This window comes from Amblyraja radiata, chromosome 18 (genome assembly GCF_010909765.2).
Source record: "Amblyraja radiata isolate CabotCenter1 chromosome 18, sAmbRad1.1.pri, whole genome shotgun sequence".
Lineage (NCBI taxonomy): Eukaryota > Metazoa > Chordata > Chondrichthyes > Rajiformes > Rajidae > Amblyraja > Amblyraja radiata.
The window spans coordinates 32,291,281-32,363,369 of NC_045973.1; the positions used below are offsets into that span (position 1 = coordinate 32,291,281).

At 45.5% G+C, this 72,089-nt stretch overlaps 1 long non-coding RNA gene across 1 annotated transcript; it reads right to left on the minus strand.

The window, feature by feature from the left end:
• Positions 1 to 11,255: 11,255 nt before the first annotated feature.
• On the minus strand, positions 11,256 to 24,669 carry LOC116983544. The gene is made up of 3 exons (XR_004414733.1): positions 24,659 to 24,669; positions 13,751 to 13,754; positions 11,256 to 11,420 (listed from the first exon to the last, which is right to left on the minus strand). It is a non-coding gene; the product is annotated as an uncharacterized LOC116983544 (long non-coding RNA).
• Positions 24,670 to 72,089: the final 47,420 nt, after the last annotated feature.

Here is a 72,089-nt window from a genome sequence, read left to right on the forward strand (position 1 = left end):
CAGCTGTTTTCATGGTGTAATTGGAAGTAATTAAACCTGATGGCATTTATGTCTTTGGCCTCTGTGCATAAATCATTTGACAAGACGCTGACTCAGCGGTGCTCTAGCTGCTGAGTACAAATGTGCATAATGTTGATGGATTATAGCATGGAGCAGGTGTAACTACAAGTCATTTCAACTGGTAGCTCATAAGACAGCAGGAAAATCATATCAGACATTAAAGTCTGGAACACCAATTCCAACACACAGAATGCAAGGGGCTTAGTGGTATTCCGTAGCTCCATAAGACACAGGCCATTCTGCCCACTCACTCTCAACCCCATTTTTTTTAAAGATGAGTTTAGTTTAGTTTCAATATACAGCAGGGAAATGCACCCTTCGGCCCACCGAGTCTGCACCGACCTGCGATCCCCACACATTAACATAATCCTACACACACTTGGGAGAGTTTACATTTATAAAAAGCAAACTAACCTACAAACCTGTACGTCTTTGCAGTCTGGGAGAAAACTGAAGGTCTCAGAGTAAACCCACTCGGTCACAGGGAGAACGAACAAACTCCATACAGACAGCACCCGCAGTCGGGACTGAACCTGGGTCTCTGGCGCTGAGGGCACTGTAAGGTAGCAACTCTACTACTGTGCCACCATGCCGTCCACCCCCTGCTCTCCTGCCTTCTCCCTGTAACCCCTGACACCCTCACTAAGACACCCTTACTAATCAAGAAACTATCAATTTCAACAATAAAAATACCCAATGACTTGGCCTCAACAGCCATCCATCTATCTATATTACTAAAAGTCTGTTCTTGACCGGTTTTGGCCATCTGTGCTGCGATTTCCGAGAGAACGCCGCCACCTACGGCCGTCATTTTTGGCCACCTCGCTCAGAGCCCCCCTCCGCCGTATGTGTGCTGAGGATTTTTCCCGTCGATGAAAAATGACAGATATATTAATATTTTTACAAAATTCCCCATTCTCTCTGCTGCTCCTGCTGGTGGGAGGGGGAGGGACTATAAAACCAGTAAGTGGTGTGCCTCAATTAATCTCTGCAAGCTGGAGCTCTGTCAATTAGTCTCTGTCACTCTGAGCTCTGAATGATACTGAACAAATGTCTACAGCACAGTGAGCACCCTTAATTTGGTTTGAAAATGAAAATATAGATAGTTTGAAATAAAATAGCATTGCCTGCAAATGGTTGTTTGGGTTTGGGTTGAGTAAAAAAGGCACTCTCTTTCTCTCTCCACCTGTCTCTCCCTATCCCTCTCTCTTTCTCCCTCTCTCCCCCCCCCCCCTCTCCACCCCCCCCCCCCTCTCCTCTCCCCCCCTCTCCTCTCCCCCCCTCTCCTCTCCCCCCCTCTCCTCTCCCCCCCTCTCCTCTCCCCCCCTCTCCTCTCCCCCCCTCTCCTCTCCCCCCCTCTCCTCTCCCCCCTCTCCTCTCCCCCCCTCTCCTCTCCCCCCCTCTCCTCTCCCCCCCTCTCCTCTCCCCCCCCTCTCCTCTCCCCCCCTCTCCTCTCCCCCCCCTCTCCTCTCCCCCTCTCCTCTCCCCCTCTCCTCCCCCCCTCTCCTCTCCCCCTCCCTCCTCTCCCCCCCTCTCCTCTCCCCCTCCCTCCTCTCCCCCCTCTCCTCTCCCCCCCCTCTCCTCTCCCCCCCCTCTCCTCTCCCCCCCCTCCTCTCCCCCCCCTCTCCTCTCCCCCCCCCTCTCCTCTCCCCCCCCCCTCCTCTCTCCCCCCCCTCTCCTCTCCCCCCCTCTCCTCTCTCCCCCCTCTCCTCTCCCCCCTCTCCTCTCCCCCCCCCTCTCCTCTCCCCCCCTCTCCTCTCCCCCCCTCTCTCTCTCTCTCTCTCCCTTCTTTTTCTCTCCTTCCTCCCCTCCATCCCCTCCCCACCGTCCCTCCCCTAAACCCCCTCCCTTCCCCTCACACACCCCTACCCCTTCCCTCCACCCTCCCTCCCCCTCCCTGCTCCCCCCCTCTCCCCCCTCCCTCCCCTCTCTCTCTCTCTCTCTCCCCCCCTCCCCCTCTCTCCTCCCCCCCTCTCTCCCACTCTCTCTCTCTCTCTCTCTCTCACTCCCCTCCTCCCCTCCATCCACTCCCCCACCCTCCCCTAAACCCCCTCCCCTCCACACCCCCTACCTTCTTCCCTCCACCCTCTACACTCCCTCCCCCTGCCTGCTCCCCACCTCTCCCCCTCACCCCCTCTCTCTCCCCCTCACTCTCACCCTCTCTCTCTCCTCCCCTCCACCCCCACCTTTCCCCCCTCACCCACCCTCCCTCTTCTCCTCCTCTCCACCCCCCTATTCCTCTTGCCCCTCTCTCTGTGTCTCTGTCTCTGTATCTGCCCCTTCTCTCTCTGCCCTCACTCTCTACCCCCCCCCCCCCCCCCCTCTCTAGATGTGACTGCAAGTTGGGGGTTATGCGTCAGTAGATAGGGTGGTTATGGGGTAAAAGGAGCAAATTAATAATATCAATATAATATCAAGGGGGGGTAATTAGCGTGAGTGCGGGGGGGGGGGGATAGTTAGTGTGTGACGCTGCATGCCGCCTCGCCCCTCACAACCGCACGTTTGGGGGAACAGACCCAACGGGTCTGCACTTGGTCTAGTATTCCATAGATTCATCACCCTCTGACTAAAGACATTCATCCCCCATTCATCATCTCCATTCTAAAGGCATATCATTTTATTCTGAGTCTGTGCCCTCTGATCCTAGACTCCCCCACTACTGGAAACAGATTACTGTATGTCATGTTGTTACTTGCGAGCGGAGCACCAAGGCAAATTCCTTGTATGTGTATATACTTGGCCAATAAACTTATTCATTCATTCATTCATTCATTCGCGTTGAGAGGAGACCAGACATATTTTAAATTATGAAAGGCATAGATAGGGTAGACAGTCAGAATCCTTTACCCAGGGTGGAAATGGCAATACTAGTTTATTTTATTTTAGAGATAGAGCGCGGTAACAAGCCCTTTGGCCCACCAAGTCTGCAGCGACCAGCGATCCCCGTACATTAACACATTGATGCTATCCTACACACACTGGGGACAATTGACACATACAACAAGCCAATTAACCTACATACAAACCTACATACCTGTCAGTCTTTGGAGTGTGGGAAGAAACTGAATATCTTAGAGAAAACCCACGTGATCACGGGGAGAACGTACAAACTCCGTACAGATGGCACCCGTAGTCGGGATCGAACCTGAATCTCCCGCGCTGTAAGCGCTGTAAAGCAGGAATTCTACCGCTGCGCCACCGTGACTGCCCTTGAGGGAATAGCTTTAAGAGTTTCAAAGAAGATGTACGATGTATGATTATTTTTTTTAGAAGAACGCAATGACAGAGTGAATAGTACGTACATATGCAGATACATTTCATTATGCACTGAGAAATGCATGCACATAAATCATGCGGTCAGTATTGCCTGGGGCAATTCCTGGGCAAAAGCTTGGTTTGCATTTGTAATGACGGTTCTAAATTACATCCTTTTATTGCAAATTCTCTTGAGATCCTGATGTGACTAGTTGACGCGACAGTGCATTTTTTAATTACTTTACTACATGAATTTGAACATTAAGATGTAACCCGTGGCACGCTGCAAATATCCACTAAAACCAAAACCAAGAACAATTTAAAGCCTGGGGCTCATTCCCAGATATACTGATTCAACTTACTATAGATTTGACAATGTTATCTTCAGTTCAAATTCCATTGTTATCAATTGTACACAGTTTAACAAAGAGAAATCAACACAGTCACTCATTAGCCATTTAGTGTAGAGATACAGATGGAAACATTGTACAGCAAACATTGATCACCCATTCACACTAGTTTTGAGTTATCCCACTTTCACATCCACTCCCTACATACTAGGGGCAATTTACGGAATTGACTCATAGATGCAGCATGGAAACAGGCCCTTTAGCACACGCCGACCATCGATCACCCGTTCACACTAGTTCCAAATTATCCCACATTCACATCCACTCCCTGCACACTGGGACAATTTACAGAGGCCAATTAACCTTGTTATGTCTTTGGAATGTGAGAGGAAACTGGAGCGCCCGGAGGAAAATCATGGAGAACAGGCAAACTCCACACAGACAGCACCCAAGGTCAGGATTGAAAATAGGCTTCTGGCACTGCGAGGTAGCGGAGCTATCAGCTGTGCCACTGTGCTGCCCTTTTGTGATTTCTGATCTACAATGCCTATCAACGTGTCTAATAACTAAAGGCTCTTATCTGAATACACACTACAGTGGAAACAGATTTATTTGCAATGAAGTGTAGGAAGGAACTGCAGATGCCGGTTTACACTGAAGATAGACACAAAATGTTGGAGTAACTCAGCGGCTCAGGCAGCTTCTCTGGAGAAAAGGAACAGGTGACGTTTCACGACTGGAGCCTTCTTCAGCCTGAGACAAAGGGTCTCGACCCGAAACGTCACCTATTCTTTTCTCCATAGATGCTGCCTCAACCGTTGAGTTACTCCAGCATTTTGTGTCTATCTTCATTTGTAGTGAGACAGCTCCAGGTATTTGTCGATGTTGATGGGAGAGGATTTGACAATGATTATGACGTTGAATGTCTAGTTGAAAAAGGCACAATTCGATATCATGAGAACTAGCTTTTTATTATATAAATCAAAACACACAGTGCTGGAGTAACTCAGCAGGTCAGGCAGCATCTGTGTAGAAAATTACACAATTCACATTGAGTTCACCAGATAGGCACTTGATGGTCCTCAGTAAGTCAATCAATAGAACTGAGCTCAGCAGAAGGAAGGTGATCAAGTCTTCCAACAATAAAAATGACTTGTAGATCTTGCGATAGAGCTTCCAGCAGCTCGTTTCATAGACCTACCACCCTTTGCGTAAAAATGTTAAATGGTTATTGCCTGACACATTTGTTACTTGCAGTTATCAGCTCATGTTTAAATGATGTTTTTATAGTATAACAATCGGGATAATGAACTGAATGCTAGTTGGATTGCTCGTGTAATGAGGCCATTTACAGCAAATAATAGCAGAACCATTTTATTTCATTAGGGATTGATGTGCTTGCTGCAGTTTCTGCTCCCCTCGTGCATGTTTGATCCACAAGTCATTTTATATTGTTGCTAGACTTGATCACCTTCCTTCTGCTGAGCTCAGTTCTATTAATTGACTTACTGAGGACCATCAAGTGCCTGTCTAGTGAACTCAATGTGAGAGGCTCAGTCTGAAGAAGGGTCTCGACCCGAAACGCCGCCTATTCCTTCTCTCCATTGATGCTGCCTCACCCGCTGAGTTTCTCCAGCATTTTGTTTACCTTCAATGTGAATTGTTTAATTTTATACACAGATGCTGCCTGACCCGCTGAATTACTCCAGCACTGTGTGTTTTGCTTTATATGATAAAAAGCTAGTTCTCGTGGTATAAAATTGTGCCTATTTCCTTGTAAACAGCAGTGAATACTTGGTGTAGGCTTTTCCTATCACTGTTGAGTCTTAGAGTCATACAATGTGGAAACAGGCTATTCGGCCCAACCTGCCCATGCTGACCAGCATGCACCATCTACACTCGTCCCACCTGCCTGCGTTTGGGCCCACATCCCACCAAACCTATCCTATCCATATACCTATTCAAATGTTTTTAAATTGTTGTGATAGTACCTTGTGATAGAGCTTCCAGCAGCTCGTTTCATATACCTATCACCCTTTGTGTAAAAAAGTTGCCCCTCAGTTTCCTATTAAATCTTTTTAAATCCTCACCTTCAACCTATGTATTCTGGTACTTGATTTCCCTATTCCGGGTAAAAGACTCTGCATTGACCCTATTTATTCTCCTCATGATCTTATACTCCACTAGTTAGTGAAAAGCCACTACATGATTACAATCCACTGTGTATAGATACACGATAAATGGAATAAGCAGTTGGAGTAGAGGTTTAACAGAGTGGAGCGATTGCAATGAGTGGTTGCAGATCCACTTCTGGGACCAGCACGCGGAGAGTTGCCTGGCTGGGGTGTCATCTTGAGAGTATAGGAGCTTCACCACCTCCTGGTGAAGTCAGATCTGGGTATCACCTAGAGGTAGACACAAAAAGCTGGTGTAACTCAACGGGACAGGCAGCATCGCTGGGGAGAAGGAATGGGTGACGTTTCAGGTCGAGACCCTTCAACAGACTGAGGAAGAAGGGTCCTGACCCGAAACGTCACCCATCCCTTCTCTCCAGAGATGCTGCCTGTCCCGCTGAGTTACTCCAGCATTTTTTGTGTCTATCTTCAGTTTAAACCAGCAAGTGCAGATGCTTCTTTCACATATCACCTAGAAGTGTTAGGTAACGCAGAGGGGAAGCGGAGGGGAAGAGGCAGAGCACAGGGGAAGATACAGAGTGCGGAATATAGTTCTCCGCATTGTGATGTATCAGTTCCATAGACAGACTCCAATGTCTGCAAAGGGCTAGAGGTTAATCGAATCTGTAGACAGCACCCTGGCTTATGGAAGCACTACACAGGAACCTGAGAACAGAGGGGAAAGAAGCTGTTTCTGAATCTGGTGGTGTGCGCTTTCAAACTTCTGCCAGACAGGAGCAGGGAGAAAACGGAATGTCTGGCCCAGGTTCTCTGATTTCCATCAGCAACCTGTAATAAAACGAAAATTGCTACAATCTGTTCTACTTAATTCAAGTTCACTTAATTCAAAGTAGCTGTTAATTTGGATTGAAGCTGTGCTCAAAGCACCTTCTGTGCTGCACTATAAATTGCTTGATTCACAATACTGTTTTTTCGTGCAAAAAAATAAAGCTGGCAGCAGCATAGCAATGAGAGAACAGATACAAGCAGGAAGAAAAGGATGCTGAAATTCAGCATAATAGGCAATGTTTGATTTTTAATAGACCGCTTATGTTGGGCCTGTCATTTTAATTAACTTCTCTCTCTCTCGCTGCCCGCAGCCCTTCATCCAAACTTTAAATTGTCAGATTGGGATTTTCTTTGATAGGGCCGGTGTGAGTTTTCTGACTGTGTGATGTAAACATCCACATCTTCAAATGACTATACCACACTCATGTCTGTCTCCTGGTCCCTAATTTGTGAGTCCGAGCCTCAAGTGGTGCATTAAACGAGTCCTCAAGTCAATATAATGTGCAACAAGCTAACTAGTGAGCAAAGATAATTGATAGCCATGTCTTGTGGCACAACAGTAAATCTCCTTAAATTGGTTTTCACATTCAATAACCAGACTGCATTGAGTTCAAGGGAAATTAAGAGTGGCCATTAAATACTGGCCTTGCCAGCCACAACTACACCCCATGACTAAATGACTAACATTTTTAAAAACGAAATATCTTTGACAATGCAGATAGACATGAAAAAAGTGGAGTAGCTCAGCGGGCCAGGCAGCATCACAGGCGAGAATGAATAGGTGGCGTTTCGGGTCGCGACCCTTCTTCAGACTGAGAGTGAGGGGAGAGGGAAAGAATGAAAAGGTACAGCACAAAGCAGACGACACCTGTAGACAACAGTCCATTGTTGGCTGAGGAGGAGGAGGAGGAGGTGAAAACGAAGGGATGCGGACAGTGAAACGAGCAGTGAAGACGAGGGTGGGGGAGGGATGGAGAGAGAGGGAATGCAAGGGCTACTAGAAATCAGGGAAATCAAATTCACACCGTAAGCTGCCCAAGCGAAATATGAGGTGCTGTTCCTCCAATTCGCGTTGGGCCTCACTCTGACAATGGAGGAGACCCAGGACAGAAAGGTCAGTATGGGAATGGGAGAGGGAGTTAAAAGATTTGGTAACCAGGAGGTCACATAGTGTACTGAGCATAGGTGTTCAATACACCTTGCTTTAATTGTTCAATGATGTATCAGTGGATCACGCTCGTTTGAGAAAGGGTTAAGTCTGCAAACGTTCAGAGGCTGCATTGTTAGGAGGGAGGAATGAATTGCCGTGAAACAGCTCCTCATCAATTCTCAGGACACCTCAAAACGATTCACAATTCATTAATTTTTAAAGCATTGCCATTTGTTGTATAGGCACATTCAATAGCCAGAAATATCTCAAACAGCATAGAAGATGAATGTTCCTGGTGGTGGCATTTGAAGGAGGAATTTTGATCAGGGTAGCATCTTTCTTCAAATTGTACCATGACATTAGAAATAAAGCAGAAAATGCTCAAAACTCTCAGAAGATCAAGCGGCATCTGTGGAAAGGGAAACAGCTATTCTCGTTTTAGTTCCAGGACATTTTAAGATTAGGGTTATTGATTATTATTGTCACGTGTGCCAAGGTACAGTGAAAATTGGTCTGAAGAAGGGTCTCGACCCGAAAGGTCACCTATACCTTCTTTCCAGAGATGCTGCCTGTACTACTGTCGTGCCTTACTCCAGCTTTTTGTGTCTATCTTCTGTGAAAATCTTTGCCATGTTATCCAATCAAATCAAATCAGATAAAACTATGCATACGTACAATCAAGCCAAACTCAAGTACAATAGAGAGAGTGCAGAATATAATTCTCAGCATTGTTGTGCACCAGTTGAGTTTAGTTTAGTTTAGAGATACAGCGCGGAAACAGGCCCGAGACCACGCTGAGTCCACGCCAACCCGCGATCCCAACACACTAACACTATCCTACACACTCTAGGGACAATTTTACATTCATACCAAGCCAATTAACCTACAAACCTGGACGTCTTTGGAGTGTGGGTGGCAACCGAAGATTTCGGAGAAAACCGACGCAGTCACGCGGAGAACGTACAAACGGCACCCGTAGTCGGGATCGAACCCGGGTCTCCAGCGCTGCAAGCACTGTAAGGCAGCAACTCTGCCGCTGCGCCACCGTGCCGGAGTTCCAGAGACAAAGTCCAATGTCCGCAATAGAGTAGAGGTGAATCGAACAGTACCCCAACTTGTGGAAGAACCAGTTCACAAGCCTCATAACAGTGGGCAAGAAGCTGTTCCTGAGACTGGTGGTGTGCACTTTCATGTTTCCGTATCTTCTGCACGATCGGAGGAGGGAGAAATAGGAATTACTGGGTGGGATAAGTCTTTGATTATATTGACTGTTTTTGAGGCAGCGTGAAGTGTAGAGCAGGTCAATGGTGGGGAGTCTGGTCTGTGTAATGGACTGGGCAACATCCACGACTCTCTGCAATCTCTTGACGTGTCGGGCAGAGCTGTTCCCAAACCAAGCTGTGACGCTCCTGACAGTATGCATTCTATACTGCATCTATAGAAATTTGTTAGAGTCACCGGAGATGTGCAAAATTTCCTCAGTCTCTTGGCTGTTGCTTCAATTAGTACTGGGAAAGAGAGAAAACAAGCTAGGCTCAAGGTGGTGGATGAGAAAGCAGGGAGTCTGCAGAAGGACGAACAGTTTGGGAAAGAAGCAGTAGATGGAATACAGCATAGCAAGCTGTACAATCATGCACTTTTGTACTAGGAATAAAGGTGTAGGCTATATTTTCTAAAAAGGGAAAGGATTCAGAAATCGGAGGCGCAAAGGGACTTGGGATTTCCAAAAGGTTAATTTGCAGGTTGAATCGGTGGCAAGGAAGGCAAATGCAATGTTAGCATTCATTTTGAGGACTAGAATATAAAAGCAGGAACATAAAGCGTCAGCATTACAAGGCACTGGTCAGGACGCATTTGGAATATGGTGAGCAGTTTTTTGGCCCCATATCTGAGGAAGGATGTGCTGGCGTTGGAGAGGGTCCAGAGAAGGTTTAGTAGAATGATCCTGGGAATTATTGGGTTTATGTGTGCTGAGCGTTTGATGGCTCAGGGCCTGTAAAATATATATGTATGTATATGTATACTGAACTGATTTGTTGTGCTGCTGCATCTAGGAATTTCATTGTTCCGTTTCAGGAGATATGACATTAAAATAATCTTGACTCTTGACTTTCTTCAGATGACCCATCTGAAGAAGGGTCCCGACCCGACATATGGCTTATCCACTTTCTCCATGGAGGCTGCCTGACTTGCTGAATTACTCCAACACTTGGTGTCCCATCCTGTAAACCAGCATCTACAGTCCAACATGTTGGTGAGTGTGAACACACACATTGGCAAGAGCAAAAAAGCCCATAGATTGCCTTCCTGTGATGGTACTTTTTGGATAATATGCTCACATCCTGGTTATCCTCATTGATGCAAGCTTTTTGAATTCCAGATTTACTGCCCAGATGGTAGGATTTGAACATGTCTCTTTTTTGATGGCTGAGGCCATTGAATGTTAACCCAGTAAGTTAAGTACTATGGTGGACACAAAATGCTGGAGTAACTCAACAGGTCAGGCAGCATCTCTGGAGAGAAGGAATGGGTGACGCTTCGGGTCGAGACCCTTCTTCAGACTGAAACATCACCCATTCCTTCTCTCCAGAGATGCTGCCTGACCCGCTGAGTAACCCCAGCATTTTGTGTCTGCCTTCGATTTAAACCAGCATCTGCAGTTCTTTCCTACACATGTTAAGTACTATGCTGTCAGATCATTGTAGGAGATGACTTGAAATCAGGCCATCAAGTAAATTCAGCCTGTCTTCTTCCCACAAACACATAGCATTAAATTCCATGCCTTCCATGGAAAACCAAAGGGCTCCTTGATGGAAGTGGATAATGGTTACCTGATACAGGGAGACTGCCCCTGAAGAAGTGTCTCGATCCGAAACGCCCCCTGTGCATGTTCTCCAGAGATGCTGCCTGACCCGCTGAGATACTCCAGCACTTTGTGTCCTTTACTGCCCCTTCAAAGCTGATTCTGAGGCACATTGTAATTCAGAGTTTAGTTTAGAGATATAGCATGGAAACAGGCCCTTTGGCCCACTGAGTCCATGCTGCCCATCGATCATGCTAGTTCTGTGTTATCCCACTTTTGTATCTACTCCCTACACACTAGGGGCAATTTTAAAGTAGAGCACCCGAGATCAAGATCGATCCCGGGTCTCTGGTGCTGTGGGGCATGCTGCCTGTGTGGAGTTTGCATGTACTCCCTGTGACTGTGTGAGTTTCCTCCAGTTTCTTCCCACACCCCAAACACATGCGAGTTTGGAGGTTAATTGGCCTGCGTAAAATTGCCACAAACGTGTCGGCTGTGGATGTGAAAGTGGGATAACATAGATCTAGTATGAACTGTCGATCAATGGTTGGCGTGGACTTGGTGGGTTGAAGGGCCTGTTTCTATGCTGTATCTCTAAACTAAAAGTCTGTGATAGCACAGAATCACAGCGCCAGAGACCCGGGTTCGATCCTGACATCAGATGCTGCCTGTGTGGGGTTTGCACGTTCTCCCTGTGACTGTGTGGGTTAACTCCCGGTGTTCCGGTTTCCTCCCACATCTCAAGGACATGCGGGTTTGGAGGGTGATCGGCCTCTCTAAAATGCCCCCAGTGTGAAGGGAGCGGATATGAAAGTGGGAATACACAGAAGTAGTATGATCTGGTGATCGATGGTCAGCGTGGGCTCGGTGGGCCTGTTTCCATGCTCCAGCTCCAAACTAAAAATCTGTGATAGAATGGAAGTCAGTCTGAATGACAAAATTTACTGCTCCATAAGTGCCTCAAAAATAAAGCTCCTGCTTGTATTCCAAGCATACTGACCAAACAGTCACCCCAACCTCTATTACAGCGAATGCCAGTAATCACTTTTGTTTTTGCTGAATTAATTCTGTTCTGCCATTAGTGACAATCAAATTTTGCTGTGACCTTATTTTAAAATAGGATAACTTTTTGTCTCTTGATTAGACAATTTCCCTCTCATCATTAAGCAGCGTGGTGAATAACAACGATTATTATGCTCTGATTCATTGTCACAATTTCAGGTTATTATTTTAATTTCTTGATATTATGAATATGTTTATTTAAATTGTTCAACGTGCTTCACTCTCCCTTCAATGTGATAAATCCTTTTAGTGCCGTTACAGGAGTGGGGAATTGCAAGCAGGCAAATGCTTTTGCAAGTCGAGATCCGAACAGGAATTGAAGAATTATATTGTAGTCGCTATATCTGTGCCAGCTAGAATTGGGACGATCTCACAAATATACTGGGGAATAAAATCCCACCCACACTACTTGTGGACACTCAAGGAACTGAGGATGCTGGCTTACAAAAAAAAAACACAAAATGGTACAATGTTAAGTTTAGTTTAGTTTAGATTAGTTTAGAGATACAGTGCAGAAAGAGGCCCTTCGGCCCACCATGTCTGCGCCGACCAGCGAGCACTCTGTACACTCGCACATTCCTACACGCCTGGGACAATTTTCAATTTTTACCGAAGCCAATTAACCTGCAAATCTATACGCCTTTGGGGTGTGGGAGGAAAACCGAGCACCCGGAGAAAACCCACGCAGGTCACAGGGAGAACATACAAGCTCCGTACAGGCAGCACCCAAGGTCAGGATTGAACCCGGTTCTCTGGCGCTGTAAGGCAGCAACCTTTCTGCTGTGCCACCGTGCCACCATGTTCAATGGTTCAATGGTTCTATATTGTCATGTATGTACAGCACAGTGACATTCTTTTGCACAACCCACATATGCACAGTCGCCATATTTTGGCACCGTATCGAAGGACAAAAACAGGCCAAAGTCCCAAGTCCAGTCAACGTGGTGGAAGTACCGGAGCGCCCCCGATCCAGGTAGGTCCCAGACTGCTGCAGGCCAGAGACCCAACGCCCCTCTCCTCTGCCGACCACCTCCATTTCCGCTAGAGTAACTCAGCGGGTCAGGCAGCATCTCTGGAGAACATGGATAGGCAACATTTCAGGTCAGGACCCTTCTTTAGACTGATGGAACACGACTTGTGTAAATGTTTAGGCTGGAGATACAGCACGGAAACAGGCCCTTTGGCCCACCAGGTCTGCATCGACCATCACACAAGACCTGTTCGCATTAGTTCTATGTTATCCAAATTTCTCATTCACTCCCTACACACCAGGGGCAATTTACAGAGGGCCAATTAATGTACAAACCTGCAAGTCTTGTGTGGGAGAACACCGGAGTAGCTGAAGGAGACCCACGCAGTCACAGGGAGAACGTGCAAACTCCACCCGGACAGCACCTGAGGTCAGGATTGAACCTGGGTGCGTGGCGCTGTGAGATTGGATCCGCCTGTAATGGGCGGTAGGTTTCATCTGTGTAATTTTAAAATATACCAGAAGAATACGTAGTGATGCACCAAACCACTGCGTGATTTTAATTCAGGTTATAAAATTCACGTCGAGTTTTCATTCAAATGATATAACGGAATAGAATGTTATTGTCTTTTGCCTCATTGTCCCGTTTTCGTCACAGGTGACAATTAAACACTCCTGACTCTCTCTTGACTCTTGACAGAAGTGAATAGTGGGTCTGGATCGCCAGCAAATGCACCAGTGTTAATATATAATTGGAATCCCTGGGGCATTCATTTATAGGATTGGCCCAGTGCGGTTTCCTACGGAAATAATGTGAATGTGAAAAATACTGGGACAGGCAGAACTGTAATTCTAATATTGACTGGCTTCAAGAGAAGAACAGCAGGTTTGATACTGTGCAGGCTTTTTAATTAATAGTTAATCCCTTTGTTCCACTCGTATTTGCAGAATAGATCAGGTAATTTGGAGGGGCAAGGACAGTAATGCCTCCAGCGCCTTCAAGGTCAGCTGCAGGAGGTGCACCCGGGACAGATAGGACGGAGAGATAGGTCAGTCATGATTGAATGGCCGGGGGAAGAGAGGAGAGGGACGTCGGTTCGCGGGAACTGCTCCAGTACATCGAGCGCAAGGGCCGACCGGACTTTGGACTTTGGATAACAGCGCCAAAAATGGCGGCATCTGCATGTGTAATATACGCAAAAAGAATTTCACTGCACAGTTGCATATAAAGCAAATGACAAAGAAAGCACCATTGAACCATTGATGCTGTGAAGCTTCTATAACAAGACAAGCGTGCCACTGAATCGGCTTAGAAGACAGAACATAAAATAATACAGCGGAATAATCTGGCGGTGAATCTGTGGAATTCTTTGCCACAGAAGGCTGTGGAGGGCAAGTCAGTGGATATATTTAAGGTAGAGATTGATTCTTGATTAGTACGGCTGTCAGAGGTTATGGGGAGAAGGCAGGAGAATGGGGTTTGGAGGGGGAGATAGATCAGCCATGATTGAATGGCGGAGTAGACCTGATGGGCCGAATGGCCTAATTCTACTCCTATCGCATGATCCTATGATATGAACAGGTCCTTCAGCCCACAATCTCTGTGCTGAACATGGTGCCTAGACCAAATCTTATCTGCCTGCACATAAGCAGGGAAATGAAGCCAAGGCCAAAATGAATAAATAGTGGAGCAAGTGTGGAGAGCAAACCAGGTGCTATTTCTATGTGTGATCCTATCCCGGTCTATTGATTCTCAGAGAGGCAGGGAGTTGACCAGCACCATCTGCATCCTGTAGATTAGAGTTTGAAGCTATCTCGGGCTTGGAGAGGGATAGAGGATGCTCAAATTGGGGTGGCAGGGTCACAAATTGGGGTGCAGCAATAGAGAGTGGCACAGTGGCACAATAGTAGAGAGTGACACAGTGGCACAGCAGCAGGGTGCTTCAGTTCCTCTCACACTCCAAAGACGTACAGGTTTGTAGGTGAGACAAAATGCTGGAGTGCCGCACTGGGCCAGTGGATCAGACAGCATCTCTGGAGAAAAGGAATAGACAGATTCTGAAGAAGGGTCTCAAGCTGAAACGTCAACTATTCCTTTTCCCCAGAGATGATGCCTGACCCGCTGAGTTACTCCAGCACAAACCCGGGTTTGACTCTGGCATTTTGTGTCCTTTTTCAGCGAAAACCAGCATCTGCAGTTCCTTCCTGTACTGGTTAATTGGCTTTGGTAAAATTGTAAAATTGTCTCTAATGTGTAGGATAGTATTAATGTGCAGGTTGTTTGCTGGTTGGTGTGGACTTAGTGGGCCAAAGGACCTGTTTCCGCACTGTATCTCTAAAGTCTAAATTGGCAAACAATGGTTCTTTCCTGTTGAAGTTCTAGATGGAGATTCCTGTCCCATTCTTGACTTAGTAAAATGAATCCTATTAAGTGAACAAGTCCATCAGCTTTCTCTTAATAGTTTAAACTTTCAACTTTTACAAAGCCTGAGACACAGTGTGGAAACAGGCCCTTCGGCCCAATGTGTGCGTGCCAACCAGCAATCACCCCGTACACTAGTACAATCCTACACACAAAGGACAATTTACATATTTTTACAGAAACATATTAACCTACAAACCTGCATGTCTTTGGATTGTGGGAGGAAACCGGTGAACCTGGAGAAAACCCACGTGGTCACAGGTAGAACGTACAAACTCAGTACAGACAGTCCCCGTAGTTCGGATCAAACCTGGGCCTCTGAGGGCGAAGTGCGAGATCTGGAATGATGCATCCTTTCAAGTTAGCCTGCCGCTCAACACAGCTGAAGCTTCGTGGAGACAGATCTTGATTTTGAGATAGTGTCATCTCTGAGCTATCTTGGCAAATTTAAAATGCCACTTTAGCACATTCTCCACTGCTGAACACTGCCAGTCTTTTGCCTTCAACAATGCATTGAGGGATTTGATTATATTCATAAGATCCTGCCAATTTAATGCTAATTGGGGCAGTGAGCTAGAGACCAAAATAAGAGATTTCCTTTATCCGGTTTCCAATTGCAACCTTTAACCACCAAACTACATCAAATGTTCTGGGCAGCATATCACAGGAGAAAGTATTAGGAATGCAGCATCAGTTTACTAGAAAGATTCATCGACTTGAGGAATAGAAACATAGAAACATAGAAAATAGATGCAGGAGGACGCAATTCGGCCCTTTGAGCCATTCATTGCGATTATGGCTGATCGTCCCCAAACAATAACCCGTGCCTGCCTTCTCCCCATATCCCTTGATTCAACTAACCGCTAGAGCTCTATCTAACTCGCTCTTAAATCCCTCCAGTGACTTGGCCTCCACTGCCCTCTGTGGCAGGGAATTCCACAAATTCACAATTCTCTGGGTGAAAAAGTTTTTTCTCACCTCAGTCTCAAATGGTTTCCCCTTTATTCTAAGACTGTGGCCCCTGGTTCTGGACTCGCCCAACATTGGGAACATTTTTCCTGCATCTAGCTTGCCCAGTCCTTTTATAATTTTATATGTTTCTATAAGATCCCCCTCATCCTTCTAAACTCCAGTGAATGCCTAGTCTTTTCAGTCTTTCCTCATATGACAGTCCCGCCATCCCAGGGATCAATCTGGTGAACCTAGATTGGGTAAATGCACATTTTACCCAGATTAGGTGAATCGAGAACCAATGGACATAGGTTTAAGCTAAGGAGGGAAGGATATAATAGATACCTGAGGAGCAACTATTTTTACACTAAGAGTGGTAGGTGTATGAAACAAACTGCCAGAGGAGGTATGTGTAGGAAGGAACTGCAGCTGCTGGTTTAAACTGAAGATAGACACAATAAGCTGGAGTAACTCAGCGGGAGAAACAGCATCTCTGGAGAGAAGCAATGGGTGACGTTTTGGGTCGGTCTGCAGGAAGGGTGTGGACCCGAAACGTCACCCATTCCTTCTCTCCAAAGATACTGCCTGTCCCACTGAGTTATTGTCTTTGCCGCAGGAGGTAGTTGAGGCAGGGTTTTACGAAACATTAAAGAAACATTTAGACAGGTACATGGATAGGACAGGTTTGGAGGGATATGTCCCAATCGCAGGCAGGTGGGACTAGTGTAGATGGGACATGTTGGTCGGCGTGGGCAAGTTGGGCCAAAGCTGCCCGTTTCCACGCTGTATGACTCTATGACTTCAAGATTTAAATTAAGGAAAAGGATTTTACAGTCCAGGCTTGCATTCAAAAACTGCAGTCAAAAATAAAAAAACAGAAAATCCCTGGAAATACTTATCAGGTCAAGCAACATCTGTGAAGAGAGAAACAGGTGCTGGCTGAGCTACTGAGTAATTATCACCATTTAAAACATTATTCTAAAGTTGTATTACTGGGAATGTAAAAGGTCTAAGAGAACATTTGATTGTATATACGGGTGGGGAGATAGAGTGTAATCAATCCTCGAAACTGAGGAGTCTCGGAGAATGATCCAATATTAGAGCCAATATTTCACAATGATGCAGAGATGCTGCCTGACCCACTGAGTTACTTCGGCACTTTGGCTATTAGTCATATTTGGTGTAGGTGGCTGGTGGGAGAATTAGGCGTGATAAAGGGCCCAATGCATGAGAAAAGAATACAGGTATGCACAATGGCACAGCGGTAGAGTTGCTGCCTTACAGCACCAGAGCACCAGGTTCGATCCTGACTATGGGTGCCGTCTGCACGGAGCTTGCACGTGGGTTTTCTCCGGGTGCCCTGGTCTCCTCCCACATTCCAAAGACGTGCAGTTTTGTAGGTTAATTGGCTTCTGTAAAATTGACCCTAGTGTGCAGGATAGAGCTAGTTTATGGGGTAATTGCTGGTCAGTGTGGACTCAAAGACCACACTGCATCTCTAAACTAAAACTAAAATAGGGGACTAGGATTGCTCTAATAACTGGTATAGAATTGATGGACCAAATAGACTACTTCTCTGCCATTGGGAAATATAATATAACCCTTCCAGACATCCATCGTCCATTTTCCAAAGACAGGATTGGGTAGGGAATATTGATCAAACTATTTGAAATCAACCTTACGCAGGTAATGCTGACTGAATCGTTTTCAATGTAATGTGCCTAGTTTCCACTTAATATCCATTGACCTCCATTGGCTTTCAGTCCAGCCTGTTTTAAAAATTACATCCTTTTATCACCATTTCAGCTTCCAAGGTGCACAATTATGCAAATAGGATTTTTAATGCTTTGTCGCCAAGTGCACTTTCAACAAATAGCAGTGCAACACCAACAGTCAGTTTACTGCTTAAATTTAATTTGGAAAATAAATAATTGCATCTCCATGGAAACTTTCGCACCCCTTGTTGACATTCAAATGACCTTCACCACAAAGGGATTAGTTTTGAATGGTAATCACTGATGCCTTGCTCCAAACCAACCTCCATTTCATTGACTCCATTTACACCTCACGCTGTCTCGGCAAGACCGCCAGCAAGGGGATGCCGCCCTCTCATCCCCTCTTCCATCAGGCAAGAGATACAGAAGTGTGAAAACGTACACTTCCATATTCAGGGCGTGTTTCTTCCCAGATGCTATCAGGCAACTGAACCATCCTACCAACAACTAGAGAGTGGTCCTGAGCTACCATCTACCTCATTGTAGACCCTGGAACTATCTTTGATCGGTCTTTACTGGACTTTATCTTGCGCTCAACGTTATTCATGTTATTCCCTTTGTTGTGTATCTGTACACTGTGGATGGCTTGATTGTAATCATGTATAGTCTTTCCGCTGACTGGTTAGCACGTAACAAAAGCTTTTCACTGTAACTCGGTACACTAAACTAAACTCAAACTCAAATCCAACTCAGCACTTTGTGTTTATCTAAAAATTCCATCATCTGCAGTTCCTTGTGCCCCCATTTTCTTCAACATATAGCGCAATATTTTTTACATTCAGGTTAGCACGCAACAAAAGCTTTTCACTGTGTCTCGGTATGAATCAGCATCTGCAGTTCCTCCCTACATAACTCTACCAGCTAGAAAGACAAAGGCAACAAAAGAATGGGGAAAAAAACACAAAGTGCTGGAGTAACAATGGGTCAGGCAGCCTCTGTGGAGGGAATGAGCAGGCGATGTTTTGGGTCGGAACACTTCTTTAGATCCCTGAGCAGATGCTGGAAGCTTGAGTAAAATACAAAGTGCTCGAGGAACTCAATGGGTCAGGCAGCATCTGTGGAGGCAATGGATGGATGATATTTTGGATCGGGACCCTTCTTCATACACTCTAGCAAAATGGCAAATGTTGGAAGAACTTGACGGGTCAGTATTCTGAAGAAGGGTCCAGACTCAAAATGGTGCCTGCCAATGCCTCCATGGACGCTGCCTGACCCGCTGAGTTCCTCCAACACTTTGTGTTTTGCTCAAGATGCCAGCAAAAGGATGGGAACGCCATCTAAATGGAAGTGCAGCCTGGCCAAGATGGTCATTCACGGGTACAGGCAGCAGGCAGTCCAGGGTTCGGCCCAAGTCGACTGCCTGCCCCTGGTCTGGGCCTACGCTCGTGCACGTGTGACCCTGGAGAGAGAACACATGGTGTCCACAGGGGTATTGGAGGCCTTCCATGAACGCTGGTCACAACGGGAGAGGGGGTTGAGTACATAATGGAAAAGGATGATAATGTCGTAACCTGATGATTGATTAATTGATGTTTGCAAATTGCTGGACAGATTTGATCTTTCCAGTACTTTGTTACTGTGATCATTGGAATAAAATCTCCTTGTAAGGAAAATGAAACAGGAAGCTGCCCTCCAGTCCACAGACCCACCCTGACTTGGAATTATATTGTCAGAGCTTCACCCCCATCAGGTCAAAGTCCTGGAAGTCTACCCCGAACCTGTGGCTCTACCCAATACTTCAAGGTCTCTAGATTGGTTGAAAGATACAGCAGGGAAGCGGGCCCTTCAGCCCACCAAGTCCCCGCCGACCAGCGATCACCGGTTCACACTAGTTCGATGTTATTTCTTTGCTCTAGGGAAAATTGACTGCGCCCAGTTGACCTACAAAACAGACCGTCTTGGGGTGTGGGTGAAAACCAAAGCATCTGGAGGAAAACCATCAGGGAGAACACGCAAACTCCACACAGAGAGCACCCAAGGTCAGGATTGAACCCGGGTCCCTGGTGCTGTGAGGTAGCAGCTCCACCAGCTGAGCCATTGTGCCTTCCTTCCAGGGAAGTCACAGAGGAGAGTTCTTGCAACACTTTGTTTTTGCTCTGTGTCTATGAATTTGCTGCTGAGTTGGAAGTTCCTTTAGATGAAGGGCCACCCAGCACAGGATCTCTGGGCTGAATGGACTCCCGCAACTTATTGTACAAGTAGACTGGAAGAAAAGCACATCAAGCATACACTCACTCACCAACATTTCTTCTGACAGCATTGACTGAACAGCACTGATTCAGCAACTGGCCTGACATTCACCTTTGTAGATTAATATGTGGCTTGACTGCCTTTAAATGGGGTCCTTAGCTATGAGCGTCGGCAAGAATGCAATTAGAAGCAATACACTAAAAGAACTGCCATTCATAAAGAAAAGGACATGTTGCAAAACAGGAGAGTAAAGGCTAAGAGGTAACCATGACAACCGTGATGAACGAGGGAGAGCAAGGCCTTCAACTGCGGAATTAAAAATACCCTGAATGTGCGTAAACACAACAACTAAAAGAATATTTGAGCAATGGGTCTTAACTGGGGCCTTTTAAAAGGGCCTTAGAAACAATGCCTTAGAAACAATGGCCTTAGAAACAATGAACGAGGTAATTCCTGGGGAGTTGGAAACATTCAGGGAAAGTGTGGACAATTTAGTTTAGTTTAGATTGGTGGTCAGCGTGGAAACAGGCCCTTCGGCCCACCTATGACTATGGGTGCCTTTGTGTACGGCGTTTGTACGTTCTCCCCGTGACTTGTGTGGGTGTTCCCTGTGATATCTAATTTCCTCCCTCAGTCCAAAGACGAACAGGTTAGTAGGTTAATTGGCTTGGAGAAATTGTAACTTGTTCCCAAGTGTGTGTAGGATAGTGTTAGTGTACGGGGATTGCTGGTCGGTGCACACATGGTGGGCTGAAGAGTCTGTTTCCATGCTGTACCTCCACACTAAACTAAAGGTTCAATCCTAATTTCTGCTGCTGCCTGTGTGGAGTTTGCATGTTCTTCCTGTGACAAGGTAGGTTTCCTTTGGGTTCCCAGATTTCCTCCCACATCCCAAAGGTGTGAATGTTGGTAGGTTAAATGGCCACTGTGTATTGCCCATAATGTGTGAGGCAGGTGTAGAATTTAGGGAGGGGAGGGAACCTGAAGAGTATGTGGGGAGAGGTGGGATAGTATAAACATGGGTACTTGTTGATTCTGTAGTAGGGTGACCAGAACCAGACGCAATATTGCAAGTCTGGGCTCACATATAACATAGAGTCATCGGCCCTTAGATATAACTTAGGCCCTTCAGCCCAACGTGCCCACGCCGACCTACATGTCCCATCTACACTGGTCCACCTGCCTGCGTTTGGCCAATATCCCTTTAAACCTATCATATTCATGAACCTGTCCAAATGTCTCTTAAATGTTATGATAGGACCTGCCTCAACTACCTCCTCCGGCAGCTCCGCCTCCACACCCCCACCTCCCTCCTCCTCACCGTAAACCTGTGTCCCCTGCTTTTTGATACCTTTACTCTGGGAAAAAGACTGCGCATCTACCTGATCTATTCCTCTCAAGATTTTATACACCTCTACAAGATCACCTGTCATCCTGCTGTGCTCCATGGAATAAAGTCCAAGCCTGCTCAACCTCTCCCTATAGCTCAGGCCCTCGATCACTGGCAACATCCTCGTAAACCTTCTCTGCACCCTTTCCAGCTTGACAGCATCCATCTCCAAACTTGTACAGTTGCAATGTGACATCACAACTCCTTGACTCAGTGCCCTAACCAAAGGTCATAAGGTAATGTGATAGGAATAGAATTAATCCATTCAGCCCATCAAGTCTACTCCGCCATTCAGTCATGGCCGATCTATCTCACCCTCCTAACCCCATTCTCCTGCCTTCTCCCCATAACCTCTGACACTCGTACTAATCAAGAATCAATCTGTCTCTGCCTTAAAAATATCCACGACTTGGCCTCCACAGCCTTCAGTGGCAAAGAATTCCACAGATTCACCACCCTCTGACTAAAGGCAAGCATGTAAAGCATCTTCTCCACCACCCTCTGTTGCTGTAACAAGATCATACACCATTCCCCATTTGCACCCACTCATCAAAATAAAATATTCCCTCAACAATACCAGTTAGCTTTTATTTAGTCTTGTTAACCTGTGGCCTATCTCTGGGATGTCACAGCAATCTCTTCCTGCCAGATATCCACTGAAATTCCCCGAAAAACACAAGCCGTGCTTTGACACTTTTAACCCAGAAATATCGAGTAACATTTTAAACCATTTCATTATTTCTAACTAGTTAAAAAATCGACAAACTACAATTTAGAAAGGAACAAAACACCTACATCAGGTGGGATTACACCGTCTTAATCCTACTAAAGGGTGGCACAGTGGCACAGCTGGTAGAGCTGCTACATCACAGCGGCAGCGGATTCAATCCTGAGATTAACTGTATGTTTGTGTGGAGTTTGCTTGTTCTCCTTGTAACCGTGTGGGTTTCTGTCAGATGCTCCGGTTTCCTCCCACATCATAAATACGTACGGATTTGTAGGTCAATTGGCCATTGTAAATTTTCCCTAGTGTGTAGATTGAGGCTGGGAAAGTGGGATAGAAGTAGTGTGAATGGGTGATCGACGGCCAGCATGGACTCGGTGTATCTTTCAATCAATCTAAACTCCATGAGTCAGGCAGAATTGGTTCAGGGTATGGACAGATGACGTTTAGGATCGGGACCCTCCTTCTGTCCGAAGAGGTCCCAGACTCAAAGCATCATGTCCATTCCCTCCACAGATGCTACCTGCCCCCGCTGAGTTCCTCAAGCACTGTGATGTTTGCTCAAGATGTCAGCATCTGCAGGTTCTTGCGTCTTCATAGATGGGAAGATGAGTTCCAAGTCTGAAGTATGCTCATTATAACTAATTCAACTGGTAAGGCTGTTTAGCTACTTGATGGCTCACCTTAGCCCATTGCCTTTAAATATTAAGTCATTGGAGTGGTGTCTGATAATTTCATTATTGCCGCAGATGCCCATAAATAGATACAGTTGGCTAATGTCCCTGAAGTTTACTCTCGCACAGTTACGCAGGTCTGTAGGTGAATTGTATGAAGATAAGTTGGTGGTGCAGAGTGGGTGCATCTCTGGTTTGTTCTTATCCCATGCAGTTAGATAACGGAAAGATTAAATAACCTCCTTCCCCGGTTTTTACTGTTTCCATTATACCAGCCTTGTGCTACAGTGTGTGGTGGAGTATTGGGGATGGGATGGAGGGAGATGGTTGATGGCAACATAATCATCTATTTCAGAACTGATCCATTCCCTTACAAAATAGAATGGCACAATGGTGCAGCGGTGGAGTTCTTTTCCTAGTTTTTGGGATACAGTGCAGAAACTGGCCCTTCGGCCCAGCGTGTCCGCACCGACCAGCGATCGTCCCATACACTAGCACTGTCCTACACACTCGGGACAGTTTACAATTTCTACCAACCCCAATGAACCTACCTGGAGAAAACCCACGTGGTCAAGGTTGCTGTCTTACAGTGCCAGAGACCCGGGTTCGATCCTGATTACGAACTCTGTCTGTGCAGAGTTTGCACGTTCTCCCTGTGACTGCGTGGGTTTTCTCCGATTCCTCCGGTTTCCTCCCACACTCCAAAGACATACAGATTTGTTGGTTAATTGGCTTCTGTAAATTGTAAATTGACCCTAATGTGTCCGATAGAACTAGTGTTTGGGGTGATCGCAGGTCGGCGCGGACTCGTTGGGCCGAAGGGCTGTTTCCATGTTGTATCTCTAAAGTCTAAAGAACCCAGACTCACATCTCTGATAATTAGCCCAGCCTCTTATTCAAGATGTTGGAGACTCAAGGAAGTGCAGATGCTGGAAGCTTGAGTAAAACACAAAGTGCTGGAGTAACTCATCGGGTCAGGCAGCATCTGTGGAAGGAATGGACTGGCGACATTTCGGGTCAGGACCCTTCTTGAAACTCCAGTCTGAAAAAGGGTCGCAACCTGAAACATTGCCTATCATTCCCTCCACAGATGCTGCCTGATCTGCTGGGTTACTTCAGCACTTTGTGTTTTATCCATGATATTGTTATACTATTGTACACCTCCCCTTCATTCTTTGCATGTAATCCTTATTCCTTTGGAATACGAGTCACAATGCTCATAAACTTGTTCTTAGTTAGAGCCTAATGGCCTTTAAAATAAATGGTTTCCAAAACCTGTTAGTTGTAAGTTACTGGATAAAATGGCAGCAAAATGATATTCTGAGAATGCCAATTTTGCTCACAATATATGTGCATTTTAATTTAATTTACTCTAGTTTGCAATATTGAAAATATGATTTATGTGCAAATTGGAACTGCCTGGAGAGATAGTTCACCATTCAGGTAATCAATCACTGACTGTATTTTAGCAAGCACAAATTAGAGTTAATTGTTAAGCCTGAAGAGTGTCGTTACATCCAATACTGCCCCGATTCAAGCACTCTAAAGGCTTTCAGTTAGCTCAGTCGCAGTTACTATTCAACACCTACACATGTAGTGCTTCAGAGAGGTTCAGTGTTTGTTTTAATCAGTAAATCCTTCTGCGGATTGGGAAAGGGCACACTGCTATTTCAATGTTCAATTTGCTGGTGAGGTGGAAACAAAATTCATTGAAGAGCCAGGAGTCAAGCCCTAATGGAAATGTGGACACCAATAGGTAGCGTTTAAGAGGGAAGTGAAAAACTTCCAGGAGAACGGCATATTAATGCAATTGCCAAAAGATATAGACGACAAACATGGATGGAAACCACAACATGAGATAGTTGTTGGACGGATTACAGATAATGATGAGTCAGAGTATAGAAGGGAGAACGGTCAACTGACCAAATGGTGCCAACACAACAACCTTGCTCTCAATGTCAGCAAGACCAAAGAATTGATTATGGACTTTGGAAGAGGAAGGACGAGGCCCCACAAACCTGGCTCTATCAATAGGAGGAAAGAGTCAAAAGCTTCAAATTCCTGGGCATGCATATTTCCAAAGCTCTTTCCTGGACCCAGCGTGCTGATGCAATTATAAAGAAGATTGCGGAGATTCGGTATGTCAGAGACGAGCCTCTTGAACCTCTACAGATGTACAGTAGAGATCATGCAGACTGGTTGCATCACGGCTTGGTTTGGTTACTTGACTGCAAAAAAGTGGTGAACACTGCCCAGTCCATTACCTCCCCACCATCGAAGGGATTTACACGAATCGCTGCCACAAAAATGCAGCCAGCTTCATCAGAGATCCACACCACACTGGCCACACACTCATTTCACTCCTGTCAGTGGGAAGAAGGTATTGGACCCTGAAAACTGTAACGTCCAGGTTCAGGAACAATTTTCTCCCTACAGCTATCAGGTTATTAAACACTACAATCTCCAAATAAGCTCTGAACTACATAGACTTGGGGGCAATGGTTTTGATTTTTTGCACTATTATTGTTTGGTTGTATGGCATGTATGTGTGTATAGATGAGCACAATCCTGCAGCTAGCAGAGCTTCTGCCTCACAGCCCAGTGACCCAGGTTGAATCATAATCTCAGGTGCTGTCTGGCTGGAGTTTGCACGTTCTTCCTGTAAATGCACATTTTTCTTCAGGCTGGTCCAGCTTCCTCCAGCATTTAGATTTACGAGGATATTTAGTTTCGTTTAGTTTAGTTTAGAGATACAGCATGGAAACAGGCCCTTCAGCCCACCGAATCCGCACCCACTAGCGATCCCCGCACATTAACACTATACTACACACACTAGGGAAATTTTAAAACATTTTTTTAAAGACCAAGCCATTTTTTTAAAGACCTGTACGGCTTTGGAGTGTGGGAGGAAACCGAAGATCTTGGAGAAAACCCACGCGGTCACAGGGAGAACGTACAAACTGCGTACAGCCAGCACCTATTTGCACTATTTTGCACAATTATTGTTGTCAGAACTTGAGGGATTGAATGAAGATCCGGCAGGCTGCTGCCAACAGACGGCTGTGGAGGACAAGTCAGTGGATATTTTTAAGGCAGAGATAGACAGATTCTTGATTAGTACGGGTGACAGAGGTTGGAGTTAGGAGGTTTAGATGGATCAGCCATGATTGAATGGCGGAGTAGACTTGATGGGCCGAATGGCCTAATTCTACTCCTATCCCTTATAACCTTATGACATGACCTACAGAGGGAATGTCGAAAAGAGAGCCGCTGGCAACGACGGATGTGAACAGTGTGCCGGTAAGAGAGATATTGGGTATTGCCTCCACAGCCTTTAAGGTCGGCTGCAGGAGGCGTCCCTGGGACACAGAGGCGGTCGGACGAGAAGAGGGTCGTTGGGTCGCGGGGCTTCAACAGCCTGGGCCTTACCTGGATTGGGTGGGGTTCCAGTACTTCCAGCATGTGGACTGCAGTTGGACTTTGGACTTTTTCTTTTTCATTGTAAACAGCGCCAAAATATGGCGACTGTGTTTAGTTTTTTTAGTTTAGTTTAGAGATACAGCGCGGAAACAGGCCCTTCAGCCCACTGGGTACGCACCGACCAGCGATCCCCGCACTTTAACACCATCCTACACCCACTAGGGACAATTTTTACATTTACCAAGCCAATTAACCTACAAACTTGTATGTCTTTGGAGTGTGGGATGAGAGTGAAGATCTCGGAGAAAACCCATGCAGGTCACGGGGAGAACGTACAAACACGTACAGGCAGGACCCGTAGTCGGGATCGAACCCTCGTCTCCGGTGCTGCATTCGCTGTAAGGCAGCAACTCAACCGCTGTGCCACCGTGACCGCCCAAAATTTGATGGCTTGTGGGTTGTACAAAATAATTTCATTATGCTGTGCATACATGCCAATTAAAGGCCATTGAACCATTGAGCTTTGGGTGCGGTTCGGCAGGCTAGGATTTTATTCCTTGCCGTGCAAGAGGATGAGGGATGATCTTACAGAGGTGTGTAAATTCATAAGGGGGAGAGACAGGGAGAATGCACAGAATAAACTAATGCAAATGGGTGATTGATGATCAGTGATTCCACAGGCTGAAGGTCCTGCTTCTCTGCTGTATCTTGCAATCAACCGATCAAAGAGAGTTCAAGAATGAATTTGACATCACGTCTAAACAGGGCAGCCTTTTTCCTTTTATTTATTTTTTTTATTTGTATTTTTATTAGAAGCAGTGTACAGTAGTATAAACCGTGGCATAAGACATAATACATTTTGTGTACAACTTCTATTTTAAATTTAGCAAGAGAAAGGTAACACAAGAAAGAGAAAGCGAGAAAAGGAAACGGTGAAGGAAATGGTGGTATAAACCCCTGGAGTACCACTCCCGGGGTTAACAAGTGATAGCCTGTAGAAAGATAAAGAGGAAAACCCATAGAATTGTTTTTAAAAAAAGGAAAAAAGAAAAAAAAGAGAAAAGAACCAGAAAAGGGATATGCCTACTTCATATCTCACCACATCCATCACCCAGTTCAGAAATGGCTAATTTCCAGAGTTGAGTTACACCATACTATACTTGTAATAAATCAATGAAAGGAGACCAAATCTTTAGGAATTGCTCTGATTTTCCTGCTAAGACGAGTGGCCTCTTACTTTTAAACAGTGACTCCGAACTCTAGATTCTTCCACAAGACTAAACATCTTCTCTACATTCCCGCCACCCCCTCCCACCAAGGGCTTTAATCAATCACCTTTCACTATAACTAACTCTGCATCTCAACGCCTTTACAACTAATACAATACTTCCTGAAACATATATGCATCTGATTTTCTGAGCATGTACCAAATCACAGGCTTAGAAACATAGAAACATAGAAAATAGGTGCAGGAGTAGGCCATTCGGCCCTTCGAGTCAGCACCGCCATTCAATATGATCATGGCTGATCATCCAAAATCAGTACCCTGTTCCTGCTTTCTCCTCATATCCCTTGACTCTGTTAGCTCTAAGGGTTATATCTATCACCCTCTTGAAAACGTCCAGTGAATTGGCCTCCAATACCTTCTGTGGCAAAGAATTACGGATTCACAACTCTCTGGGTGAAGAGTTTTTCCTCATCTCAGTCCTAAATGGCCTACCCTTTATTCTCAAACTGGGTGCCCTGGTTCTGGACTCTTGCCCACACTGACCAACATGTCCCGTCTACACTAGTCCCACCTGTTTGTGTTTGGCCCATATCCCTCTAAACCTCTGTCCAAACTATGTACCTGTCTAATTGTTTCTTAAAAATTGCAATAGTCCCTATCTCAACTACTTCCTCCGGCAGCTCGTTCCATAAAAAGTTACACCTCAGATTCCTATTAAATCTTTCTTCCTTCATGTCCTCTGCTTCTCGATTCCCTTTTTCTGGGCAAGACAGTCTGTACATCTATTCTTCATGATTTTGTACACCTCTACAAGATCACCCCACATCCTCCTGCGCTCCAAGGAATAGAGTCCCAGCCTGCTCAACCTCTCTCTGTAGCTCAGACCCTCGAGTCCTGCCAACATCCTCGTAACCTCTTATGTATGTATATCCTGATTTTTATGGTATTTAGATCGAAAGCTTGCCTTGGTTTACGTGGTCCTTCTGAGGTTGCAGTTGGACCTGGCATTTCTGAGTGCAACTGCCTGGCTCAGAGTAAACAACTTGTGCCGTGGGCACCTCAGTTTGACTTGGACACACCAAGCTGATTTCCTGTCCTTTACTAACACGTTACTATCACTATGTGACTTGGGACTCATAATAAGCACGGGCCTTTGGACACCAGGCTGCTGGTTTATTGGGAGAGTTAGAACCTGAAAAATGAGCTGCAGGCTGCTGAACTTGCAAGCTGTGGGAACATACAGTATATATGATTGACAGTGATTTATTTTCCAAGGCCTCTCCACATCATCTGCTCACTGAACCAAAAGAGCATCCTCATAATCTTTCTCACGGGGCTTTACATGCGAACTCTCAGACGTAAAGCCTCTTGCCATCTTACATTATCCTGTATCACAAGCATTAGCAGGTCGGTTTCCTACTCTGCAATTACGATGATGGAGTGAAGATGGTTTTACATGGTTTAAAACTTTGGTCCACATTACAATCAACACCGAGGCCATTATAACTACATCGGGCACCAAAAATGAAGCATTCCTTTATGAATTTTGCATGATGTGTTCCATTGCTGAGCATAAAAAGGTTCTTTATATAAAATATACCAAGGAGAAACGGAATGAACATTTGTTTATATTAATGAAGGTCTCAGGCTGTAAAGTCACTGACTTAAATAATAATTTTCAGCAAGTTATATAAGTTCACTATTTTTTCCCCACTCTGAAGCAATTCTGAGTGACTAATGAATGTGAAGTGGTGCAACTTAGTGGTACACTCTGCACAAAATTCGAGACCCACTCATGATGCATTTCCATCATTGAATTCTGCTCAGGGACGGTATGGTTTGATTTTGCGGAGGTGCAGAAGATCTCTTTGTAATGCCATCCATTTTCCCACCCAGTTTTGTTCAACCTGTTTTTCACAGGTCGGAGGCCATGCAAGAAGCAGGTGACGTAACTGCTCACAATCCTTCGCATAGGTTTAATTTTATTCCAAAGTCACCCGTCATACGACAGGATAAGGTCAAGAAGACATTTATGCACGGCCTTTCACAATCTTTCCCAGCCCAGGGAATTCTCATTACTGCCACAATGCAAGAATGGCAGCCACCATGTTGCATGCAGTAAGGTCCCACACACAGCACAACCTGGTGGGTCTGCTGCCTCCTAGTGTCAAAGTACCAGATTCAATGCTGACTGTGTGGGGTTTGCATGTTCTCCCTGTGGCCATGTGGATTTCCGTTTGATGCTCTGGTTCAGTTTAGCTAGCTTAGAGGTATAGTGTGGAAACAGGCTCTTCGGCCTACCGAGTCTTTGACTACCAGCGATCCCCGTACTATCACTATCCTACACACTGGGGACAATTTACAACTTTAACCTCCAAACCTGTATGTCTTTGGAGTTTGGGAGGAACCATAGAATATGGTACCATATTATATGGAACAGTACAGCATTAGAACAGACTCGTCAGCGCACAATGTCTGTGCCGATTCTACACAGAATCCGTATTCCCAGCATATCCGTATGCCTATCCAATAGTCTTTTAAATGCCACTAATGTAACTACTTCAACCACCAACCCCAGCAGCACGTTCCGGGCACTCACCTCCACTCTGTGTAAAAGAACTTGCTCCTCCTTTAATACATCTCCTTTAAACCTTGTGGGTAGACACAAAATTCTGGAGTAAAGGGCCTGTCTCACTTAGGTGGCGGCGACTGTCATAGTCGTAGCAGGTTGCCGAAAAACCGGCGGCTGGACCCCCCCTACGACAATGTCTACGACGAGCTTCAACAACCTACCACCTAATCGACGTCAAGCTACGGCATGCTACCGACAACTGGCGACCTAATCATCGCGGCTTAGAACGTCCGCCTACGACAACCTACGAAAACATCTACGACAACCTACATCCACCCACGACAAGCTACGACCCTGCCGGCGACAACTGAGTACAACTGAAGACATGCAACGTTATTTTGACCTCTAAAACAATGGAATCACCCAGTTTTCCTATAAAACGGGTTGCAGGGTGCGGTTTTGAATCATTCTGCATCATGACTATCATGTTGCAACATCCGAGGGCATTGCTCTTATTACAAGAAGAAGAAGCCCTGCTGCTTGCAGCTTCCCTCTTGCTTAAAGATCTGCAAGACAGAAGGACAAGAAGAATGGTGAAGGAGAAGCCCAAGAAGAGGTCCGTGTGGTTGAAGGCCTTGTCCCTGAAAAGACACAGGTTGGGCCAGTATGAAAACCTGATGTCTGAGCTCCAGCAAAAAGATGAGGCTGCCTTCGAAAAATTCAGGAAGTCCACGCACTTTATTTTTACCTGATCACGTGTTTTTCCAAAGTCGCTACTTGACTTCTCTTGACAACAACCTGGCGACAACCTACGACAGCACCTACGACAAGCCCACGGTCGCCGAAAAGTTTTGAACATTTCAAAATCCAGTGGCGACCAGAAAAACGCTACGACTCTTTGGGCGACTGAGTAGATTACTCACGACCATACATGCGACACCCCGATGACCATGTGGCGACTGCCTAATCGTCGGCAGTTGCCTAAAAAAATTGCCTAAGTGGGACAGGCCCTTTACTCAGCGAGACAGGCAGCATCTTTAGAGAGAGGGAATAGGTGTCGTTTCAGGTCAAGACCCTTCTTCAGACTGATGTCAGGGGAGTATGCGGTAGAGAGATAAAATGCAGTCGGAGACAGTAAGACTGGTAGGAGAACTGGGAAGGGGGAGGGGGTGGATAGAGAGGTAAAGCAAGGGCTACTTGAAGTTAGATAAGTCAATGTTCATATCACTGGGGTGTAAGCTGCCCAAGCGAAATTTGAGGTGATGTTCGTCCAATTTGCACTGGGCCTTACTCTGACAATGTAGGAGGCCCAGGACAGAAAGGTCAGATTGGGAATGGGAAGGGGAGTTAAAGTGTTGAGCAACTGGAAGATCAGGTTGGTTTAGGCGGATCGAACGCAAGTGTTCAGCGAAATGATCGCAGAGCCTGGGCTTGGTCTTGCCGATATACAGGAGTCCACACCTGGTACAGTGGATACAGTAGATTTAAACTTTTAAACCTTGTACCATTGAAGCAAAGCATAAAGCATACACATATGGCACCTGGCTCCAGTTAATGAAGATCAATCACTAAACGCCTCGTTTTGATGGCCAAATAAATTGCAGATAGAAGTTTATGTTCAACGCTTTCTGAAAGATTGATGTCCTGTCAAGGCAAAACTGGACTGACACAGCTATCAATTCAAATGACCTTTTCCCCCTAAATATCTGAGTATAAAATAGGCTGTTTTCAACCGTGGATGAAATGTCGGCTTATCAACCATTGGACACGATGAAGGAGAACAAAAGAAATGTTTCCCATTTCGCTCCAAGCCTGTAAGCCAATGCACCTGTGAACTTACATTTTTTCTCCACCCCCCCCCCCCCCCCTCCCCCTCCCCAGACATTTCTGTGTTAAGTATTACATTAAGTTCCAGACTACACAAGGTACACCATCTTCTCTCCACACTTAAGTATTTTAGCTACCAATGGTGAACGATGTAAGAAAGGTCAACCCAGCCATCACCCCATGCTGTGCTCTGACACACACTGACAATCATGGGGAAGGCAGTGGGAAGCCGATTGTTCCCAGACCAAAGAAAAACTTCTCTCAGAAGTAAGTCAGGGTTTAAATTCTTTGCTAAAGATGGAAATATTTCCCAGCTCGTTTTCATTTACAAGCTTTGAAGATACCTACTATCTAATACTACTACCACTATCTACCTCTTTGGTGACCCTTGGACTATCCCTGATCAGACTTTGCTGGCTATATCTTGCACTTAACCTTATTCCCTTATTTTGCGTCTATACACTGTAAATGGATCAATTGTAATCATGTATTGTCTTTCTGATGACTGGTTAGCATGCAAAAAAGCATTTCACAGTACACGTGACAATAAACTAAACTAAGCTAAACTCAATGCCAAATGAAAATAAATTGGGAAATGATCTAGATTATCGAAAAACAAAGAACTGCAGATGCTGGTTTATATCAAAGATAGTCACAAAGTGCTGGCATAAAACAGCGGGTCAAGCAGCATCTCTGGAGAAAAAGGATGGATGACATTTCGGGTTGGGACCCTTCATCAGATCTCTTTATTTTAAACTTTAGACTTTAGAGATACATGGAACAGACCCTTCGGCCCACCGAGCCCATCCCCGTACACTAGCACTATCCGACACACTAGGGATTATTTACAATTTTACCAAAGCCAATTATCCTGCAAACCTATATGCCCTTGGAGTGTGGGAGGAAACTGGAGCACCCGAAGAAAACCTATGCGGTCACGGGGAGAATGTACAAACTCCGTACAGACAGCACCCGTAGTCAGGATGGAACCTGGTTCTCTGGCTCGGTATGGCTGCAACTCTACCATTGCACCGTTGTGCCACCCCGATCTCAATCTTAGCAAGGAATATTTGTCCTCAACTTTCTTGCAAGGGAGAGAGGAACATAACACAGAAGGAAGCCATTTGTCCTGTGATCTTTGGAAGCACATTGCTGCTGGTTCAAATCATAAACTCTTCCCTAAACCTCTGCTGTGTTTTCTCCTTCAATTGTTTATTTTGTTAAAATGTATTATTATTGTCATGTGAAAAAATCTAGATTATAGAAGCAAAGAACTGCAGATGCTGGTTTACACCAAAAATGGACACAAAGTGCTGGCTTAACTCAATAGGTCAGGAAGCATTTCTGGAGAAAAAGGATAAGTAACGTTTCAGGTCCGGAGCCTTCTTCAGATCTCTTTATATTTAGACTTTAGACTTTAGAGATACAAAACGGAAACAGGCCATTTGGCCCACTGAGTCTGCGCTGACTAGCGATACTGCACCGACCCCCCATACAATAGTTCCTACTCACTATTTACAACTTTTACCAAAGCCAATTAACCTACAAACCTGTATGTCTTTGGATTGTGTGGGGAAAGACCTAGGAACAGTGAGTGAAAAGCTTTTGTTTGCATGCTACGCAGTCATACAAAAACCATACATGAATATAATCAAGCCCTCCTCAGCGCACAGATAGAGGACAAAGTGTACAACCATTTAGTGCAAAGATATAATGTCAGATAATGTCTGATTAAAGATAGTTCAAAGGTCTCCAATGAGGTAGATGGGTGGTCAGGACTGCACTCTAGCTGGTGAGAGGACCGTTCGGTTGCCTGATAACACTGTTATCTGAAGAAACTGTTCCTGAATCTGGAGTGATATTTAATCATAATGATAGGTGGCTCTCAAAACCCCCCCTCCCTTGCTTCTGTTGGCCTATTACCTGTCGTGCAAGTCCCGTCTCTCTCACTTTTCCAGTTTTCTTGCCCCCCCATCCTTTACAATCAGTCTGAAGAAGGGTCTCGACCCAAAATGACACCTATCCATGTTCTCCAGGGATGCTGCCTGACCTGCTGAGTTACTCTAGCACTTTGTGTCCTTTTGTGTATTAACCAGCATCTTGTTTCTATGTAATATTGAATCAATTCACTTTTGGACCTTAATCCTCAATCTTCATTAACTAACCCATTAGTCTGTGCCCCCAAATCTCAAACACAATTTACATTAAAATATTTTTCCTCGTATCTCACCCGGTTTTAAATCTGTACCCTTTAGTTCTCGCTCCTTCAGGCTGTGGATGCAGTTTATCTTTATCCATGCTATCCAAATGCTTCTCAGTTGCAAACTCTTCCATCAGGTTTCCTCTAAACTGCCTCCGTCCCATGAAACAATTGCCATCTTTCCATTCTCTACTTCAAGGGCGGCACGGTGGAAAGGTCAAATAATCGAGGGCATATCTTTAAGGTGAGAGGGGCAAAGTTTAAAGGAGATGTGCAGGGCAAGTGTTTTGGTGAGTGGCAGGAACGCAATGCCAGGGGTGGTGGTGGAAGCAGATATGATAGTGGCGTTTAAGAGGCTTTTAGAGAGGCAAATAGATATGCTGGGAATGGAGGGCATGGATCACGTGTCAGCAGATAAGATTAGTTTATCTTGGCATAATGTTTGGCACAGATACTGTGGGCCAAAGTGCTTGTTCCTGTACTGTTCGATACTCTATATTCTCTGAATAGGAAGATAAGTCCCCATGATTCCACAGTGAATAACCCAAAGCTTCCCAGTGAGATATGTATAAGCCCTCTGGTGCATGTTTGGCCTGAAAGCTAATTTAAACATTTACCCAGCCAAGTTACATCAATTAAATTACGAGAGATGGGAAGCTTGGTCAGGAGGAAATTGTATTTGTGTAGTATTTTGTCACATCTCATTGCAACGTTCCAAAGTGTTCCACAGCCAATTAATTACTTTTTAAGTTCACCCGCCAGACTTATTTGGTCCTCAGTAAAGTTCCATAAATAGTAATGAATTGAATTGAATTGAATTGAATATATTTTTAATAGCCAAGTGTGTATATATACAAGGAATTTGCCTTGGTGTTTTGCTCGCAAGTAACAACACGATAAACAGCAGACAATTAAAAATAAAACATTATAAATTAAACATGTGAAGAATGAAATAAAGTACCAGAGCAAAAGGAGGCTACAGACTTTTGGCTGTTGAGTAGAGCTACTGCTCGTGGAATAAAGCTGTTTTTATGTCTGGCTGTGGCAGATTTGACAATCCGGAGTCGCCTTCCAGAGGGAAGTGCTTCAAAGAGTTTGTGGCCAGGGTGAGAGGGGTCAGAGATGATCTTGCCCGCTCGCTTCCTGGCCCTTGCAGTGTACAGTTCGTCGATGGGTGTAAAGTTGCAACCTTTGCGGCTGATCGAGCAATGGGCTGCAGCCTCCGGATGTCGTGCTTGGTGACTGAGCCAAACCAGGCCATGATGGAGAAGGTGAGCACAGACTCTATGATGGCCATATAGAATTGGACCATCATTGCCTGTGGCAGATTGTGTTTCCTCAGCTGCCGCAGGAAGTACATCCTCTGTTGGACCTTTTTGGCCGTTGCCTCCCATTTAAAGTCCCTGGAGATGATGGTTCCAAGGAACTTAAATGATTCCACAGATGTGACTGTGGTGTTGTTGATGGTGAGTGGGGGGAGGGGAGGGGGAAGCTCTCCTAAAGTCTACAATCAATTCCACTGTCTTAAGAGCATTGAGCTCCAGGTTGTTGCGATGGCACCAGGACGCCAACTGTGTCACTTCCTGTCTGCATGCGATGAAGAAGCAGTTAAACTGTCGTGATGCTTCAGGGAGAACAACTTTCACCACTCAGCCAATTATTTAGAATTCCCATAATTGTTATTCATGTTTTAAGGCATTAATTTCTCCCCTCTGTACTTCCATAATTGCAATCTCATGACTTACAATTCTTGTTTATACATAAGTAAGATTAGTGGGCCACTGCATGGATGCAAATTGCTTTTTTTCTGATTGCTAATAGTGGAATATTAATAGAATAAAACACGAACGGGACTATATTGAGAAACTGTCAAGTTTTGGGTTGTTCGAAACAAAAGGGAATAGAGGGTTTAATTGAAGTGCAAAAAACATGCCATGTCTAGATGAGGAGAAAGGGCCTAGTTTCCTTAGATGGAGAAGTCAGTAAACACAGATTTCAGTCAATGGGTAGAAGGGTAATAGGGGAGATGAATAAAAGGTTACTCAATGTTCTGTCGGGGCATCAAACTCACTGCCAGAAAGCCAGATGAAAACTAAGCCCTTGTTATATTTTAGAAGTGCCTGGTTGAACTCCCATAAGGCTGTGTGACCTGTGGGACAATGGGCCAGAAACTGGGGAATGGGAATCTCCCAAGGCCTATTTTTGTCCAGCGTGGAAATATACTGACCTACCTGTACGTCTTTGGAATGTGGGAGAAAACCGGAGCACCCGGAGAAAACCCACGCTTCAAAGGCATGACCTTACCCGCTCAAAGCAATGCTTTAGCGATACAGCGTGGAAACAGGCCCTTCGGCCCACCGAATCCGCGCTGGCCAGCGATCACCCCCTACACTAGCACTACCCTACACACTGGGGACAATTTACAATTTTCACCAAGCCAATTTACCTACCAACCTGCATGTCTTTGGAGTGTGGGAGGAATCCGTGGCACCCGGAGTAAATCCACATGGTGCAAACTCCATACAAAGTACGACTCAAAGATGTGAAGACCACCAACAGGGCCAAGACAATTTGATTAATTGAAGTAACAATAGCCCAATGGTTCCATAGCTAATTTTCAACAAGACACAAAATTTTCATTTGATAAAGACTGCTGCACGGGGCAACCTTACAAATATCTTAGCAATTTGAATTGCTAATTCATAACTCACTGCAGCGATCTCCGTGGGTATGAAGATAACACAGCAGGTTATCAATGCCTATGATGACAAGCACAAATTGAGAGCAAGGCCTTTGTTTCTCACTTTGGAAGTTCATTATTCAAAATTGATAGAAAACAAATCAAATGATTAGATTAATTTGTCCTCTCCTGCAGAAGCAGGTTCTTTCTTCAAGATTGCTCTATGCATAAAGCTGTATGCTCAAAAATAGGCCTTCCAGGCCAGCTACTGTAGCTGGTGCTTATAAAAAAACACAAAGTGCTGGAGTAACTCAGGTAGCATATCTGGAGAACATGGATAGGTAACGTTTTGGATCGAGACCCTTCTTTAGACACTGTGCTCCTATACTCCAAGGAATGAAGTCCTAGCCTGCTCAACCTCTCCCGATAGCTCAGGCCTTCAAACCCTGGCAACATCCTCGTAAATCTTCTCTGCGCTGGAGACTAGCTTTAAGGGTCTGCTTGGAATGATGAATTAATGGGGACACGGAGGGAGTGAACCTGATCCAGGTAACATAGGAGCTACGAAATGAGGGCAGTTCGTGAGTGAGAACGCAAGCAGAGTGAGAGCAGCACAATGGTGCAGCAGGTGGAGCTGCTGCCTCACAGCACCAGAGACCCAGGTTCAATCTGAACGTCAGCCGCTGCCTGGGTAGAGTTTGCACGTTCTCCCTGTGACAGCGTGGGTTTCCTCCAGGTGCTCCGGTTTCCTTCCACATCCCAAGGACGTGCAGGTCAGAAGGTTAATTGGCCCTCTGTAAACTGGTCCCCAGCGTGTGAGCGAGGGGTGGAACACGAGGGAAGATGATGAGAATGTGGGGAGAATAAAAATGTAGGATTAGTGTAGATGCTTCAATGGTTCAATGGGGCTTTATTTATCACATGTGCAACTGCAGAGTGAAATTATTTTTGCATATTTACACATGCAGGCGCATTTCCAAAGTCCAAAGTCCGATCCGTCCACACATGGGTCAGCATGCGTTCAGTGGGCCAATAGACTCCAACCCTAGCCAGCAAAGGAATGCAAAATGTGTAAATCATAGCCATGTTGGCCGTGCCCAGCAAGTCAGGCTTTGTTAATAGAGAGACAAAAAATAATGAAGCCAAAGCCACAGGTGGCCAAGTCTCTCCAGACAGAGAAAGCAATTTAGCTGATATTGTAGAATTCGAGATCCTGTCTGCTAGTTCCAAGCTTGCATTAGGCTTGATTCTGCAGGAGGCCACAGCAGATAGGTCTTTTAGACTTTACACTTTATAGATACAACGCGGGAACAAGCTCTTCTACCCATCGAATCCACACCGACCAATGATCATCCCGTACACTAACACTATCCTACACACTAGGGACAATTTATAATTTTTCTGAAACCAATTAATCTACAAACCCGTACGACTTTGGTGCGTGGGAGGAAACCGGAGGAAACCAGAACACCCGGAAAAACCCATGCGGTCACAGATGGCACCCGTACTCAGGATCAAACCCGGGCCTTGGGCCTCTGGTCCTCTGGTGAGGCAGTAATTCTACCGCTGCGCCACTGTGCCACCCCAGGTCAGAGTATGAGTGGGATGAGGAATTAAAGTGGCAGTCAAACAGAATCTCAGGTCTGTCCTTATGGAAAGAACATGGAAACTCTGCAAAGCAATCATCCGATCTGCATTTGGTTTCTTTAACGTAAAGTTGGTGTTTTGAACACCAAATTATTTTGAGGGTGGGAAGGGCTGTTTCTGTAACTGGCTGAGTGTAACTAGGAACTCAGTCCTGGGAACATTGGGCTGAAGATGAAGAACATAGAACGGTACAGCACAAGAAGAGGCCATTCGGCCCACACCGTCTATGCCGAACATGATGCCAAGACCAACTCTTATCTGACTGCACAGAATCCATTTCCCTCCATTCTCTGCATGTCCATATGTCTGTCCAAAAGATGGACACAAAATGCTGGAGCAACTCAATGGGTCAGGCAGCATCTTTGGAGAAAAGGAATAGGTGACGTTTTGGGTTGAGACCCTTCTTCGGACCAATGTGTCTATCCAAGAGTCTCTTAAATGCCATTAGCATGGGGGGATGCTGACATTGGTTTATTTTTGCAGCCAGTAGATTTGGAGGATTTTGTGGAGAGAACATCCGCAGTTCCAATCTCGGAGCAACGTAACTGCAAAGCGAGGTTTTCTTGGACAGGGGACTTCACTTTGCCTCAAGTTTTATAGTCGCCTGAAGGCCAAAGCTAGACAGCAACCCATAGCCTAAAGAACAGATGGTGGTGGAAAGGGCACAGAAGATCAAGCAACTTGCTGATAACCTTAACATACATAGGCCCTTCTGTGCTGTCTAAGTCATCTATGGGCAAAACACTCTAAAGCCCAACCCGTTGAGTCAAGAGTGGTAGTGAATGTATCAAGGACACTTCAGCGGATACAAGGCAAGGACTTGGTCAACCTCACCATCAGTCGGGGGGGATTATGGTGAATTCTTGCTGAAGTCAAGGCTACACAAGTCTATGTGCAGACAGTCCCAGGTTAATCACACATAGCAATCCTGCACTTACTGTTTATCTCCCATCCACTCTCCACTAATAGGATCCCACCATTCAAAGATAGAGCCTTGTCATCGTATTAATGCAATTCAGGTGACAATTATAAAATCCTCAATTCGTAGAATAGACACGAGGCCTAGAAAGAGGCCACTTGCCCCCATTGATTCTCACAGAGTTCTCTCATCAACCCCATTCCCCCCCAAGTGTTGAACATTTCCCTTTCAAAGAAACTGCCTGATTCTGTTTACATTAAAGATGTGCAGGTTTGTAAGTTAATTAGCTTCTGAAAATTGTCCCTAGTGTGTAGGGGAGAACTAATGTACTGGTGATCGACGGTTGGCACAGACTCAGCGGGCTGAAGGGCCTATTCCCACGACGTATCACTAAACTAAACTAAACATCACAGCTTTAGCCATTAAATTACAGATGAGGCAGGTACTATTGTAACATTTAAGAAACATTTAGACAGGTACATGGATAGGACAGGTTTAGAGAGATATGGGCCAAACACAAGCATGTGGGACTAGTGCAGATAGGACATGTTGGCCAGTATGGGGAAGTTGGGCTGAAGGGCCTGTTTCCACACAGTAAGACTATGACTACTACAAAATAAATTTGCTCTCCTTACAAAAGCTTTTCACTGTACCTCGGTACACATGACAACAAACTAAAAACTAACCAACTAACTACATCCTCCGGGTATATTTTGCCTGGAATCTTTATATCTGTGAGTTACAGTTAGAGTTTAAGTATGAGTTTAGTTTATTGTCACATGTACTGAGGTCCAGTGAAAAAACTTTTGTTGCGTGCTAACCAGTCAGCAGAAAGACAATACATGATTACAATTGAATCACCCACAGTGTACAGATACATGATAAAGGGAATAACGTGAATAAAGGGAAGAGAGATGGAGACAACTTAAGTATCGAATAATCAGGTGTTTCTATTGTGCTTTGCATGTAGCTGATTGTTAATTTAGTGATTCACTGTTTTTAACAGCAATGCTGAATTAAAGCCAAAAAGAACACAAATTAGACAGTTTAATTTATGATTATATTACTGCCCTGCGTAAAAGGGAATCAAAGTTACTTAAAGCAGTTATTTTAATAGAGCTGCACAAAGCTATTTATGCAAGAGCCTGAAATAGCTGCAGCAATGGGGATCTGTGGCTCACTGGGTCAATACACAGTGTAAATGAAGCCTTGTGTGGTGCCTGCAGTTCCGACATTATCCAATTCAGAACAATCCTCCCACAAAACAAGCGCAGTTTTCTTTTACAGAAATCTTCAAAAATATTTATAATCGCCCAGCCCATAGATAGGTGGACAGCTAGTGTGTGCAGAGTCTGACAACACAACAGATAGTCCAAATGCAGTCGCTAAATCTTTTTTATCAAGGCAGCTTCAATAGCATTTTTCAAACTCACTGCTTCTGAAGGGGAGCATGGTGGCGTGGCTGGTAGAGCTGCTACTTCACGGTACCAGAGACACGGGTTTGAACCTGACATCAGGTACTGACTGAGTGGAGTTTGCACGTTCTCCCTGTGACCGTGTGGGTTTCTTCCGAATGCTCTAATTTTCTCCCACGTCCCAAAGACGTGTGGGCTTCAATCGGCCTCTGTAAATTGCCCCTAGTGTGTAAGGAATGGATTCGAAAGTGGAAGAACATACAACTGGTGTGAACGGGTTATCGATGGCCAGCATGGATAGGTGGGCCAAAGGGCCTGTCTCCATACTGTACCTTTAAAGCTAAAACTAAACTCCTCTAATTCTCCTGCCTTCTCCCCATAACCCCTGACACCCGTACTACTCAAGAATCTATCAATCTCCTCCATAAAAATATCAATTGACTTGACCTCCACAACCTTCTGTGGCAATGAATTCCACAGATTTACCACCCTCTGACTAAAGGAATTCTTCCTCATCTCCTTTCTAAAATAACGTCCTTTTATTCTGAGGCTGTGGCCTCTGGTCTTGGACTCTGCCACTAGTGGAAACATCCTCTCCATATCCACGCTATCCAGGACTTTCACTATTCGAAGGTCCACACCAGGACTTGCAACGCGGCTCTCGATACCCGGGGCACAACCCTTGCACAAGAGTACAAGATCCACATAATAAACCTATAATTCAGACATAAGAGAGAGCTAGATATGGCTCTTAAAAATAGCGGAGTCAGGGGATATGGGGAGAAGGCAGTAACGTAGTACTGATTGGGGATGATCAGCCATGATCACATTGAATGGCGGTGCTGGCTCGAAGGGCCAAATGGCCTACTCCTGCACCTATTGTCTATTGTCTATAACATCATCAAGGACAGCTCCCATCCTGCATTTGGCCTGTTCGACCTGCTGCCCTCAGGGAGGCGCTATAGGTGCATCAGAACAAGGGCAAATAGACTCAAGAACAGTTGCTTTCCAAAAGCTATAACCTCTCTGAACTCACACATGCACTGACTTCACAGCCTAACCCCCGGACTTCCATCTATCCACCTACTGTAATTTGTGCTGTAACTGTAATTTTTAATATGTGCAATAACCCATACTGTATATAGGAATCCTATTTATTCACTCTATTCACCCATTGTCTTTTTATAGATATGTATATAGCGCCGCAGAACTGTGCACCTTACCCCCCCCCCCCCCCCCCTTTTGTTTTGTTTTTTGTTTTTTGAACTAATTACATGTCTGCACTGAGTACGAGCTGCTTTTAATCTCATTGTACATGTGTATAGTGACAATAAAATGGCATTCTATTCTATGACAAAACTAATCTTCAACCACCTCAGGAAACGATTCCACTGTCTGGACCTTTCCAATTGGTCTCCGGATTTCTAATGAACACACTGAAGAACAATTCTGAGCCCTTGGGAATGTGTCTGTCATTTCTTTGGTATTCCTACGGGCAAAGACAAATAGCAGAGACAGATTACACCTCAGAGCATCCTGTACAGAAGGCAATAATCTTCCAATTAAACAGCAGTGGCTGGCATAGCAATCTATCAAAGATCATTACGCATCGCTGGTGTATCCTCTCACAGAGCCTTACAGCACGGAAAAGGCCCTTTGGCCCAACTTATCCATGCTGACCATGATGCTCAATTCCCCACATTAGGCTGGTACCCCTCTACACCTTTCCTCTGCATGTACCTGTCCAAATATTTATTCTATGTTGTCATTGTACTGCCTCAACTAATTTCTCTGGCAGCTCGTTTCCAAGTAACAAATACCAAAATATCACTGTGGCTGACTATTCGTATCTGTCAAGAGTCAAGAGTGTTTTATTGTCATATGTCCCGAAATGGAACAATGACATTCTTACTTGCAGCAACACAACAGATGTGCAAACATAGTACTCTGTAAAACCCGTAATAAACAAAAACAATCTCAGTACATTTTTGTACAAAAAAACCCAACAGATAAATAAATAGACAATAGTCGTGCAAAGTCAAATATAATGTTCCCAAGTCTGTATAGTACCTCCTATTTGGAGATTGTAGTGTTTAATAGCCTGATAGTTGTCGAGAAGAAGCTGTTCCTGTACCTGGACGTTACAGTTTTGAGGCTCCTATGCCTTCTTCCTGATGGCAGGAGTGAAATGGGAGTGTGGGCAGGGTGGTGTGGGTCTCTGATGATACTGGCTGCCTTTTTGAGATAGCAACTCTTGTAGATCTCGTCGATGGTGTGGGGTTCGGTATCCGTGATGGACTGGGCAACTGGTGTTCACGATGGGACTCCCCTACGTCGGAGAAACCAAAAGTTAAAAAGGTGATCGCTTAGCAGAACACGTAAGCTCAGACTGCTGGAGGCATGCCAACTTCAGCTTAGCATGACGTGCGATGAGCGTTTGATGACTCTGGGCCTGTACTCACTCGAGTTTAGAAGGGTGAGGGGGAACCTCGTTGAAACTTACGGAATAGTTAAAGGCCTGGATAGAGTGGATGTGGAGAGGATGTTTCCACTAGTGGGAGAACCTAGGACCAGGGGACACAGCCTCAGAATAATAGGACATATCTTTGGAAAGATAAGGAGGAATTTCTTTAGTCAGAGAGTGGTGAATCTGTGGAACTCATTGCCACAGACGGCTGTGGAGGCCAGTCATTAGGCATTTCTAAAGCAGAGCTTGACAGATTCTTGATCAGTTCGGGTGTCAGGGGTAATTGGGAGAAGGCAGGAGAATGGGGTTGAGAGGGAAAAATAGATCAGCCATGAATGAATGGCGGAATAGATTTGATGGGCCGAATGGCCTAATTCTGCTCCAATGACTGATGAACTTATGAACTCATGAACCTATGTATCCTGTCACATTATGATACAGGAAGTGCCATTCCATCCTGTATGTTTGTGTCAATTAATATCATTTCTTCCACCCAGCACCTTGCAAACCTTTAGGATGAACTATGAATTTTTGACTCCAGGTAAATGTTCTCACGCTATTTCTTTCAAATGCCTTGATCATGGTTAGTACTCATGGTCCTTATCACCTGATCTGTCTTTAAGGTCAGGACATTTCTTCAGTCTTCAAACGTCACCTATCCATTCCCTCCACAGATGCTGCCAGACCCGATGAGTTACTCCAGCACTCTGTTTTTGGTCCAATGCTGGCATCTCGAGCAAAACGCAAGGTGTGAAGGAACTCAACGCGTCAGGCAGCCTTTGGTCCAAATTTAAGTGTTAGCTAAAATGAACCATTGTCAGGTTTGAAAGCGGGTCTCTGGTGCTGTAAGGCAGCATCTCTCCCTCTGCGCCACTGTGCCACCCTTTTTTATTTTCTTCTATAATGGGAGAGGACTCAGGGAGAGTTCTAAGTGTTTAAGAAGGAACTGCAGATGCTGGAAAATCGAAGGTACACAAAAACAGGGAGAGTCCTAGTTCTAGAACGACCATATGTTAAGGCGAGCAGATGCCTAAAGCAATTCAGCGATGACTTATCCATCACTGAAGCATGTCATGGGCCACCCGTTACTATATTCCCCTCTCTTATGTGGGATGTGGTGAGGCCGTAGGAGCCACAGACAAACAGAGGACAGATGCAGAGACAGCACCCAGTTCCCATAGAGGAGATCACGTTCACCATCATTGCAATGGACAATGTGGAGTCAGAGATCAGTGGTAGCACTGAGATCACAGCAGAAGGCTCTGACCTCCTCACAACTCACGTAAGCCACCATCCACCATCACATCTAATTTAGAAGCCGTCTGTGGTGGCATGCATCTATTTCCTTACCTCAATGCCTTGGTGAATGAGTCCAGTTCATGAAGGCACCATGTTCGGTACAGATATGTTTCCCTGTGGTATAACTCAATGACAATGAGAATTGGAAACTTAATGAACTGCAGATGCTGGGACAGATGAATTGGGATGAAGGGCCTGTTTTCATGTTGTATGACTCAAACCCTCTCTGAGATTTGGAGACTCAATGGACTGTGGATGCTGGAATCTCGAGCAAAACGCAAAGTGTGAAGGAACTCAACGGGTCAGACAGCATCTGTGGGCAGAATATACCTGCAACGTTTCGGATCTGGACCCTCCTTCAGACTCTATGGCCTTGTCTACATCCAGAGCAGCGTAGACCTGTAAACTTCCCAGGCATGAGGATGAAGCTGGGCCATATCCTCCAGGGCAGCCAAGAGCCTAGATAATGCGACTGGCCTTCACACAAGCTTGGGTGAGAGGTGGTAGGAAGGGCAGACGATGATAACACTGGAACCTCCAGAACGTGCAGAAGCAAGATATTCACACAGAGCGAAATGCATGCATGCAATGTCAACCCATCTAGTGCACCAAGCTCTCAATTCCTCCAAAGAAATGAAGAAAAGTTCCCTCCATTTGCATGCCAAAATCTTCTGCAGGCTTCCTTCAGCAGTGATTATCATTAATTTCCCTGCATTGCCAGAGAGCGCCCCGAGCTTTAATACAGTTTCCCTTGAAAATTTGATTAAAGCTTGGAATAAAATCAACAAGAAACAAAACGCACTGAAATGTTTTTTTAACTCAATTTTAGCTCAACCGTTATCGCCCGATTGTATAAAATGGATGCGTAGATCCTGACACAGGCTCTTTGAAGCACCACTTGTCGCCATGGTAATGGGCTTTGAAAGCCATCTTGCCAGGTTGAACACTGAGCAAAATCTAATGACATATTCTTTGTCGCAATGAAACGGTTACATCAGCAACCGTGTCTGAGGTGTTCACTTTATATTTAAAAAAATCTTTGTTTCTCTCTTGCCGTGTTATTTGTTGCAAATTTGATGTTGAATGCTGGTGGCGAGGAACTAAGAATATTTCCCAATGGATTCTCATTGCATTCCATGGAGTTGTCTACCCCAGAGGGCAGTGGTTGCTAAGCCACAGATCCTGGACTGAACTTATCAGTCTGACTTTATACCCATGGTTGCGTTAACTTCAGGTAGATGCAAAATGGTGGAGTAACTTAACGAGTCAGCCAGCATCTTCGGAGAAAAGGAATAGGTGACGTTTCGGGTCGAGACCCATCATCAGACTTCAGGAACTGCGCTGTTTGTACGCACTCGTTATCTCCTTTCCCGCAGCCAACAATGGACCATTGTGGGCTCCACCTTTCCTTGATCATCGTTTCTGGCTTTGATTTGTTCTATTCATACCCTTCATTCATTTGTGCCAGCATCTTTTCATACTCTAGTTTCTCCCTCCCCCCACGAATCTCAGTCTGACCAAGGGTCTGCATGGAGCCCAAAACTGCTCACAATACTCCAAATGCGGTCTGACCAGTGCCTAATAAAGCCTCAGCATTACATCCCTGCTTTTATATTCTAGTCCTCTTGAAATGACTACTAACATTGCTTTTGCCCCCATATTACCAGTTCAACTTGCAAACTAACCTGTTGGGAATCCTTCACCAGCTCTCTCAAGTCCCTTTGCACCTCTGATTTCTGACTCCGACAAAGTTGCTGAATTGAGCTAGTCCCATTGGTTTGCGCTTGCCCTCCAAACCTTTCCCATCCGAGTACTTGTCCAAATGTCTTTTAAATGTCAAAATTGTACCCACGTTTACAACTTCTTCTGGCAGCTTATTCCACATGAACCCCACCCTCTGTGTGAAAAAGGGGTCAACTATTTACGGGGATCGAGGAGGAATTTATTTACTTGGAGGGTTGTGTGCATCTTGAGTCGCATTGATCGAGATATTGGCCTGGCACAGGAAATTGCACTGGTTCATGTCAGATCTTTTAAAGATGATGGTGCAAAATAATGTTTACATCCACGTAAGTGTTTTGGCAGGGTGGGAGATTGCAACCTTCACGTGGTCCACCCTGTTTTGACTAATGCAATCAACCCGACGTGCACAATCAAATAAGATCAAATAGAACAAGTTGACCTCCAACTTTAGGCTGTGCACGCCATACGCAAGAAGAAGAAGAAGTGTTTTGGCGATCACAAAAGAGTGATCTGGACTCAAAATCAGTTGACAATGAAAGTGTTGAGAAGTTGAATCTTCAGTTGGGCGGCACGATGGCGCAGCTGGTAGAGTTGCTGCCTCACGGTGCCAGAGACCTAGGTTCGATCCTGACCTCGGCTGCTGCATATGTGTGGAGTTTGCACATACTTCCTGTAACCTTGTGGGCTTACTCCGGGTGTACAGGTTTCCTCCCACATCCCAGTCGTGAGCATTTTTAGGTTAATTGTAAATTGCCCTGATTGTGGATATGAAAATAGGATATCATCAAACTAGTGTGACTGGGTGATAGATGGCCGGCGTGCTGAAGTGACTCAGTGGGTCTGAGGGACTCTATGGCTGAAGGACCTGTTTGCACACTATACCTTACAATCAATCATTCAATGTTAATTAGATTATGATTGTCGATTATCCATTGCCACTTTACAGCATCCATTCAACTTTTTCTCTTTACATGGATTGCAAACAGAGTGGATTTCAGCGTGCTTTCACAGGAGCGGCACAGTGTCGCACCTGGTGGAGTTTCTGCCTCCAGAGCACCAGAGACCCAGGTTCAATCCTGACCTCGGGTACTGACTGTGTGGAATTTGCACGTTCTCCTTGTGACCACGTTGGCTTTCTCTGGGTGCTCCAGTTCCCTCCCACGTCCCAAGGAGGTGGTGGTTTGTAGGTTAATTGACCTCTGTAAAGTGGACAAGAAAGTGGGATAACTTAGAACTAGTGTGAGTGGGTGATCAATGTCAGAGTGGACTCAGTGGGCCACGGGGCCTGTTTCCATGCTTCCGTTCAGGGTGATTCGAGGGGTCAAATTTTGGTTCCTTCTTGCTCATATTTTTAGCTTAGAAACCATATTTGATTACTTGTTAAAAGAGTCAAAGGTTTGAAATTGGTGAGCTCCCTTGCAATTCTGAGTCAACTTAATCAAGTATTAATGTAGAAACAATGAACTGCAGATACTGGTTTATACCAAAGATAGACACAAAGTGCTGAAGTGACTCAGTGGGTCAGGCAGCATCTCTGGAGAACATGGATAGGTGATGTTTCGAGTCGAGACCCTTCTTCAGGCTTCAGGCTGCCCTGGCCATCAGGGGTACTGACCTCCCCCCCCCCCCCCTCCCCCCCATTGAAGGGATCTACAGGAGTCGCTGCCTCAAAAAGGCAGCCAGCATCATCAGAGACCCACACCACCCTGGCCACACTCTCATCTCACTCCTGACATTGGGAGGAAAATATAGGAGCTGAAAGCTGTAATGTCCAAGTTCAGGAGCAGCTTCTTCCCTACAGCCATCAGGCTATTAAACACAACAACCTCCAAAGAAGCTCTAAACTACATAGACTTGAGGGAATTGGTTTTGATTTTTGCACTATTATCGTTTGTTTTTTGTTGTTTGCAGAGTACGATGTTTACATTTTCTGTTGTTCTGCTGCAAGTCGGAATTTCATTGTTCTGTCCGGGACATGCGACAATAATGTCTGAAGAAGGGTTTCGACCCGAAACGTCACCCATTCCCTCTATCCAGAGATGCTGCCTGTCCCAGCTGAGTTACTCCAGCATTTTGTGTCTATCTTCGGACAATAAAACACTCTTGACTCTTATGGTTTGTGATCATTTGAAGTCCACCGCGCACTGCCCTGCTTTATCTGGGCTTTGCTGCCCTCTGGAGGGAAGCTGAAGAACACCAGCAAAAAGCACTGACAAGCACAGACAGTCTTGGGAGGATAAATGGAATGACATCTTCTTAAGCCAGTCAACTGTATAAAGTGCTTAATGGCACATTTACAGAAGGCAAATCTGCTTTCAGTTTAATGCTGCAAGTAGCCGCATTATGAGTTACGGTGCCAACATCAAATAGACCCACCACAGGCACACTGCAACTTGTACTGAGACCTGCAGAGGGGCTTACGATGGGCTTGCGGCTCCGATACTTGCCAATGGGTTGCATTCACCCCCCAAGACTTGTCTTAATTCGCACTTTCCCATTTGCAATTGCTCATTCGGCACTTTACATAGACTACTGTATAAGTCACATTACTTCTGTTTAACAACTTGCCTTTATGTAACATCTTCCATCATCTTCCTTTAGACTTTAGAGATACAGCGCAGAAACAGGCCCTTCGGCTCAGTGAGTCCACGTTGACCGACGATCACACTGTACACTAGCACTATCCAAGGTGTTTAGGCAGGACTTCAGGATTGATGATTCATAGAACAATAAGCACAGGATCCGGCACTTCGGCCAAACATGATGCCAAGCTAAACGCATCTTCTCTGCTTACATGTGATCATATTACCTCCATCCTCTGCATATCCGTGTGCCTATCGAAAAACCTATTGTATCTGCCTCCGCCATCACCACTGGCTGCCTCCCTCAGGGGTTGTAGGTGTTTGTGTGTGATTTATTTTAACATGGGAAAGCTGATGCAAACCAAATCCTGGACATACTTGATCAAAGGAAAACTTGATCCAGTATTGAGACTAGTTTGTGTTGTACGGACACATACAAACAGACAGACACACACGCACACAGTTACACACACGCACACATGCACGCACATACGCACGCACACACACATGCGCGTACACACACACTCACACGCAAGCACAAGCACACAGACACACGCACACAGACACATACACACATGCGCACACACATGCACGCACACAGACGCACGCACACAGGCACACACGCAGACACACACACACGCACACAGACACACTCACACAGGCACACGCACATGGACACATGCACACATGCAGACACACGCACACAGACGCACACATCTGTCGACTGGTCACCAAGAACACGGACACATAGAGATGGGTACAATCTTTTTCTCTGCTGCCACAACCTCATTCCAATCGCAATCCACTCTCTGAGTCTCCCTGTCCCTTTAACATGGAGTGTTGGGATATAATCAGTCCTAGGTTTGAGACATCATTTGCTCATTGATTGATCAATTGAAAGATACGTTATTGAAACAGCCCTTTCGGCACATCAAGTTCATGCCAACTATTAGTCATCCATTCACATTAGTAACTTTCTGAAAAATTAAAACTCATATTATTATAATTGAGAGCAATGAGAAAGGGAAGAGAGAAGATTTTTGATATCAAAGGCCCTTGCAAAACTCATGTTGCAAACCCAAGACTAACACCTCCTAACACCCATAGTGGTGCGCCTGTATTTGTTTATTTTATTTTAGAGATACAACATGAAAACAGGCCCTTCAACCCACCGAGTGCACGCGAACCATTTATTCACCCCGTACATTAGCTCTATGTTATACCACTTTCACGTCCATATCCCTACATATTCGGGAGAATGTACAGAGGCCAATGAACCTACAAAACCACTCATCTTGAATTTGAACAATTATTTACCAGTTATTTGGTTTTGGTATTAAAGATACAGCCTCTTTGGCCCACTGAGTCCACTCTGACATTGGTCACCCATTCACACTAGTTCTAAGTTATCCCACTTTCTCATCTACTTTACAGAGGCCAATTCACCTGCAAACCCCACGTCTTTGAGATGTGAGAAGAAACAGGAGAAGACCCACGCGGTCACAGGGAGAGTGTGTAAATTCCACACAGACAGCACCCGAGGTCAGGATCGAACCCAGGTCTCTGGCGCTGTAAGGCAGCAGCTCTACTGGCTGCACCACTGTGCCGTTCCTATTAATATAGGTATGCGATAACTGCTATTTGGTTACCCTCATACCGAGACTGAATGTACCCCACAGTAACTTGCTCCCCTGCAGAATTTACTGAATAATTTTCTCTAACTGTCTGCTGTACTAGTTTTGACAGAAATCCTCACAGAAGGTAGCAGCAGTCAGCTAATGGGATGCTAACATTTCCAAACATTTCTCATTTCACTGTTTAATCCTCCCTCCTGCCGTGCACTAAGGCAGCCTGTGTATCTGCATCTAGCTGGGAGCTTAGGAAAGGTCATACTCATAGAGATTTGTATTTTCAACAGCATGTTATTATTTTAAAACTTTAACTTTCTTTGGCATTTTACCCCTGTCTGCTCGAGGGCTGATTAAATGCCACAGGACACAATTGAGCAAAAGATGACACTTTGCACAGTGTCATCAAAGTGACGGGTGCAAGGAACTGCCTGAAGGTCATAAGATCATAAGTGACAAAGGCAGAATTAGGCCATTCGGCCCATCATGTCTACTTCGCCATTCAATCATGGCTGATCTATCTCTCCCTCCTAGCCCCATTCTCCTGCCTTCTCCCCATAACCACTGACACCCGTACTGATCAAGGATGAGATCGGGGTTGTGTTTGTGACTGCTCCAGTGTGAGTTTGCTCACACAGCCATCAGATGGATATATGATGCCATGTCGTAGCACTTTAAGTTTAACAATTCCTTCCCTCTTACCAACAAATAGTGTGGATTAGCTTAGTTTATTCCCGTGTGTATCGAGGTACAGTGTAAAGCTTTTGTTGCATGCTTACCATAAATAATCAGCCTTTACTGGACTTTATCTTGCACTAAACATTATTCCATTTACCCTGTATCTGTACAACTGTGAACAGCTTGATTTCAATCATGTATAGTCATAGAGTCATGCAGTCATGCAGTCATACAGTGTGAAAATAGGCTCTTCAGCCCAACTTGCCCACACAGACCAACTTGTCCCATCTACACTAGTCCCACCTGCCTGCGTTTGGCCCATATTCCTCCAAACCTGTCCTAGCCATGTGCATGTCTAATTGTTTCTTAACCGTTACAATAGTCCCTGCCTCAACTACCTCATCTGGCAGCTCATTCCATGCACCCACCACCCTTTGTGTGAAAACGTTACCCCTCAGGTTCCTATTAAATCTATCCCCCTTCACCTTAAACCTGTGTTTTCTGGTTCTCAACTTGTCACCAATGTCCAATATAACTGCAACATGGCCTCCTAACCCCTATACTCAATACTCTGACTGATGAAGACCAATGTGCAAAAAGCCTTTTTGACAAGCCTATCTATCTGTGATGCCACCTTCAAGAAACCATGTACCTGCATTCCTAGATCCCTGTGCTCTACAACACTCCCCAGAGCCCTACCATTCACTGCATAGGTCCTGCCCATGTTAGACTTTCTAAAATGCCACAAGTCATATTTCTTTGTATTAAATTCCATAGTGTTTCTACTGACTGGATAGCACGCAACAAAAAAGCCTATCCCTGTACCTCGGTACACGTGACAATAAACTAAACTAAACTCGAGGGGTATGCGCTAAAAGCAGGCAGGTGGGACTAGTGGAGATGGGGCATGTTGGTCAGCATGGGCAAGTTGGGCCGAAGGGCCTGTTTCCATTGTGTATGATTCTATGACTCTATGACACATTGGACTTCTGCGACTCCAAATTCACATAAATCTACATTCTGAGATTACACAAAAGACAATGTTGATTACAGTAGACATGAATATTATTAACAGGCCAGAAAGCTGCCAGGGCTACTCAAACATTACATTTCAAACCCACCTTCGATCTTTTAAGCTTTCACCAATAAAAATGTTGATAAAAAAAGGAAAATCATATCATGTAATCAATGTCGATTAAGCCCATTACATGAATTTTATCAGTAAATATCATTTATCTTGGGCACTTAAAAGAATGGTAGTTGTTATATTCCAACCATTAAACTAATCATTATTTGGCATAAAGGTATTGGTCAGGAAAGCTGAAGAAATGTGTGGGTGTTGACGTGTACATAAAACTATCACTAACTTTTTTCCTATTTTAATAGTTTCAATGTTCTACCTAGCATTGATCCACTACTAAGAAGGGACTTGCATTGGAAGTACGTCTACAAACCCAATTGGGAGCGGCACGGTGGCATGGGGGAGAGTTGTTGCCTTAAGGGCCTCTCCCACTAACGCAACTTCGACCTTCAAGCTCGAGGGCACTCGCCTGAAAAACCTCGAGCTGGATCGACCTTCAGCGATGAAACCTCGAGCTGGATCAACCGTCAACACACACACACACACACACACACACAAACACACCGCAAAGGCGGGGGCCAGGGAAAACGGTGGAGCGCTGTCTGAAACTCACACCCGCGATGAACAGGAAGGTAAAAGACGGCTGGCACCTAACGGTAAGTCCTTTAGAGAGCGCGGAGAGGGGGGGGAGAAGGGGAGAGGGGGGGAGAGAAGGGAGAAAAGGGGAGAAAAGGGGAGAAAAGGGGAGAGAAGGGGAGAGAAGTGGACGAGAAGGAGTGGAGACACTTTTAAGAAGCCAGACAACTTTTAATAAAGTTTAGCGGGCATTTAACATTACCGGTTGGTTTACTTACCTTTTTTTTCTCAACGAGCTTTACTTTCGACTATCCTCGATTTCCTTCTACCACCCTCGATTACCTATGAATAACATGCTGTCCTACCATGACCTACCTCGGCTAAACTTACGAGTAAAAAAAATATCGATTTTTTTTCCATGGCGACCTAGCTGAGGCCTCGAGTGCGCGGGGACTACTCTCGAGCATGAAGGAGAGTTACAAAGACCTCCTAGGGCCTCGTGTCGACCATGCTGCGAGTATGAGTCGAACGCAACCTCTTCTGAACTCACGGATTAGGTCGGTGCAGTAGGACAGCCCCTTTACAGTGTCAGGGACCCGGGTTCATTCCTGACTACTGATGCTGTTTGTTCCTTTTCCCCCTGACCGCGTTGGTTTTCTTCGGGTGCTCTGGTTTCCTCCCACACTCCAAAGACGTATTGGTTTGTATGTTAATTTGCTTCAGTGACCATTTATTAAATTAACCCTAGTGTGCTAGTGTAAGAGGTGATCGCTGGTACACAGAGGTGTACAAAATCATGAGAGGAATTGATCGGGTAGATGCACAGTCTTTTGCCCAGAGTAGGGGAATCAAGAACCAGACGACATAGGTTTAAGGTGAAGGGGGAAAGGGGAAACAAGGGGAGGTGAGCTGCTGGAGGAGGCAGTTGAGGCAGGTGCTATCGCAACTTTTAAGAAGCATTTAGACAGGTACATGGATAGGACAAGTTTACAGGGGTATGGGCCAAATGCAGGCAGATGGGACTGGTATAGATGGGGCATATTGGTTGGTGTGGGCATGTTGGGCATTCTGTGCTATATGACTACCTCAATGACTCAGTGGGCCGAAGGGTCTGTTTCCGCACTCTAAAGTCTAATGTCGAAATCAGTTGTAAGATTCAATTAATTCTGATCATCAGCAATGTTGATAAAGTGTCACCTGATATCTGGTAAGATGGAGGGGAAATAAACTGATCGTTAGATGGGCACTGTGGTGCAGGGCTTCCTCAGGGTAATAGCTGGTCGGCGCATACTCGGTGGGCCGAATGGCCTGTATCTGTGCTGTATATCTAAACTAAACTAAACTAAACTAAACTAAACTAAACTAAAAAACTACCACATCCAGAGAGCAGTCCTGAACTACCATCTACCTCATTGGTGACCCTCAGACTATCTTTGATCGGTCTTTGCTGGCTTTACCTTGCACTAAAAGTTATTCCTTTAACATACATTGTAAGTGGATCGATTGTAATCATGTATTGTCTTTCTGCTGACTGGATAGCCTGCAAAAAAAGCTTTTCACTGTACCTCGGTACACGTGACAATAAACTAAATTAAACTAGCCATCGGTGGCTTAGAGGTGGACCTTATCTGGGCCTGACAGTTAGTGGTCAACATGGTGGATGATGGACCACTTTATAACCCCTTCTGAGTTTGTGACTGCAGCGAGAGACAGACCGAGGAAAATTGTGGCCAATTCCTTGTCCATGTATTGCGCTAGTCACTGGCAAGGATCATGACTTTCATGGGAGAAGCAGGAAATAAGTTTTCTTAGGCGTAAACTGAAGGCCCTTAACTGAATGGGCAGATCGCACCACATCATAGTCATATATCATGGAAGCAGACCCATCAGCCCAATTTGTCCATGTGGGCCAAGATGCCCATCTAAGCTAGTCCCATTTGCCCGCATTTGGCCCCTATCCCTCTAAACCTTTCCTACCCCTGTACCTTTCCAAGAGTCTGAAGAAGGGTTCCAACATGAAATGTCACCAATTCCTTTTCTCCAGAGATGCTGCCTGACCCGCAGTTACTCCAGCATTTTGTGTCGATCCAAGGTTCGATTAAAAGTACGGGTGTCAGGCACCTGCCTCGACTAACTCCTCGTTCCAGCTACCCACCACTTTTCAGAAGATTCCCCTCCTATTCACCAGAGAGAGAGGAATGAAAGTGTTATCTCTCTCGGCTAGATCAGAAAGTAGATCATATTCTGTCCTTTCCTTCCATTCAGTTTATTGGCAGAGAGATGTAGAAATAGGACCAGGAATGGGCCATATGGTCTTTCAAGCTTGAACAGCCATTCAATATCATCCCGTCTGACAAGGCCTTGGCCTCAGTACACTTGCTAGGCTTTCCTCCAGTGTCCACCATTCCTTTATAGTCGAAAAATCTGCCTCATCCTGGAAAATGTTCAACTATTCAGCTTCCGCAGCAATCTGTCATAAAAAGTTTTAAAGACCCTGAGGGTGGAGCTATCCCCACATCTCCACCTCTTATCTTCGGAATGGTCCTCCTCAGTTCTAGATTCTGCTTATCATGGGAAACATCCTCCATGCATCCACGCTATCTACACCCCCTCAAAATCTGCTGCGGAGTCACACAGCACAGGAACAGGCCCTTCGGCCCATCGAGACTGTGCTGATGATCGACCACCCATTCGCACTCTCCTATTTTATTCTCCCTACTTCCTCATCAATTCCCCCCCCACCCCCCCCCCCACCCTCCTCACCACGAACTCAAGTGGCCAATTAACCTACCAACTCACACAACTTTGGCATGTGGGAGGAAACCAGAATCCCCCGGTGGAAACCCACAGAGTCACAGGAAGAACGTGCAAACACCACACAGACAGCACCAAAGGTTCGTAATCCAGGTTCGTAAGTTCATAAGTTCTAGGAGACGAATTAGGCCATTCGGACCATCAAGTCTACTCAGCCATTCGATCTTTCCCTCTCAACCCCATTCTCCTGCCTTCTCCCCATAGCCCCTGACACCCGTACTAATCAAGAATCTGTCAATCTCCACCTTAAAAATGCTCACTGACTTGGCTTCCACAGCCGCCTGTGGTAATGAATTCCACAGATTCACCACCTTCTGATTAAAGAATTCCTCTTCATCACCTTGCTAAAGGTACGTCCTTTTATTCTGTGTCTCTAGCCTCTGGTCCTAGACTCTTCCACTAGTGGAAACAGCCTCTCCACATCCACTCTATCCAAGCCTTTAATTATTCCATGGGTTCCCCCCACCCTTCTAAACTCCAGCGAGTACAGACACAGTAACGGCAAACGCTCATCATTCTTGGGATCATTCTTGTAAACCTCCTCTGGACCCTCTCCAACACCAGCACATCCAGTGGCTGGAGCTGTAAAGGCAGCAGCTCTACCAGCTGCACCACCCATCACAAAACCTGACCAGTGTGGACAACCAGTCTGGGGCAGTGGCTGCATGACCAAGGCTGGACAACGACGGTAAATTTCAAACCCTCCTGCTCCTGCCTCCAGGTATCTTTTTAGATGAGAACCAAAAAAATGATCATTCGGATGTTCTTCCTGTGAATTTATACAACTCAGCGTGTTGGCATAGCAACAGAGGATTTATTCACAAAATTCAAAGTGTTGACCAATGTTTATTAATTGGATCATTTTGCATTTTGGAAGATATCCACAGCTTATCTAACACAGCTAAAAATTATACCTCTCTCTCCTCACACAGTAACTCCTTCCGTTGATACATCTGTGTGTTTACTGTTTTGGAAATTAAGAGTATTAATAATCTTCTCACTCATACAGAACTGAAAGTCAGCGCACCGTGGTTGGGTAGGACAGCAATTATTTTAGTTTAGTTTAGTTTAGTTTAGAGATACAGAGCGGAAACACGCCCTTCAGGCCCACTGACTCCCTGCACACTAACACTATCCTACACACTAAGGACAACTCTTACAAGTTTACCAAGCCTTTGGAGCATGCAGCATCCCTGAAACTGCATGGAGACTGTTCCAGTTTCCCATCTCTATGGGAACCTAGTAGAAACTCACTAAGAAATCTTGAATATCCACATTAATCTAAACAATTATTTCCCACCTCAATACAGTTGGAAATGGTTAATTCATTAGTTTAGTTTTTGTTTCAAAGATACAGCATGGAAACAGACCTTTTGGCCACCGACTCCACGCCAGCCGTTGATCACCCGTTCGCACTAGTTCCACATTAACCCACTTTCTCATCCACTCCCGACACATTAGCGGCAATTTACCGAGGCCAAGTAACCTACAAACCCACACGTCTTTGGGATGAGGGAGGAAACCGGAGCACTTGGAAGAAATTCATGCAGTCACAGGGAGAAGGTGCTACACATGCAGCACCCAAGGTCGGGATCGAACCAGTGTCTCTGGGGCTGTGAAGCAGCGGCACTACCAGCTGCGCCACCCTGCCGCCACTAGATATAGCTTGGCTATCATCAAGCAATAGTAATAGGTGAATAGAGATGGAGAATGGATTATATCTGAAACAGGATTGTTTACCAGCATGGCATAACTGGTCAAATTCCTCATCACATTTTCTTTGTGTGCGGCACAGTGGCGCAGCGGTAGAGTTGCTGCCTCACAGTGCCAGAGACCCAGGTTCGATCCTAACTACGGGTGCTGTCTGTGCGGAGTTCACACCTTCTCCCTGTGACCATGTGAGCTTTCTCCCGGTGCTCTAGTATCCTCCCACATCCCAAAGACGTGCCGGTTTGTAGGTTAATCGGAGATCTGCAAATTGCCCAGAGTGTGTAGGGAGTGGAGAAATTGGGATAACATAGAACTAGTGACGGATGATCAGTATGGATATCGGCCAAAGAGCCTGTTTCCATGCTGTATCTCTAAACTAAACATGATTGACAATTGATGGAAGGAGAGGAAGGCTCTCATAGAGCCTATGTTTTGTTCCGGTTATATTCTTGAATTATTGGCTGCTGATAATAGATTTTTATGAATAATTAGTGCTTGCAATTCATGCTGACCACACACAATGCTTCCCCTGCCAGTAATAAATCTGGCAATGTGATAGTGTCCCTAATTCAAGGTGAGAATATTTCATAAGAGGATTGTTGTAATATTGCTGATGTACAAATCGGGCCCAAAATGGAGAGTCCAGTTTATCACTGACGTTAGGAATTAACGGGTCTTACTCATCAGGGATATAAAAAGTTTCTGGAGTTTGTTTGCAATATTCAATAAGAATAGATCTTGTTCCTTGAAGTCCAGGCGAATGCTGAGTTGAGTTAGAGTTTAGTTCAGTTTATTGTCACGTGTACCGAGTTACAGTGAAAAGATTGTGTTGCGTGCTAACCAGTCAGCAGAAAGGCAATACATGATTACAATCGATCCATTTACAGTGTATAGATACATGATAAAGAGAGTAATGTGAATAACCTTTAGTGTAGGATAAAGTCTGTAAAGTCTGATTAAAGCTGATTCGAGGGTCTCCAATGAGGTAGATGGTAGCTCAGGACTGCTCTCTAGTTCATAGGTCATGAGATCATAAGCGACAGGAGCAGAAATAGATCCCTCAGCCCATCAAGTCTACTTCGCCATTCAATCACGACTGATCTATCTCCCTCCTAACACCATTCTCCTGCCTTCTCCCCATAACCTCTGACATCTGTACTAATCAAGAATGTATCTATCTCTGCCATAAATATATCCATTGAAGGATGAGAGGGTATCTCATTGAAATGTATAAGATTGTTAAGGGTTTGGACACGCTAGAGGCAGGAAACATGTTCCCGATGTTGGGGGAGTCCAGAACCAGGGGCCACAGTTTAAGAATAAGGAGTAAGCCATTTAGAACGGAGACGAGGAAACACTTTTTCTCACAGAGAGTGGTGAGTCTGTGGAATTTTCTGCCTCAGAGGGCGGTGGAGGCAGGTTCTCTGGATGCTTTCAAGAGAGAGCTAGATAGGGCTCTTAAAAATAGCGGAGTCAGGGGATATGGGGAGAAGGCAGGAACAGGGTACTGATTGGGGATGATCAGCCATGATCACATTGAATGGCGGTGCTGGCTCGAAGGGCCAAATGGCCTGCTCCTGCACCTATTGTCTATTGTCTAAGTGTAGCATTTCCTGCGGTTGCAAGGGAAAGTACCAGGGGAGGGGGTGGTTTGAGTGGGAAGAGACAAATTGACCAAGGAGTTATGGAGGGAGCGGTCACTGCGGAAAGCTGAAAGGGAATGGGGAAAGTGGTGGGATCCCGTTGGAGGTGGCGAAAATGTTGGAGGATTATCTGTTGTATGTGACGGCTGGTAGGGTGGAAGGTGAGGACAAGGGGGACTCTGTCCTTGTTACAAGTGGGGAGGTGGGGAGTGAGAGCGGAGCTACGGGATATAGAAGAGACCCTGGTGAGAGCCTCATCTATAGTTGAAGAGGGGAACCCCCGTTCCCTAAAGAATTAGGACATGTCTGATGCCCTAGTGTGGAACACCTCATCCTGGTGCAGATGCGGCATAGACGGAGGAATTGGGAGTAGGGGATAGAGTCCTTACAGGAAGCAAGGTGGGAAGAAGTGTAGTCCAGATAGCCATGGGAGTCAGTGGGTTTGTAGTAGATGTCAGTCAGTAGTCTGTTACCTGTGATGGTAGATGGTGAGCTCAAGAAACGGTAGGGAGATGTCGGAAATGGTCCAGGTGAAGTTGAGTGCCGGATGGAGGTTAGTGGATGAAGTCAATGAGTTCTGCATGGGTGCAGAGGTGGCACCAATGCTGTCGTCAATGTAACGGAGGTAGAGTTTGGGGATAGGGCCAAGGTATGCCTCGAACAAGGATTGTTCGACGTACCCTACAAAGAGGCAGGTTTAGCTGGGGCCCATGTGCGTGCCCATGACTACGCCTTGGATTTGGAGGAAATGGGAGGAGTCAAAGGAAAAGTTGTTGAGGGTAAGGACCAGCTCCGCGAGGCGGAGGAGAGTATTAGTAGACGGGGATTGGTTGGTTCTGCGGTCGAGGAAGAAACGGAGGGCTTTAAGACCCTCCTGGTTGGGGGATGGAGGTGTAGAGTGACTGGACATCCATGGTGAAGATGAGGGAATGGGGGCCTGGAAAACGGAAGTCATGGAGGAGACAAAGAGCGTGTGAGTAGCTTTGGAAGTGTATCTGGAGGTGTGCGTTTTCACACTTCTGTACCTCATGCCTGATGGGAGAGGTGAGGAGAGGAGGTGAGGGTGTGAGACTGGTCCTTGATTATGCTGGTGGCCTTGCCAAGGCAGCGTGAGGTGTGGATGGAATCAATGGAAGGGAGGTTGGTTTGTGTGATAGTTTGGGCCACGTCCATAGCCAGGGCTGGGCTGTGCAAGTTAACTTTCCATCGCCACTGTGTTTGGAAGTTAAACTTTGTAAATGCCGCTGAGAGATATTTTCAGAGAGGTGGCATGAGCACTGAATATATCGCAAGAGTCGGTGGCTGATGAGAGCGCCGGAGGCTCTGCGATTCCTGACATGTGTGAGTTCATCTTCTGTGCAAGAGTCATCTGTTGTGCAAACACCAGAGGCCCCACCCCACTGAGAGCCAAGAACAAGGACAGAGAGGCACTACTGCCCGCAGGAAGGAACTTTTCAAAGACCTCCCACAGCTGCCATGTCCTTGACTACCTGCTGTAGAATCCTCTCGGCCCAGCTTTGCCACGATGTTGAAAATGCCGGATCCCACATTAAAAGGATCAAGGCCTCAGGAGTAGATGCCTCACCCGCTGAGTTTCTCCAGCATTTTTGTCTACCTTGTTGTGGTCAATGTTAGTTTTGAATTGATACATTTGCCAAAGTCACACATTCAGTTGAGAATGTGCAAGGATTTGACAAGAATGCACAAGGATTTTGCTGTTCCAAATGTATTCCAGATGTTAGTGGCACAGCATCAGAATCACTGCCATACAGTGCCAGAGACCCGGGTTCAATCCTGACTATGGGTGCTGTCTGTATGAAGTTTGTACGTTCTTCCTGCGACCGTGTGGGTTTTCTCCAGTTGCTCCAGTTTCCTCCACACGCAAAGACCTGCCGGTTTGTAGATTCATTGGCTTCTGTAAATTGTCCCTAGTGTGTAAGATAGAACTGGTGTATGGGTAATTGCTGGTTGGCATGGACTCGGAAGTCAAAAGGGGCTGTTTCCATGCTGTTTATTTCTAAACTAAATTAAAACTACCTAAATTACTATCTACCTCATTGGTGACCTTCGGACTATCCTTGACTGGACTTTGCTGGATTTAATTTGCACTAAACGTGAATCCTTATCATGTATCTATACACTGACTCAATTATAATCGCGCATTGTCTTTCTGGTGACTGGATAGCCCGCAACAAAAGCTTTTCACTGTACCTCGGTACACTTGACATTGAAACTAAACTGAAACTGAACTAAACTAAACGTGCTCCCTCGTGGAATTTTTGACATCTTGTCAGGAGGACCAGGCAGAAGAGTCTCAGTCCTTATAGAAAGGTGCATCCAAATGGACTAATGAGAGCACTCCACCCCACCGCACCATTCCCAAACAATCAATTAAATGCCAATCATTGGGAATTACTATCATCCATCTTGACCTAAAAAATATAACTTACTTTACATCTGTCATTTCAACAATATAAATACAGCTCTGTATCTTTAAACAGGTTTGTAATAAGCATCAGGTTTAGCGATCAAAAATGTCATTGGTGACAGTCACCCTTCCTCCCCGTGCTAGTTGTCAGGCAGATTCATTTATCACTGTCAGTTGCTTTATTCAGGCAGTCAACTGCCATCGAAAGCCGGTGACCAGTTGGGTAGAATATCATCCATGAAACGTATTGCATTTGCGCTGTGTGGTTAACCCTTTGAATGCCGTTACAGTCTCAAGAGAGTCATGAGCGTCAAGAGAATCAAGTAAGTGTTTTATTGTCATTCATCCGTAATATGTGTAAGTATGTATGTACATGTATATAATGTGTATAGTTAGATAGGGCTCTTACTGATAGCGGAGTCAAGGGATATGGGAGAAGGCAGGAACGGGGTACTGATTGTGGATGATCAGCCATGATCACAGTGAGTGGTGGTGCTGGCTCGAAGGGCCGAATGGCCTACTCCTGCACCTATTGTCTATTGTCCATTGAGTACACACACAAACACACACACATATGTACATGTATACACATATACAGAATATATATGTGTCAAACAAACAATGGTTTAAAGTAAAAACCAATGGCCCCATCTACAGTATGTAGTTCAACGCCTATATAATAATAATAATTTAAAATTTTTTTTTTTTTTTTTTTCCGGGCTTTCAAATCTCAAAGTCACCTTACAAAGATTAAAGAGAAGAGAAAAAAAACATATAGTCGGAGAAAAATAAATAATAAGGACATCATCAATACACAAATTAAAGATAGAAATCGCTCCAAAGACACAAAATCAAAAAAATAAAATGTGAAGAGAGAGCAGCGGCAGCTAAAGCGCGCCAGCGTCCACTCTCTCTTCCGACAGCCATCTTGGACACAGTTTAACAAAGTACCTTACACACAGAAAAATCATCCCCCCACAGTGGTTACCACTGTGGAGGAAGGCACAATGTCCAGTCCCCATTCCCAGTACTCCCAAACGTCAGGCCTATTAAGGCCACCGCTGTTGCCTCAACGGAGGACCGATGTTCCTGGCCGTTCTGGCCGGTTGGTCTTGCCCCGGCGTCGGGAGAGTCCTCACAGCGGCTGGGCCACCTGGAACGGCCGCTTCCTAGCAGGGGATTGTCGGCTTCCGAAGCCGACAAGGACGCACCGAGTTGGAGCTCCCAGGCTCCCGATGTTAATGTCGGCGCCGCCCGCTCCGCTCCGCAGACCCGCAGCCCGGAGGTGTTGCTCTCGGCGGTCCAGCTCACCGGAGCTCCAGCGCGTCGATCCAGTGCGGCGACCCAGGCAAGGCATCGCCCGCTCCGCTCCGCGATGGCGCTCCAGCGCTGTGCCGCCACCGAAGCCGAGGTGCTGGGCGGTCCCCACCAGGAAACAGCGCTCCAAGCCCGCTGGTAGGCCACGAGGACGGGTCGACGGGCAGCCCAGAGAAAAAGCTGCCTCACCGACCAGGTTAGGGACCTAGAAGTAAGGTTACCTCCTTCCCCCCACAATAAGAAGTCCATTTCTCCGAAAAAACAACGAACAAAACTAACTAAAAACTGAAAAAAAATGAATTAACCGGACGGCTGCTGGTTAGCAGCCGTTCCCCAAGATGGCTCCTCCTCCACTGGTTGTAGTATTTAATAATCTGCTGGTTGTAGGGAAGAAGCTGCTCTTGAACCTGGATGTTACAGTTTTGGGGCTCCAGTACCTTCTTCCCGATGACAGGAATGAAATTTGAGAGTGGCCAGGGTGGTGTGGGTCCCTGATGATGCTGGCCTGCTGCTATGAGGCAACGACTCCTGTAGATCCCTTTGATGGTGGGGAAGTCAGTACCTGTAGTGGACTGGGCAGTGTTCACCACTTTTTGCAATCTTCTTTGTTCCTGGTTGTTCAAGTTGCCGAACCAGGCCATGATGCAACCAGTCAATATGCTTTCAAATCGGTCTTTAGAGTCATCGAGTTATAAAACACAGTAACAGGCCCTTGGTGCTCTTTGCCCATGTCAAATGTCAAGTACCTATCTAAACTAATCTCATTTCCTGGCACCTATGTCTTGGTGAGTCCAGAATAAATGTTGTACAAGTACCTTCCTCCATCACCTTTTCTGACAGTACGTTCAGGATTACAACCTCCTTTTGAGTTAGGAAATTTTTACCTCAGATTTTATTTTTTTTTCGAGATAGAACTTGGAAACAGGCCCTTCTGCCCACCGAGTCGCCGCCAACAAATGAACACCCATACACTAGTTCTGTGCTATCCCAGTTTCGCATCTACATATCAGAGGCAATTTACAGAAGCCAATTAGCCTACAAACCTGCACATCTTTGGGATGTGGGAGGAAACCAAAGCATCCAAAGAAAACCCACTTGGTCACAGGGAGAACGTACAAACTCTGTACAAACAGAACCCGTAGCGCGGATCGAACCCAGGTTCTGGCACTGCAAGGCAGCAACTCTACTGCGCTACTGTGCCATCCCAAATCTCTTCTCAATACCCTTTCTCCTCACCCGAAACTATGCTCTGTACTTTTAGACAGTTGTGGAAAGTGGAGGATGTACCATGTGAACAATACAATATGGATGCAACAGCAACATGCAAGAGGCATTTACGTTAAAATTGCCTAAAATTGCCAGTTTTAATCCATCCTTTTCCTGCACCTCTTTCTAACGTCTTGTTATCAAACTGAATAAGGGTCCCGACCCAAAACGTCATCTGTCCATTCCCTCCACAGAAGCTGCCTCGCCTGCTGAGTTCCTCCAGCACTTTATTTTTTTGATTCTGATTCCAGCATCTGCAGTCCCCTGTGTCTCCATTCTCCCTCTGCTTAGATTTGTTCTGTGTGTCGAGAGAGCAGGGGAATAAAGTGGAAAAATATAATAATGGAAGAAATGTGTTGATTTTTATGGATCAATAAAAGTTAATATTTCCTGCACCTGAGGGAAATTATTTTATCAATAACTTTGCTGCAGTGATGTTCAATTCATTTCTTGTTTTGGCAAGTCATTTATTATTGGGCGGCAAGTTAACTGTCTCTGGGTTTGTTAAGCTTTCAGCCATCCTAGAGCACTGGCTGCATGCATTAAATGGAGAACCTGTAGAATTGTAGAATATAAAAATCTGTGTGCACACCTACTTCTTCCCAAATTCCCTCCCTGAAATAATTAAAAACTAGCAGCAAGCAACGGTTAAAAATAAAGTAATCGCTTTCCAGTGGGCCAGGCAATTTTTGTTTTGGATGCCTTGACAGATTATTGAACTGCATTCATCTGTTATCTATGTAATGTATCCAGTGGAGACAGAGAAAACTGCAGATTTAAGGGGCTGTCCCACTGTACGAGCTAGTTCAAGAGTTCTCCCGAGTTTCCCCAGATTTGAACTCGGAAAATTACAGTAATAGCCGCTCGTAGGTACTCGGGGCTCTCGTGGACATTTTTCAACATGTTGAAAAATCTTCACGAGTCTTCACGAGCTTACCGCGTTTTCCGAGTACCTGCCGTTAGCGTTACAAGCCGCTAAGAGACGTCCCGTGCTCCGACGTACCTGCTACGTACATTCTACGTGCTTACTACGAGTTTGATTTTTTTTTAAACTCGGGAGAGCTCTTGAATTAGCTCGTACAGTGGGAAAGCCCCTTTAGACTTTACTTTAGAATTTAGAGATACAATGTGGAAACAGGACCTCCAGCCCACCGAGGCCGCGCTGACCAGCGATCCCCGTACACTAGCACTATCCTACACACTAGAGATAATTTCCAATTTTACCGAAGCCAATTGACCTATAAGTGTGTATGACTTTGGAGTGTGGGAGGAAACTGGAGCACCCGGAGAAAACCCACACGGTCACTGATCTCACCAAATCGTGTATCTCTACTTAAATAAACATCGTTTAATAAACTTTAACAATAGATTTCTAAGCCATTGTGTTACTGAATAAAATTCTGCAGAGAAGCTTCTTATCGATTTTTGCATCATCCTTTTAAAATGTATCAAGGACAGATCTGCCTTTAACTTACAATTGATTTCATACTGTCATAGAGTCATACAGCACAGAAATAATAATAATAATAATACATTTTATTTATGGGCGCCTTTCAAGAGTCTCAAGGACATCTTACAAAAATTTAGCAGGTAGAGGAAAAACATGTAAGGGAAATGAAATAAATAGTAGAGACATGACTAGTACACAAAGTAAAGACAGAATTCAATACAAAACACAATATGAGGCAATTAATGCACAGATGAAAAGGGAGGGGGACGTGGGGCTAAGGATAGGCAGAGGTGAAGAGATGGGTCTTGAGGCGGGACTGGAAGATGGTGAGGGACACGGAATTGCGGATCAGTTGGGGGAGGGAGTTCCAGAGCCTGGGAGCTGCCCTGGAGAAGGCTCTGTCCCCAAAACTGCGGAGGTTGGACTTGTGGATGGAGAGGAGACCGGCTGATGTGGATCTGAGGGACCGTGAGGGTTGGTAGGGGGAGAGGAGGTCAGTGAGATATGGGGGGACCAGATGGTGGAGGGCTTTGTAGGTGAGGATCAGGATTTTGTAGTTGATCCGGTGGGAGATGGGAAGCCAGTGAAGTTGTTTGAGGACTGGAGTGATGTGATGCCAGGATTTGGTGTGGGTGATGAGTCGGGCGGCTGCGTTCTGGACCAGTTGGAGTCGGTTGATGTAGGTGGAGCTGATGCCAAGGAGAAGTGAGTTGCAGTAGTCCAGTCGGGAGGAGATGAAGGCATGGATGAGTCTTTCAGCAGCGGGAGGTGTAAGAGAGGGTCTAAGTTTGGCGATGTTGCGGAGATGAAAGAAGGAGGTTTTAATGACATGGCGGATGTGAGGCTCAAGGGAGAGGGTGGAATCAAAGATCATGCCAAGGTTGCGGGCCTGGGGAGATGGGGAGACAGTGGTGCCGTCGATAGTGAGAGTGGGGTTATTGATTTTGCTGAGTGTGGCTTTGGAGCCTATGAGGAGGAATTCTGTCTTATCGCTGTTGAGTTTGAGGAAATTATGTTGCATCCAGGTTTTTATAGCAGACAAACAGGAGTTGCTATGGGAGAGGGGGGGGTTGTGGGGGGATTTGGTGCCGAGGTAGATCTGGGTGTCATCAGCGTAACAGTGGAAGTCCAGGTTGAAGTGGCGGAGTATCTGACCAAGGGGGAGGATGTAGATGATGAAGAGGAGGGGGCCGAGTACGGAGCCTTGGGGAACGCCTTGAGTGACTGTGGCTGTAGCAGAGGTGTGGTTGTGGAGAGAGATGAAGTGGGATCTGTTGGAAAGGTAGGAACGGAGCCAGCTGAGTGCAGAGCCTTCAATGCCGAGGTCTTTGAGTCTGGTGAGCAGGATGTTATGGTTCACTGTATCGAAGGCTGCGCTCAGGTCGAGGAGGATGAGGATGTTGAGGGTACCAGTGTCAGCAGAGGTGAGGAGGTCGTTGAGGACTTTGAGGAGAGCAGTTTCTGTGCTATGGAGGGGGCGAAAGCCAGATTGGAGGGGTTCAAGTAGGTTATACGCAAGGAGGTGGGAATGAAGTTGCGACGCAACGATACGCTCCAGGGTTTTTGAAAGAAAGGGGAGGTTTGAGATTGGGCGGTAGTTAATGAGAGAGGAGGGATCAAGACCAGGTTTCTTTAAGGTTGGTGTAACAGCAGCAGTTTTGAAAGCGGAGGGGACAATTCCTTGGGACAATGAGGAGTTGAAGAGATTAGTGAGGTAGGGGCAGAGAACGGGGAGGCAGGACTTCAGCAGGGGAGTGGGGAGAGGGTCGAGGGAGCAGGTAGTGGGTTTGGAAGAGCTGATGAGTTTGGAGATTTCAATAGGGGTGACCAGGTCAAACTGGGAGAGGAAGCAGTGTGGAGGAGGGGTAAGGAGGTCAGTGGAGATGTTGAAAGGAGGGGCCTTGGTAGGTGGTGGAGTAGATGCTGGGGAGTCGGGTACAGGGGATAAAGATTGATAGATGGTGCTGATTTTATCAGCGAAAAAGTGGAGGAATGAGTTGCAGAGATCCGGAGTAGAGGTAGGGAGAGTGTTGGCTCGAGGCTTGAGGAGGTTGCCCACTGTGGAGAAGAGGGTTCTGTGGTTTAGGCAGGGATCGGTGAATATGGAGGAGAGGTAGGCAGATTTTGCAGCAATGAGGGCATCTTTGTAGTCAGTGAGGTGGAGTTTGTAAGCTTCAAGGTGGACTGTGAGAGATGATTTCTTTGTGAGTCGTTCAAGTCGGCGACCAGTCTGTTTCAGTTTACAAACTTCAATTAATAGACCCTTCAGCCACTGAGGTGACCATTAGGTACCTATCCCTTCCAACCCCAGAGTCTTCAGCCTATTATGATTCAAGTGCCTGGATAGATACTATTGTGAGAGTGTCTCCCTCCATCCCCCTTTCCACCCCACCACTCCCTGCAATGCATTCCTGATTCCAAGCTATGGCCTCCAGCTTTTGATACATCTGCTATGGGGAAAACATCCCATTATCTACCCTGTCAATGTCCCCTACTTTTATAGTCTCTCAATAAGGTGATTCCCCACAACCATCTTCTTTCCAAGGCAAACAAACCCAGTATATCCAGTCTCTCCTCGTATATGGATGGCACGTATGGAGAGCTGCTGCCTCGCAGCGCGAGAGAGCCTGGTTCAATCCTGACCTCGGGTGCTGTCTGTGTGGAATTTACATGTTTTCCCTTCGTCCATGTGGGAAAACATAGTGTGAACAGGGGATCGATTATCAGTGTGTGGACATAGTGGGTGAAAGGTCTGTTTCCATGCTGTACCTTTCAATTAATTAATCAATATAACTGAAACTGTCCTCACCGTTGCGGAAGCCCATTACCCTGCAAAAACGGATGTTCAGCCAAATCATTTCATCCCTGGCAACATCCTCGTGAACCTTCTCTGCACCCTCTCCAGTGCAATCATATCCTCCCTCTGGTGAAGTAGCCCATACAGCTGCAATATTCCAAAGAATGACACAAAATGCTGGAGTAACTCAGCGTCTCTGGAGAAAATGGATGGGTGACGTTTAGGTGACGTTTCAGACTGAAGGAGGGTTCCAACCCGAAACATCAACTACCCATGTTATCCAAAGATGCTGCCTGACCCGTTGAGTTACTCCATGATTTTTTTGTTCATTTTTGGTATAAACCAGATCCAGTAGTTCATTTTTATAACAATATTCCAACTCTGGTTTAACTGATGTTTTGTATTGTTGATCTTACGTACTGAGTCTGATCTAAAATATCTTATGATGAAAGAATGGGTCAACTGGGCTAGTATTCACTGGAATTTAGCAGGATGAGAGGGTATCTTATAGAGACATATAACATTTTTAAGGGATTGGGCTGGCTTGATGCAGGAAACATGTTCCAGATGTTGGGGGAGTCCAGAATCAGGGGTCACAGTTTAAGAATAAGGGGTAGGCCATTTAGGACTGAGATGAGGAAAAACCTTTTAACCCAGAGAGTTGTGAATCTGTGGAATTCTCTGCCACAGAAGGCAGTGGAGGCCAATTCACTGGATGTTTTCAAGAGAGAGTTACATTTAGCTCTTAGGGCTAACGGAATCGAGGGATATGGGGAAAAAGCAGGAACGAGGTACTCTGCCCCCTTTCCAGCTTAACGTCTTTCCTATAACAAGGTGACCAAAACACGGCAGGCTTCCAATCACAAAAATAGCCCTCCAACATCACCTTGTGCCTTCCAATACCAAGCCAATATGCAGCATGCCCTGAATCCCATGGACTCCAACCTTTCGTGTCAGCCTTTCACCTTGTCAAAAGCTTCACTGAACTCCATCAACCACGCTGCACTCATCACTACATTTCAATGGTTCAATGGTACTTTATTATCACGTACAGTGAAATTCATTTTTCTGTACAGTTCAGTACAAGTATCACTATACATTAGCACTGAAATACATCTTAGATAAGCATCTCAGCTACAGTACAAGTGTATCATAGCAGTACACTGAGACAGTATGCAGAGACTCTAGATTTAGTGACATTTTCAAGTCCCAGTTGGTGTGAGTGCAGGGCCTGACCACGAAGGCCCGTTGTCCTGGCAACGTTGCGGATCAGCCTCTTTGTAAAATTCAATCAAATTGGTCAGTCATGAGCTCATTATAAAGCCAACTTATCCATGCCTTTCCCAAGTACAAATAAAATCCTATATTTCAGAATATTTTCCAACACGTTTTCTACATTGCCATTTGTTTCATAAGGGTGTTGTTGCATTATCCCTGTGGCCCATCTTGAATAAGGGTGTCCTCCAGTCATTTGGCACTACACTAATGAACAGTGAATGTTTCAAAATCTGTTAAAAGCCCAGCAATCTCGCCCCATAGGGCAGCATTGTGGTGCAGCTTTAGAGTTGCTACCTTACAGCGCCAGAGACCCAGGTTCGATCCTGACTAAGGGTGCCGTATTCACGGAGTTTGTACGTTCTTCCCGGGATTGCATGTGTTTACACCGGGTGGTCCGGTTTCCTCCCGCACTCCAAGGACATACAGCTTTGTAGGCTTTGGTAAAATTGTAAATTGTCCCTAATGCGTGGGATAGTGTTGGTGTATGTGGTGATCACTGGTCGGTGCGGACTCGGTGGGCCAAAGGGCTTGTTTCCCCATTGAATCTCTAAAGTCTAGTGGCTTGGGATACATCTCATCAGGCCTTGAGGATTTATCCCTCTGAACTCGTTAAGACTAATAACTTCTTTATCTGGAACTCCTGAAGCACATCTCCGAATGCACAGAAAGAAATAGCCACAAAACTGTTCATCAATATCCCTGTTCAGCAATATCACTGACACATTCAGACATCATTACAACTTAACAGCTTTCACCAAGTCTGAGAAGCCACTTAACAATCCAGATCTCATGTCCCACTGCCTTGCAGTCAATAACTCATAATGACATGAGAGGGAATGAGAGGTATATCACAGAGTTATGCTTACTATTTCAGTGTAGAATTAGTAGCAATAATTCATTTTAATAATGAACTAGTCATACAGAGAAAGTTATGCAGTATGGAAACAGGCCCTTTGGCCTAATTTGCCCATGCTGACCAAGGTGCCCCATCTACACCAGTCCCACCTGGCTGTGTTTTGCCCGTCTAAACCTACCCATTCCATGTACCCATTCAAATGTCTTTTAAATGTTGCTATAATACCTGCCTCGACAAATCTGCCTGGCAACTTGTTCCATACACCCACCATGTGAAAAGGTGGCCCCTCAGGTTCCGAAACCTGTGTCTCTGGCGCTCCGAGGCTCTACTAACTGCGCCACTGCACAACTAATTGTAAATATCAGAGCTATGCCCACCCAAACATTTAATTGTGTAAAATATCACACAAACTTATTCAGAACAGAAAAAGCTCACTCACTGTTGGACCGGACACAAGCTGCCAAATACATGGAGCCAAACACAATGCAAGCAATCACTGTATTGCATTGCACCCAAATGGCGGGCAGTCGGTGTAAACTATGAGATGTATCTGTGAATCTTGAAGAAGTGCTAACTATGTGATACTGAGTTGAAGCATATGAAAGTTATATATAAAACCTGATTAATAGAGCTAGTTCCTGGGTGAGTAGTGAGAAAGTGACAAATTGTGCACAAGCTTAGGGTCATTGAGAGGTTAATAGTCCATAGCAATGATGATGCAGACACTGATTTATATTAAATGCTATAAAATTATGAAAATTGGTAATGCAGCAGCAATATATTCTTCACTCCATACATCTAAAAGAATCCTTCAGCGTTGAAATTGTTTTTTGTGTGTAGTTACTTTTTCTTACACTGAATTTTGATTTTTTTTTGCTTTACAACCTTTTATTTATCTGAAGAGCCGATCCGTTCTTTTACTATTAAGTACCTGGCAGCACTGCCTCAAAGTCTGTGGAGCCTGATGCCTGGCATTAACCCCTGGCACAGTGGCACAGCTGTAGAGTTGCTGCCTTTGTGCCTGAGACCTCGGTTCGATGCTGACTACAGTTTCTTCCCAGGTGTCATCAGGCAACTGAACCATCCTATCAAGTACCACCCTCAACTACTTCCTCTGGCCGCTTGTTCCATATATCCACCACCCTCTGAAGTTGCCTCTCAGGTTCCTATTAGATCTTTCCCCTCTCACCTTAAAGCTATGTCCTTTGGTTGTTGATTCCCCCTACCCTGGGTAAAAGACACAGTGCATTCCTGTGCTCCAAGGACTAAAGTCCTAGCTTGCCCAATCTCTCCCTATAACCCAGGTTCTGACCACATCCTCATAAAGCTTCTCTGCACTTTTTCCAGGTTAATAACTTCCTTCCGATAGCAGGGTGATCAAAACCGAACACAATACTCCAAATGCGGCACTCATTCATATTAATCTGTTGAAGCAAATGGGAAAAAACACCATGGCTTCTGTGCCTTGGGAAGACTTCACTCTTTGAACTCGGCAGCTCTGACGTTGGGAGAAGGTACCGATCGATGCTTAAAGTGGGGAACTCAAGCATCTGAATCTTCCCTATGTCCCTCTCCCCCTTCCCACCCACACACCCCCTCCTCCCAACAATAGAGATGATTGAGAACACAGAGCAGAGCAGGAGATAGAAAAGACACCCTGGTAAATCTGGAAATGCCTTCACAGAAAAAGCAAAATGCCGCAGAAGCTGGAAATATGAAATAAAAGAATAATGAGCCCGAACTATGCTAGCGGCAGCAAGGTGGTGCAGCGGGTAGAGCTGCTGCCTTACATCACCCGGGTTCGATCCTGACCATGAGTGCTTCCTGTA